The sequence below is a fragment of the Dreissena polymorpha genome, chromosome 3 (assembly GCF_020536995.1).
Source record: "Dreissena polymorpha isolate Duluth1 chromosome 3, UMN_Dpol_1.0, whole genome shotgun sequence".
In the NCBI taxonomy this organism is placed as follows: domain Eukaryota; kingdom Metazoa; phylum Mollusca; class Bivalvia; order Myida; family Dreissenidae; genus Dreissena; species Dreissena polymorpha.
In genome coordinates this window covers 105,178,513-105,250,601 of record NC_068357.1, presented here as the reverse complement: position 1 = coordinate 105,250,601, position 72,089 = coordinate 105,178,513, and the positions used below count along the sequence as shown (strand labels likewise).

The 72,089-nt window shown below is 35.9% G+C and overlaps 2 protein-coding genes and 1 long non-coding RNA gene across 3 annotated transcripts in view; 2 read left to right on the top strand and 1 right to left on the bottom strand.

Annotated features, from left to right (window-relative positions):
* LOC127870833 (uncharacterized) overlaps window positions 1–6,119 on the top strand; it is a 13,964-nt gene extending 7,845 nt beyond the window's left edge. The window contains exon 5 of the mRNA XM_052413363.1: window positions 5,312–6,119. Within this exon, the coding sequence (XP_052269323.1) occupies window positions 5,312–5,448 (137 nt within the window). The 3' untranslated portion in view covers window positions 5,449–6,119. The remainder of the gene's footprint in view (window positions 1–5,311) is intronic.
* A 29,546-nt stretch (window positions 6,120–35,665) lies between these two features.
* Window positions 35,666–37,974, bottom strand: LOC127870831 (uncharacterized). Its single transcript, XR_008044944.1, has 2 exons — window positions 37,698–37,974; window positions 35,666–36,298 (listed from the first exon to the last, which is right to left on the bottom strand). It is a non-coding gene; the product is annotated as an uncharacterized LOC127870831 (long non-coding RNA).
* On the top strand, window positions 37,948–71,872 carry LOC127870829 (phospholipase DDHD1-like). Its single transcript, XM_052413362.1, has 15 exons — window positions 37,948–38,527; window positions 40,184–40,345; window positions 41,670–41,798; window positions 44,811–44,949; window positions 47,118–47,236; window positions 49,044–49,150; window positions 49,400–49,511; window positions 53,733–53,809; window positions 55,767–55,834; window positions 56,456–56,522; window positions 58,874–59,023; window positions 59,722–59,850; window positions 63,431–63,560; window positions 65,944–66,102; window positions 66,631–71,872. Exons 1-15 carry the CDS (start codon window positions 38,047–38,049, stop codon window positions 66,783–66,785), a joined length of 2,184 nt encoding a protein of 727 aa, XP_052269322.1. The 5' UTR covers window positions 37,948–38,046; the 3' UTR covers window positions 66,786–71,872.
* The last annotated feature ends 217 nt before the right edge of the window (window positions 71,873–72,089 follow it).

The window sequence follows — 72,089 nt, the reverse complement described above, 5'->3', positions numbered from 1 at the left end:
AAATTTGATAATTCTTTGTACATATCTAGAAAACACAATAACACACTTTTTGACACAGGGCAGGGCCCTTGTTACATATCCGGCATGGTGTTACAAATTGACAATACTATCAAACTGACATAGATCAAATTAATTACACATGCACAACAGAACTGCACGATAACACACGATATATGCATGCATGTATATGTAACATTGATATTGCAAGATACCATCGTAATGACTAAAACGTATTGGTTCATATACATGTTAAATGTAAAACCTTACTGTGTGATTATAGGCAATGCGTTACCTTCGGGTAGTGTTCTCACTTACAAGCGCAAACATTATTTTTTGCAAATTAAAAACAGTAACGTGTATTTTCCTAACAGTACTGTATTATTTGTCCCATATGGTATGTATAGTGGCATTTTGGCATGCCAATATGAGGCCAATATCGGCCAGTTCGTAAGGACTGCATATGCGCATGTTTGATGGGAATGAACGACGAAGAACGCTTCAGATTTCTGATTTTATGTCTATTTTGAAAAACGCATCAGGTTTTAACGATTCGGTTTTAACCAACAGTATCAACCCCGTATTCATTTATTTTTCAAAATAATTGTATTAAAAAGTTATAATATGTTACAAATTAACCGACGGCACTATTGGTCTAGGTTTAAATGCCAAATAATGTATAACTGAGTAACGTCCCTTTTCATCACATTAAATTACACTTACGTCATTTTCAAAACCATATTCCGTACAGTCATTGAACAAGCAAGATTATTTACAAGATATTCATGTTTCTTCCATAAATGAAGTATATTCAAAAGTATATTTTATGACGTTTTTTTTTCATATTAATATAAACATCTGAAGTAAATAAGACGTGTCAAAACAATTCTGCAAAAATTGAACACTAAAACCCGTACAGTGTAAACAACTTTTACGTGCATTTCCACGAATCCATGCATGTTTACTGTTTAAAAATCCCACGTTTTCAAGCACACTTTTGTTTTCATGTATTCACTTCACTTACATAAAGTTGTCACATACTTTCCAAATTCACTTCACATCTTAAAAGTAGTCCCATACTTTCCAGTACTCACATCACCTTTAAAAAGTAGTCCCATGCTGTCCAGTACTCACTTAACTTCTTAAAAGAAGTCCCATTACGTCCAGTATTTACTTCACTTCTTAAAATTAGTCCAATACTGTTCAGTATTCACTCCACTTCTTAAAAGCAGTCCCATACTGTCCAGTATTACTTCACTTCTTAAAAGTAGTCCTATTCTGTCCAGTACTCACTGCACTTCTTAAAAGTAGTCCAATACCGTCCAGTATTCACTTCACTTCTTAAAAGTAGTCCCATTCTGTCCAGTGTTCACTTCACTTCTTAAATTTAGTTCCATTCTGTCCAGTACTCATTATACTTCTTAAAAGTAGTCTCATACCGTCTAGTATTCACTTCACTTTTTAAAAGTAGTCCCATTCTGTCCAGTACTCACTTCACTTCTTAAAAGTAGTCCCATACCGTTCAGTATTTACTCCACTTCTTACATGTAGTCCCATACTGTCCAGTATTCACTCCACTTCTTAAAAGAAGTCCCATACTGTCCAGTATTTACTTCACTTCTCAAAAAGAGTCCCATTCTTTCCAGTACTCACTTCACTTCTTAAAATTAGTTTCATGCTGTCCAGTATTCACTTCACTTCTTAAAAGTAGTCCTATGCTGTCCAGTATTCTCTTCACTTCTAAAATCTTATTCCATTCTGTCCAGTATTCACTTCACTTCTGAAAACTTGTTGTTCAATTCTGTCTAGTATTCACTTCACTTCTTAAAATTAGTTCCATTCTGTCTAGTATTCACTTCACTTCTTAAAATTACTTATATTCTGTCCAGTATGCACTTCACTTCTTAAAAGTAGTCCCATACCGTTTAGTATTTACTTCACTTCTTAAAAGCAGCCCCATACTATACAGTATTCACTTCACTTCATAAAATGAATTCCATTTAGTCCAGTATTCACTTCACTTCTTAAAAGTAGTTCCATTCTGTCCAGTATTCACTTCACTTCTTAAAAGTAGTCATATACTGTCCAGTATTCACTTCATTTCTATAATTTAGTTCCATTCTGTCAAGTATTCACTTCAAGTTCACCTCTTAAAATTAGTTCCATTCTGTCCAGTATTCGAATCACTTCTTAACAGTAGTCCAATACTGTCCAGTATTCACTTCACTTCTTGAAATTAGTTTCATTATGTCCAGTATTCACTTCACGTCTTAAAATTCGTTCCCTTCTGTCCAGTATTCACTTCACTTCTTAAAATTACTTAAAAGTAGTCCCATACCGTCCAGTATTTACTTCAATTCTCAAAAAGCTGTCCCATACTATACAGTATTCACTTCACTTCATAAAATTAGTTCAATTTAGTCCAGTATTCACTTCACTTCTTAAAAGTAGTTCCATTCTGTCCAGTATTCACTTCACTTCTTAAAAGTAGTCATATACTGTCCAGTATTCACTTCATTTCTATAATTTAGTTCCATTCTGTCAAGTATTCACTTCAAGTTCACCTCTTAAAATTAGTTCCATTCTGTCCAGTATTCGAATCACTTCTTAACAGTAGTCCAATACTGTCCAGTATTCACTTCACTTCTTGAAATTAGTTTCATTATGTCCAGTATTCACTTCACGTCTTAAAATTCGTTCCCTTCTGTCCAGTATTCACTTCACTTCTTAAAATTACTTAAAAGTAGTCCCATACCGTCCAGTATTTACTTCAATTCTCAAAAAGCTGTCCCATACTATACAGTATTCACTTCACTTCATAAAATTAGTTCAATTTAGTCCAGTATTCACTTCACTTCTTAAAAGTAGTTCCATTCTGTCCAGTATTCACTTCACTTCTTAAAAGTAGTCATATACTGTCCAGTATTCACTTCATTTCTATAATTTAGTTCCATTCTGTCAAGTATTCACTTCAAGTTCACCTCTTAAAATTAGTTCCATTCTGTCCAGTATTCGAATCACTTCTTAACAGTAGTCCCATACTGTCCAGTATTCACTTCACTTCTTCAAAGTAGTTCCATTCTGTCAAATATTCACTTCACTTCTACAAATTAGACCCATTCTTTCCAGTATTAACTGCACTTCTTGTAATTAGTTCCATTCTGTCCAGTATTCACTTCACTTCTAAAAGTAGTCCCATACTGTCGAGTATTCACTTCACTTCTTAAAAGTAGTCTCATACTGTCGAGTATTTACTTCACTTCTTAAAAGTAGTCTCATACTGTCCAGTATTCACTTCACTTCTTAAAATGAGACCCATTCTGTCAAGTATTCAGCTCACTTCTTAAAAGTAGTTCCATTCTGTACAGTATTCACTTCACTTCTTAAAAGTAGTCCCATACGGTCCAGTATTCACTTAACTTTTTAAAAGTAGTCCCATACTGTCCAATATTCACTTCACTTCTTAAAAATTAGTTCCATTTATTCCAGTATTCACTTCACTTCTTAAAATTAGTTCCATTATGTCCAGTATTCACTTTACTTCTTAAAAGTAGTCCCATTCTGTCTAGGATTAACGTCACTTCTTAAAATAAGTTCCATTCTGTCCAGCATTCACTTCACTTCTTAAAAGTCGTCCCAAACTGTCCAGTATTCACTTCTCTTCTTAAAAATTGGTTCCATTCAGTCCAGTATTCACTTGACTTCTTAAAATATGTTCCATTCTGTCCAGTATTCACTTCACTTCTTAAAAGTACCCCCAGTCTTTCCAGTATTCACTTCACTTCTTAAAAGTAGTCCCATTCTGTCTAGTATTAACTTCATTTCTTAAAATATGTTCCATTCCGTCCAGTATTCACTTCACTTCTTAAAAGTAGTTCCATTCTGTCCAGTATTCACTTCACTTCTTAAAATTAGACCCATTCTTTCCAGTATGTCTGCACTTCTTAAAAGTAGTCTCACAATGTCCAGTATTCACTTCACTTCTTTAATGTAGTTCCATTCTGTCCAGTATTCACTTCACTCTTAAAAATAGACCCATTCTTTCCAGTATTCACTGCGATTCTTAAAAGTTGTCTCATACTGACCAGTATTCACTTCACTTCTTTAATATAGTCCCATACCGTCCAGTGTTCACTTCACTTTTTAAATGTATTCCCATACTGTCAAGTATTCACTTCACCTCTTAAAAGGCGTCTCATAGTGTCCAGTATTCACTTTTGTGTTGTTAAGAAGCTTAACATGTTTTTCAAGATATCATATTTAAAGGGACTTGTTCATAGATTTTTGTATTAAAGAAAAATTCGTTAAGGACCGTGACTAGCAAATCTATATTTTAATAGTCGTAAATTATTACAAAAGCAAGAAAAAACGTTCCCCGGACCTTTAGAAGAAACACCTAATAAAAGTTCGAAATTGATTATAAAAGCTACGTTAGTTATATGATTATTTTCCAAATTATCGAAAAAGGTGTTACAGATGCTTTATTTATTTACCGATTTATTTTGTTTATATCCATTAAGAACCCATAATTTTTACATTTTTCGTATACAGCATTATTTCGCTTGTTCTAACATAATGTATTCTTTTTGTGGGAATCTATCACAATTCTTTCGAAAATCGCCACTTTCGAAAATCGCCAATTTGTGAACAAGTCCTTTTCATTCTTTGATTTATACATTTCACTATTTTAAAAAGTGCAATCAGTTCCAGTTTATACGATAGTGTTGCAGATGTATGTATGCCATTGAATAAACATTATAGCATTGTTGTGATTTGTTGAGTGTTATAAACTATTGTTATTTTATATTATAGTATTTTTATATGCCTTCATGGTCGTATATGTTAGTAACGTTTCAAAATAAAGTTTAAATCTGAAAATGGTACAGAAAAAAAACAATTATGGGAACGTTCCACCTGACAGTCTTACTGTCAAAAGTTCAATAAGAAAGTGCTCTAGTTTGAGACAAGAATTCAATACTTGAACATAAAAAAGAAAAAACTCAAAGATCAAAATACATAAATGAGTTATGAGACATATCGCACTTCGAGCTTAAATTGATGACAAACTATATTTAAACTTGCTTGTGAAAATAGCTTGTGTAGTTTGAAATAACAATACTGTTACCATTAAAAAAAAAATCAGACACGGGCACCAAGACAGGGCGAGAATCAGACATCCTATATTTTTGAGTACATATTCTTACACAGCTGACACTACGAAAACGAGATTATGTCTCAAGTAAGTGTGTTTCGCTTTATTTATCGATACAAATATTTTGGAGTAGCAGTACATACTTACATTGTTATTTTAAAGATTCATTGAACCCGAAAGATAGACTAAGCAAGGCCTCTGTGTTCGATGACCCGGATGGCAAAGGGAAGAAGGCGAAGTCAAAAGACAAGAAGAAAGATAAAGATAAAAAGAATAAACCAGCACAGCCCAAGAAATGAGGCTAGACATATCAAAACACTGCAAGACTTAACAGGGAGACACCAATTCAAAAGAAGATGAACAGGATCACTTTTGGTGAACCTTCGCCACATAGTGTGCACTAAGCTAAATTACAATAAATACTTTTAGACGGACTATATACAATTGAAAAACATGTTTTGTTTTTAAAACAGGCACGTCTCACTTTCTTAGAGTAATGCGTCTTCCTATCATGATGGAAAACATATATTTTAACGGGCGCAAAAATAACCCCCCAAAATATATACCAGACATTGCAGTTATTTCTGTAAAAATCGAGAACAAGTCTTGCATGCTATTTGAAACATTATTGTTTAAGATTACGCACAACAGACTTGCATTCATGCAGCAGTTTTGATAAGAGGAAACCTTTCTCTTCATTTTTTTAAATTGATTTTTTATTATCAATATTTATGTTTTCTAAGTTTGTGTTGTATAGATTGTACACTGGCGACAACACATTAATATCACAGTTAGTTTAGTCACATGTTTATAGTAAACAACCGTCTACGTCGTTTGTATTTATTAAACTGACAACTTATTATTAATTTGCATAGCTTGTGTGTTTTATTGCGACAGAACTGTCATACGGTAACCACCAAAGGTTAACCACTTAAGTAATGTGTCATTTCACTTGTATCTTTATAGCATCCACGATGTTATTTGACATTTGTTAATAAATGTTAATAAATGCATCTCAAAAAGTGAGATTAACAGCCGTAGTAAAGCAATAAAAATTTGGTCCTTTGGTGAGAATTTCAACAAACAGGCAGTTTGAGCTTCGCGTATTCGAGCCAACATGAGTCGACAGGAGTTATATAAATGTAAGTAACTTCATGTGCAGTAAGAAGTACGGAGTTTAGGCAGAATAAATAGACCAGTTGAGTGTTACTGTTTATATTCGGGATTTTCCGCTCATGCATACTGACTTGTTGAAAGCAACGGTTACAGTAACGTCAAACATATCGATACAGTCCTGTGGCAATATAATTGATAAGAAAAGCCGAAATGAACACGTAACACCTTAATAATTTTTCAAACATTTCATATTTATTGCAAATATTGTATATAAGTGTAATTGCATATTTATAAAAATACGTGTTAGCAGATACGTTATCTACGTCTCAAGTGTTAGGCAGTAGCAGTAGAGAGAAGGTAGTTGGAAGATTGACACCGACAATTTCACAAAACAAAGCTATAACTTAGCCGTATGATTTCTTGCAGAAGGACTTCAGTTAATTAAAAAATATATATAAAACAAGAGTGCCATGATGGCCCTGTATCGCTCCACTGTTTTTTATGAGAAAAAAACGTGCAATGCGCATGGGGTAATATGTACACAAGCATGTGACTTTTTCTTTCTATTCCTCGTCCCACTGGGCGCTTAAAAGTTGGAGGGTGAGCTTTTTTATATATGGAAAAAGTTACTACCGTGTTAACTTAACAGACTAAAAAGCCCGCGAATTGTTGCACAGGTCCTTTGCTTATAACGTAGGTACATTTATCTCTCCAAAAGATATTGTCGTTCTTTCTATTTCACATATTTTAAGATGCTGAAGATCAAATCTACGCATGTGATTTGAAACAGATGCACAAGACCCATAGGAATCAAAATGCCTTAACCCTTTACCAAACGACACATTTTGGACTTTCCCAATTTGAAAGAGGTTGCAGACGACAATTAAATTGTAATGGAATATGAAGGAAATGATCAGGTAGGGTAGAAATAATTGTGATAAAAGAAGAAATTGCTCATCTTGAGCAATTTCTCCTTTTATCACAATTATTTATAAAGTTGTCAGCTACAAACCCGTAAAATCCTGTTAGTGTTTGGTAAAGGGTTTATAATCCCTGGTTCCTTCTTAGAGCCTTTCACACATTTATAACAAATACAATAGTAGCATCTTTCTTTGTAAAGAATCATCTCAAAATATAATTAACAACCCACATATCCCTAAGACCAACAGGCCTGAGAATATTATGATAATCTAAAGATTATTTCTTTATATTTATAAATGTATTTAATTAATTAATACATTTGACTTCTAAGATCAATTCATAACTTATTTTAAGAAAATTATAAAATGGTCAGAAATTTATATGGATCGTTGAGCAATTGACAATCATATCCACAATTCATGAGTCACTATTCACAAATGGAACAATGAAACATTAGTTATTAAAAAGCAGCATATAAGATAGTAACGAACATTGCACTTCATTAATTCAAACACCTTCTCTTGGATACAAAGTTCGAGTTTACCATGCAGTATCATATATTGAATTTTCTTGAAATAATTGTGTTCATGGAAGTTGTGTTTTTAAAATCAATAAGATATTATTAAACTGGTTTAAACACTACAAAAAAGACATGAAATTAACATGTCATCCGAAATCATTTTATCCGGATATATGTTCACTTTCGACATATTTAAATAAAACCCGACTTCTTCAGTTTATAAGAAAAACATTCATAACACTTTTTCTTACTTCAACTCTTTTGTAAGCAGTCACCATCTGATCTAAAATGGCACTAAATGACAGGGTTTTATCTCATGTTTACAAGATGTTGTTGTTGTTGTTGGTCACAGTCACACGGCCGCAGTAATCTCCCCTGGTAAACGTCATATGTTCAGTTTTGTGACCCTCAGGGCCGGGTCAAATTTGAGCCCAGGGGAATAATTTGAACACATTTGGTAGAGGACTATTAGATATAACTACACGCCAAATTTAGTAGCCCTAGGCTCTATAATTATGAACAAGAAGATTTTTAAAGTTTGCACAAAAAAGGCCTTATTTAAGCATATGTTCATTTTTGTGACCCCCAGGGCAGGGTCAAATTTGTCCCCAGGGGCATAATTTGAACAAACTTAGTAGAGAACTATTAGATGTCACTAAATACCGAATTTGGTAGAAATAGGCCCAATGGTTATGGGCAGAAAGATTTTTAAAGTTTGCACAAAATGGGCCCAATATAAGCATATGTTCAATTTTGTGACCCCTGGGGAACGGTCAAATTTGATCCCAGGGGCTTAATTTGAACAAACTTGGTAGAGGACTATTAGAAGTCATTACACACCAAATTTGGAAGCCCTATGCTATACGGTTATGGACAAAAAGATTTTTAAAGTTTGCACAAAATAGGCCTTATATAAGCAAATTTTCAATTTTTTGACCTCCCGGGGTAGGGTCGAATTTGACCCCAGTGGCATAACTTGAAGAAACTTGGTAGAGGACTATAAGATGTCACTACATACCACATTTGGTAGCCCTAGGCCCAATGGTTATGGATGATAAGATTTAAAGTTTTCACAAAATAGGCCTCATATAAGCAAATTTTCATTTTTTTGACCCCCGGGGCAGGGTCCAATTTGACCCCAGGGGCATAATTTGAAGAAACTTGGTAGAGGACAATAATATGTCACTACATACCAAATTTTGTAGCCCTAGACCCAATGGTTATGGACGAGCAGATTTTTAAAGTTTTCACAAAATAGGCCTTATATAAGCTAATTTTATTTGTTTTGACCCCCCGGGGCTGGGTCAAATTTGACCCCAGGGGCATAATTTGAACAAATTTGAAAGAGGTTCACCCCGGAAACTTTCATCTGAATTGGACAAGTAGTTTAGGAGAAGAAGATGTTTAAAGAAAAAGTTAACGCACGGACGCACGCACGACGGACAGAGGACCATGACATAAGCCCCGCTGGCCTCTGGCAAGTGGAGCTAAAACATATCATTATATAATTATGAGTATCACTGGCATGTGTGTGCTTGCGTGTTTAATTGTTCATGAGCGATCGAAGGTGTAAGAGATGCATTGAATCAACCAATCAACAAAACAGCCATATACAAAGCAAATTATCAGATACTTATTAATCTATTTGTTTCAGTCGTATTGCTATAGTAGTTACTTTTTCCACACAGTTCTTCAAAAGAAAATCAAAATCAATATACTTTTCCCCAACTACCATTAACATTGTTCATTGTGTAAATATGTAGGAAATAATATAAGTTACATTATACAAAACAACAAATGGAAATAACTCTTATTTTAGAAAGTGTTTGGTTTTGTTTTTGTGAATGGAAACTTGGGCTCCTGGCTCATTTCCCTTTCATTTCAACCATGAATTAACCACAGTTTCATTAAAAGAATTCCCGGCTCAATCCCGTTTCCATTTTTTTAACCATGAATTAACCACAATTTCATTTACAATTACGATTCCATTTTAACCATAATTTCGAAATCACCAGAGTTATCGTAATTAACTGGCGCAAAACAGGTTGATGGAGGACTTTCGACCACTACCATTATTCGTGAATTAAAAAAAAGAAGAAAAAGACTGGTTTGTACATGTCTAACAGGCTTTTATTGCCAACGCATGAATTAAACGATTCGGGATGTCCAAGCCACTTGACTAACGACATGTCCCCGCCTTTTCCAATAACTTTTTCAATTCTATATACTTCTTGACTTGTCTTTTGTAGTTCGTGTTCATAAAATGTACCCTGTATTCCCTCACCATTATACTCAGTGATTTTATACGTTGGCGGATCAGTATATTGAACTTGTGACACTGTAAACACCTCCACAGTCCATTTGGTGTATATCCTTTTTCAAATATTTCCTTTTTCTTAGTGTTTCTTACCTTATCACCAACTTTAAATATTGGCTTGCCGTACTTGTGTGGGTGTTTTGAGTACAAATTTAACCAAACAACGCTTTCATTCTTTTTATCACTAGCATCAGCAGGTGTCATTTTGATTGATGAATGTTTTGTGTTGTTATAATCATTGACCATTTCATCAAAACCATCGACATATTTTCTGGTAGATCGACATATTTTCTGGTAGAGTTGGTTGAAAAGTATACATACATTTTCCTTCATTGTTCTGTTCCATCGCTCTACCACGAAAGTTTTCTCTTCGTTTTCTGTTGAATACAACTTGACTCCCAAAGCGGTAACATTTTTATTGTAAAACTCTTCCCTTATCAACCCACAACTTTTAAGGTTGCCTTTTAAGAAAGATTTTGTTTAATGCATTAGCAACCTCAACTCTGGTTTTACTCTTTAATGTAACAATCCAGCCATATTTTGAAAATACATCTATAACTGTTAGCAAGTATTTTATACCATAATTAAATTTAGCAAAAGCTTGCATGTCTACTAAATCAGCAGCCCATATTTTATCAATGCCATAGACAACGAACATTCTTTTTCTAAAACGTTTTACAACGGTTCTATGAAGTTCGTTTGCGAGCTGATCGGTCCATTTTAGTTCTTTAGCCACGACTTTTTTCCCCTTATAACCTAACCAAAACCTTGCCTTGGTAGATATTATCGGCTTTATTATACCTCGCTCAATTCTTTAACGGATCGTCGGGTCTTTAATAGTATACACTTATTTTATGGATGCGCGGTGAACAGTCAAAACTGTTTCCCAAGGTATCAGGGATGACTTTGGTACTGTTGCCCGAGGCCGAGAGGCCGAGGGCAACAGTTCCAAATGTCAGCCCTGATACCGAGGGACAACAGTTTTGACTGTTCACCAAGCATCCATGAAATAAGTGTTTTATTACCTGATCAAATTTCCAACATAGAAATAACAGCAAACTAAATTTTTATTTACACACAACAGTAATCGATAAAATAAATAATTTTGACTGTTTAACTGTAAAATGACGTCATTTTTCAACGAAATGACGTCATTATTCCAGCGGGCAACAGTTCAAACTGTTGACCGGTCAACAGTTCGATATTCACCGGTAACAGTTAAAAACATTGCAAATTTCTTTTTCAACGAGGAAATAGCAAAAAATAATTAATTATCATTTATATAAGACATCAGGTAATAACATCCATTGTTCAAGCATAATTTTATCAGCTGCGTTTCTACTTGCTGTATCTGGAATGTGTTGGTAAGCTAAATCATTGTAGGCAGCATTATCAACTCGATCAACTGGTTTACCCCAGTCTTTATAAGCACCAGCTAAAGTTAATCGCTCGTTTAAATTAGTTTCAGGTCCTGCAAAGTTCATTCCTGGAATATGTATTTCACCGCGAAATTTAACCCACGGACGCTTTACTTTACTAGTTACCGAATTCAACGACGCAACCAAGTCTCTTCGAGTTTCAGTATGCATTTTTACAAACTGTTTTTTACCACAACCGCAAACGGTGCACTTTCCGAGAAACATTGGTTTATTGTTTTAATTGACAATATTTTGCACATCAACTGTTTCAGTTTTGCTTTTGCACTTTACGCAATACATTTTTAAATGAACAAAATATATATTTAAAATTGAAGTTAAAGATCTTTCGTGGAATGATGTTGTTTAAAAAAGATGCAACAGTAGACCGTGATCAATACGAGGTCTTATTATTGGTAAAAGCGGATGTGGAAAAACTATACTATTGTTAAACCTTTTACTACGACCAGGCTGGTTAGACTACAACAATTTGTTAGTTTTTGGCAAGTCGCTATTTCAGCCGAAGTACAGAATTATTATGAAAGCGTTTGAAGAAAAGCTAACTAAAGAAGAGATTATAATTGTTTGAGGAACAAGACTATATAATGCGGAATGTTGTTTCACCAGCTCTTTTAGTTGATTTAATTGCTAAAAGGTTAGAAAAGCCAGCTGAAATTGAATGATTTTTTTTAAACGTCTGATGATGTACTTGATCCTAGAGACTTGAGCAGCCCTAAAAAAAATAATGATTTTTAAAATCGGAAATCATCTATATATAATAAATATTACTTTAAGCATCCGCAAATTATTGAAAGTGATACTGTAATTGGTGAAAGTGCTATAGTAATTAGAAAAAGTAAAACTGCACTTAGACGTTTGGCAAGAAAATATGTTATTCATGGACTTGAAGGAAATGATACTCCAACATTTTTAGATATTGTTAGGCCTGAATCTGTAAAGTTCATGAGCAAACATAGTCAAATAAAAATGAATCTAGTGCTCGTATGTGAAATTGAGCGACCTTCCAGGTTACTTGAAACTGATGTAACTGAAAAGATACCGTTTGTTTCGAGCATTGAAATACTATTGGAGAATTGAAATACTATTGGAGGGAAATTATGTTGCTGAATTATTGAAATACTATTGGAGAATTGAAATACTATTGGAGGGAAATTATGTTGCTGAATTATTTAACCAAATGGTAGATAGAATTTTGGAATCGTTTGCAAAGTTTCAAATGAAGGAAAGCAATTGGAGACTAAAGTCCGTCATTAGACTGGAAATTAACACCGTTACGTATAAGTCATTAAAGGGTAAATCATACATTCCATTGCCGGGTAAGTTGGCTTCTAAAAAGGCAATTATTGCACAAAGAATGAAGATGACGAATGTTTCAAGTGGTACGTTATGAGAGCATTAAATCCTGTTGAAAAAAAAATTCCGAAAGAATAACGGAACAATTAAAAGAACAATCAAAGTTACTTCATTGGGATGGTATTTCCAGTTGCGCTGGATGCAAACGTTATCCATAAATTTGAAAGAAACAACAATTTGAGCATCAAAATATTCGGTTATGATTCTAAACAAAAGGATATCTATCCACTAATTATTAGTAAAAACGAAAGTGAAAAGGCTATTTATTTATTGCTGATTTCAAATGGAAAAACAAAGCATTTTTGCTTTATTAGTAATTTTGACAAATTAGCATCGGGACGAACTGAAACCTGACACCATACAATGTATTATTGTAAACGGGGCTTAAGAGGACATCGAGTTTTTTAGGGTCTTTAAAGACACAGTGAAAAGTGTTAATTACAAAGCACACAAAATATAGAAATGCCAGCAGAGGGAACCGCAGAGTTTATCAAGCATTACTGTATATCAATGAGGATTCCGTTTGTGATATATGCAGACTTCGAATCGTTTATCAAGCCTTTTAGTTCTTGTAACCCAAATTCAGCGACGTCGTTTACACACAAGTTCCAAAAGCATACGCCGAGCGCGTTTTGCTATCACGTAGTATGCTCTGATGGCTCATTGTATAGTAAAGAGCCTAAAGTGTCTTCAGCTAAGAATGGCACAGATGATGTTGCGCAAATATTTGTTAACTGTGTTGAACAAACCACTAATGATACTTACAAAACGTTTAAATTTCCCGAACGTTATCTGATCATTCGCGCATGAAATGTATACTGAAACGGTAAACAAAGTAGCTCTAAGCACAAATGATGTTACACGTGTTATTCAAAAAGATTATTGACGCTGCAAAGCAACTAAAAAAACTCAAACGTTAGAGTAAGGTATGTACGCGATAACTATCCGCGTCAACCAAATATGCCGGGTACACACTGGACTGCATGGAAAAAAGGGCCGAAATGGCCCTAGGTCGCTCACATGAGAGGAGTCGGTTTATTCAATCTTTACCTAATGTCAAACCTTACCTAGATATTGTCCAGACAAGCATCCTGGTCAAGTTTCATCATTATTGAACAAAAAAACTGGCGTATGGAGTGTTTTTGTTTTTGTAAGATTTGACCTGGTTACCTATATTTTGAGTTGATCCCCCTTACCAAACATCAAAATTTGCTTACAAAAATAAATATTATGACCAAGATTCATAAAATCTGAATCAAAATTGTGACCTCTAGAGTGTTGACAAGGATTTTGCATAATATTATGAATATTTGAAAAATCTAAGGGCAATAATTATGGCATTAATTAATTGATTTTGCTCTTTATCAAACTTGACGGAGATCTTTCAGCAACTTTGATAAAGAATGCTTGAGAAATGTGAATGCTAGAGTGTTTACGGACGGCGGACAAAGAACAATCCTAAAACCTCACCTGAGCAATCAGGTGAGCTAAAAAGTGTATTTCACCGAACTGAGCCATTTTCCAACTTGTCCGAGAAATCAATAAAACCAATGTATTGACTAAGTTTCACGATGATTAGGCAAAAAATGTGACTTCTAAAGTGTTCGATCAGAAGGTTTATCTCTAGTCACATAAGAAAAACTGCCCCACCCCCCTGGCGACCATGTTTTTTTACCGATCGGGACCATTTGCGAACTCATCTGAGATATATATAAAACCAATCTTTTCACTAAGTTTCATGATGATTGGGCAAATAATGTGTGTTCTAGAGTGTTCACAAGCTTTTTTTACTATATAAATATAAGAAAATTGCCCCCCCCCCCCGGCAGCCATGTTATTCAACTGAACGGAACCATTTTCGAACTCAACTTTTGTATCAACGAAACAAATGTTCTGACCAAATTTCATGAAAATTGGGCCAAAAATGTGACTTCTAGAGTTTTCACATATTTTCACTATATACATAAAGAGAAAAATGCCCCGCCCACTGGCGGCATTGTTTTTTCACCGATCTGGACCATTTTAAAACTCATCCGAGATATCAATAAAACCAATGTTTTGAATAACTTTCATGATGATTGGGCAAAAATAATGACTTCTAGAGTGTTTACAAGGTTTCTCTATAGCCAAATAAGGAAAATTGCCCCGCCCACTGGCGGCCATGTTTTTCATCGGACCGAAACCACTTTTGAACTCAACCAACATATCATTAAGGCAAACATTTTGACCAAATTTCATGAACGTTGGGCCAAAAATGTGACTTCTAGAGTGTTCACATGTTTTCACTATATACATATAGAGAAAAATGCCCCGCCCACTAACGGCCATGTTTTTTCACCGATCTGGACCATTTTAAAACTCGTCCGAGATATCAATAAAACCAATGTTTTGATCAACTTTCATGATGATTGGGCAAAAATTGTGACTTCAAGAGTGTTTACAAGGTTTCTCTATAGCCAAATAAGGAAAACTGCCCCGCCCACTGGCGGCCATGTTTTTCAACGGACCAGAACCACTTTTGAACTCAACCAACAAATCATTAAGGCAAACATTTTGACACAGTTACATGAAGATTGAGCATGAAATGTGACTTCTACAGTGTTTAGAAGGATTTTCTTTTTTTGACCTAGTGACCTAGTTTTTGACCCAGCATGATCCAGTTTCGAACACGATCGAGATATCATTGGGACAAATCTTCTGACCAAGTTTCATGAAGATCGGAAATAAATTGGCCTCTAGTGTTTACGAAAAATTGTGGACGGACGACTGACGGACGGACGGACGACGGACAAAGACCGGTCCCAAAAGCTCACCTGAGCAATCAGGTGAGCTCAAAACGGTCATGAAAAACTTCACTTTGAAACGTTTAGTTTAGAGTCTCCACTTAAACTTGTAACATATTTAAACGATCAAATGAATTATAGCAAAGCAAAACATCGATAACACTATACAAAATGAGTTTCAATACTAAAAAGTACATAAATGTCGAAGGAGTTGTATTACCAAACGAACCTCTATCCAATTTTCAGGTGATAGATGCTGCTAAACAGTTAACAATTAAAAACTTTAGGGGTGTCCACGTTCGCGATGAACTTCCAAAAAACCCTAAAAAGGAAGAATGTGGAATTTAAAATGTATTCGACTTGCAAGAAAATGGCACGGACTGGACTACATGCATGGATCAAAAACTGTCATGAAAAACTATACTTTGACACTTATGGGTTATTTAAAGAATCCTGTATATTATAAAAGCGAAAGAATACAAACAGGTGGTGAGGTGCTCTGCGGCCACCTGTGCCTTTACATTTTAAACAATGTGAGAGCAAAAGGTTTCAACAAGTAAAAAATTCATTATATTAAAAAAATGTATATCAAAATGTCTATAAACATATTTGGTAAAACAAACGTTGGATCATCGCAAAAAAGTAATTTCCGGAGGCGTCACATTATCATAAGCCAATAATACGTTCTTAAGACGAGATGTTAAAAATGCAGCTGCTGAAAATATTTATATGGATTCTCACAATCTAATCAATGTATCGGATCACGCTAATGCTCACTTGAGACGATGCAACAAACAATTATGTTGATAATCAAACAGTTTCAACGTCGGGAGATACAATGACGGGTAATTAAAACATGGATGGTAGGTTGATAAGGATTACCTGTTCATTATCCTACATTGTACAGTGGAAATGAAGCACCAAGTTGATCTCAAGTCAATAGTTTAGTGAATGAAGCAACTACTAATAATAAACAGTATATAGATGATCAAGATGCTGTTACTATATATTTGTTTTTCTTTGCTGTTACTAAATATTATGCTGATAATTTAACTTAACAAGAGATGTGTTTGTTAGAAACACAATGCCCCCTATTGCGCCGCTTTGAAATAAAATTTCATTATATCATTTGGCAGGTTTAGAAATTATCTTCCTTGTATAGCTGATTATTACTTCCCTTGGATTGTATTTTTTGACTTTTTACCTTGAAGGATGACCTTGACCTTAAAATTTGTTTTAGATTATATCCTTTAAAAAAAAACTACTTCCCTTGTGAAAATGATCTGTACCTGCCAAATAATATAAAATATAAATTATCTCCCTTTAAAGCTGGTTACTTTCCTTGTACTTAGTTTTTTGACATTTGACCTTGACCTTGACATTTCACCACTCAAAATGTACAGCTCCATGAGATGCACATGCATGCCAAATATCAAGTTGCTATATTCAATATTACAAAAGTTATGGCCAATGTTAATGTTTTCGGACGGACACACAGACGGACGGACAGTTCAACTGCTATATGCCACCCTGCATAAAAATGCTATTCGGTTTATGTTCCAATATTGGATTTGTAAGAAATGCAAGTTCCGTTACTGATGATAAATTTAGAGCATACGGTGTATTCAATAGTCTTAACGATGATGGGTCTAATGGACAACACCTTCAAAAACTGGTTGGCTTCAAATTATATGCCCTGAACTCGTGACAATTTTGAGAGTGGCGTTAAAAGCTAGAGCAATAGATGGTAGAAATATAACTGGATGGACTATTGATGGAAAAACATTTACACCACTGTTGACATCTACAACTAAGTTATTTGGCTCTGCTAATGCTCCTTTATTTTTCGATATTTCAACTACTACAGCATACCAGTTTTATAGACTCAATATCACAGCAAGTACTAGAGCCGGAGATCTTGGAGTTCAAATTATGCAGTTGTATGTTTTATCAAACTTATTAAGCAATATCGAACTCTAATATAAAAAATGTAAAATTCACGAATAATGGTAGTGGTCAAAAGTCCTCCATCAACCCTCCATCAGCCGCACCGCCATTAGCGATAATTCTGGTGATTTAGAAATTATGGTAAAAATGGAATCATAATTTTAAATGAAATTGTGGTTAATTCATGGTTAAATAAAAAGGGAAACGGGATTGAGCCGGGACAATTTTTAACGAAATTGTGGTTAATTCATGGTTGAAATGAAAGGGAATAGGAAATGAGCCAGGAGCACTATTTTCTTACTACTGAACTTCTCCTTATTGATATCCTCACATCCATGAAGTTTCATGGTGAAATCTTGTATCATATCTGAGACATAGCACTAAAAGGTTCACTATATCAAAAAAATAATATTTTTTAAAATAAAATTCATTTTAATTATTAAATTCTTACCTGCTATCCTATAGCTTACTCCCTTCCAAGGGGCATTAACCCATCCGGAATTTTCACTGGGAATCGGCCACCTCCATACCGTAATACAGGCCAGGCCAAACATAGTGCAACGCAACGTAGGCAAAAACCGGTAACCAACCCTCAATATTCTTTCAATATATATACAAAATTATTAATCGAATAGCGGGGTGGGAGGTGGGACTTACCGATAGCAGGTAAGTATTAAATAATTAAAATGAATTTTATTTAAAAAAAAATTGTTTTAATGTCATTAATACTGACCTGCTATCGGTGCTATAGCTGATTTTGTAGCTGAGGTGGGAGGTTCGTATATATTTTCCCATCATAGTAGAACCCATATAAAGGGTTATGAGCTTATGATAGCAAAACCCAAAACAGGGATTATCAGCTAATCTTCGTTTGAACTGTATTAATTGTGACTTCTCGGACAGAGAAAGTATGTCAATGTCGTAAAACACACTACTACCGTTAGTGAAATCACAACGAGACTAACCATATACAATTTGTTTTGTTGGCACATCAGAGAACGAAGATAAAAAGATGAAAAAGGTGGTCGGATTTCTCCGGAAAAACAGCTTGGAGCACGTCAAAAAGTGGGGTGTGATCAATATACGCCCATAAAACAGACAGCTCTTAATTCATGCGATCATATCCTAAAAAGGAATGAATTCTTAGATTAAAGATACGAGTAAACCTTCCAAGTCAAGGTCTAACCCTGAGAAATAGAAGATGCAGACACCCCCCCCCCCTTTTATAGGGAAATGAAGAGTGTCCATTGAAAACCTCGAATGGCCTAACACCGATGAGATAGAACTTCAAAGCCTCGATTGGTCATAGAAGTTTATCCTCATCTTCCTGTCAACCAGTTTAAGAAAAACTGGAAACTTGAAGACTTTTACAGCCATATAGAGGAGTTGATATTAAGAAAGGAATCCTGGCTGAAACAACAAAGTGGAGACGACATTAGATCCACTGAAATAGGTCGTATTCAACAGAACAAGCATGACTTCACTTCTCCGTACGGTAAAAAGCCATAGTAAGAAGGAAACCCATATTAAAATTATATTAGAACTGTTAATAAGCCTGATGAAATTGTTCATATGAAGCTTATTAATCAATCCAATAACACAACCCAAAACCTCTTAACATGCAAGGGAACGAAGTGCATAATGTCGAAGTTCCATAATTGGATCAGTTCCAAAATATGTAAGACAGCACAGAGTTGTGATGACTTACAAACACCAAAGTAAATGTATACGAAAGCATAATATGTATCCTTCGATGGAGATAAGAACACATTTCTTATCATCAAAGAAACAGATGAGAAAAACCTCTATGCATCTAGCGCAAAAAATATGCTATCGAATACCCAGTCAAAAAAGAATTCCAAAGAACCTCATATACAGTTCTGATGGAATTATCCTAGCAAAAGTAACAACGATTAAACTCTAACAGAAAAGAACGTTCTTCTGTAGAGATTACTAAATAAAAGCCAGACATGTAATGGTACATGTTCTGATCAGTATAACATATGCCTCTCTGAGAAATGATATTTGACCTGTGAAAAATGTCCATAATCCCATGGTTCACCAAGAAGAAATATGAAAATATTGCAAAATCTCACCAAAATATTCCACTTGGTGTCAAGCGGACGAATGTATAACAATCGCACACGCTGCTGAATCGATTCCTGTGAAATGCGTTCACTGTGTTGAGCATTTACACTGCGATCTACGATTTTGTCAGACATTGCGCAAAAAACAGTGCCGCGCATGCGCAAATCACATTAATTTAACCCGAATTCTCAGAAAACTAAACGAAAGAGAATTCAATTAAAACATTTCGTAATGTAATGTCTAAGCGACAGGAAGAACTGCAAAACAAAAACGTCCAACAGGCCGTTGAAACGACCTGCTATGTGTAGGACGATAGAGAAAATTAATGTTCTTGCAAATAAAGAATAAATACCTGGTTTCCAGATACAAGAGTGAAAATATGTTCACCTCTGTGTCTGGATGTAAACCGCGACCGATGTGTGTTACTTGAAACCATCACAAGGAATCGTGAAAATGTGTTGTAAATGAAAAACAGCTAAAAATAATACTGGTTTTTCAAAATATTGATGTGCAGACGATATTCATTAGGATACCACATAATTGAGAATATCAAGATAAGTAGTCCCAGGTGATCGTCACCAACCTTCCATGCTCACATCTGTATAAGATGTAAGGAAGGTTGTGGTAGAATAAGATATATTCTAACCAAGATAATCTTTTAGTCTAGACACCACTGAATAGTGGGAAATCTGTGTAATTGAATAATCATGAGATCAATCCAATAAACTAAAAAAATAAAATTGAAACGGACGTAATAAAAGACTTCTCCACAGAAAGACCGGTGACCAGTCCGGTAAATACCGACCGGTGACCGGAACCATTATTCAAGGATGGTTGGGGAAAGAAATCACGGCATGCCGAACTTTCCCACTCCCAACAGACTTGAAAGTTGGTAGAATAAAAACGTGTTGAACACTTTTCAGTATATGACCTATCTACAGTAGCCTCTTCTTGAACCAATAAAAGGCGCCTTAAAAATCCTGGAGAATAATGTCGTGAAGTCATCGACACGCGAAGTATAGAATATGACTTAAAGCGGTACCCCCGACATCGGAGGTGTGGTGGCAGAAAAGTAGAAAACCCTAGGAGTAACCTTAGGGTGGTCCACCCTTGCCGGTAGAAGGCTTGGAGGTTTTCAAATCTGGCTTGGTGAAGCGCTTATTCGAAGAGTCCTAACCAGACGAATTCTGATAGGAATACGAGCAGTTATAGGAAAACTGCATGTAAGGACCAGAAATGTAATAAAAGACGAAGTTTAGACGTGAAAAATAGTTCTTCCTAATAAATATAACTCTAAAAAAGGAATGTTGAAGATGAAAAGAGAAGATGAGGTCCTTCCAGATCCTTAGAATCTAAGATCTGAATTCAATAGCTCCCAAGTCATATGCAAGACTGTTGCCGCCATGCGGTTACTTTGATAGGCAATGCTATGTATCAGCCCTCTCTCAGTTATCAACTCTCCAACATGGAGTAGATAACTGGGACAGTAGTAGAAACAACTGGCATAGGAAGTGAACTATTATTGATTCCAGAAACTTGAAACATGCACTGTCGTAGAAGCAAAAGAAAAGCAGAAGTCGACACAAAATGTCGTCTTGCTAATCCTGCTAAGAGTCACGATAATGGATTGTATCCCAACTGTCTCTTGATAGTGAATGCAAAATCTGTAGCCGAACGGAAAAGGAGGTTTAAAAATTCAACCTAAGGTTCTCAAACATAAACTATATATCTGATTAATAGAGGTCAATAGTAATGTTCGACCTCAATGCTAGATTTCGAGCCCGCTCCAGCCGAACTATCTGCAAAATCAATAGTCTGCATGTAGCTGGTTGAGATAGAAGTAGAAATAACAGATATATGTATTTCATATCTTCTCTTATAAGTAGTTCATATCCAGCACCAGAATGGATAAGCTGGTAAGAACAATCAAATATAGACCAAGTAAGCGGAAATGATCAGGAAACCAACTGTCACCAGTAGAATATCGGTATTGAAAATCACCAAATGTCATGGCGATTGTTGCATCCATAAAATATTGGATGAATAAAATAATAGCTATAGGTATTCAACTAGGTAATATAGAAGATACCAGTGAGCTATAACATATGACCGATGAAAATATGGGGTAATACCGGTGTTTGGTAACTGGTGACCGAACCGGACCGGTCAATGACCGATGACTATAGTCAGGTGAACGAACCAGTCCATAATATGACCGGTGACGTTACCGGTTAAATAAATATGGAGGAATCCATTTGGTCTGACATCAATGACAAAAACTGCTCGACAAACAAGAGCGTTTCGAAAATCCATTCCGATGGCGATGAGACATCATTAAGGCAGACGACAAAAAAATCATTCGATGACGAATAAGAGGAGGAAGAATAATCCGATGATGATGACGACCGACTAATTATTCAGACTGGTGACCAGTGACCGGTGATATAACCTGTGACTGGTGACAGATGTCCGGTGATCGAACCGGACTGGTCATAAAATAACTGCAACAGAATGGAAATATCTGGTGCAGAAGAATGACCATCCACGAAGTCATCTAACTGATAATGTACACCGAAAACAACGGTAGATTATCAGTATAGATAGGTACAAAGTGTCCAATGTAGTCGTAATGGAGAGATGAACACCTAATCCCGAAGCCTTAAAATAAGACGAACTAGAATTCGTATACAAATAAGATTATGTGACTTCAATATGTGTGGATGTCATAAAGGAACCAACACACTTGTAATGGAGACATGATATTCCATAAAGGAACAAGGGACAAAATTGTCACAAAACCAGGTTTTCAATGTGAAAAAAGTCAGATAAAGGGAGACAACTAAAACATAACTGATTTAATCAGTTCAGTTTTAGTTGTCTCCCTTTATCTGATAATTGTTTATAATTAACCCCATTTGTATCAAAATAAATATATTTTAGTCGTGGTGACCTTGACCTTGGAATTATTGACATAATTCTTTCGTGCCACACACCGTCCCATGATGGTGAACAAATGTGCCAAATGATTTTAAAATCTCACAATGAATGACATAGATATGGCCCGAACAAGCTCATTTATGGCCATTTTTGACCTTTGAACTCAATGTGTGACCTTGACCTTGGAGATATCGACGTAATTCTTTCGCGCGACACACCGTCTTATGATGGTGAACAAATGTGCCAAATGATTTTATAATCTGACAATGAACGACAAAGTTATGGCCCGGACAAGCTCATTTATAGCCATTTTTGACCTTTGAACTCAAATTGTGACCTTGACCTTGGAGAAATCGACATAATTCTTTCGCGCGACACACCGTCTAATGATTGTGCACAAATGTACCAAATGATTTTAAAATCTCACAATGAACGACAAAGTTATGGCCCGGACAAGCTTGTTCCGCCCGTCAGCCCGCCCGCCCGCCGACATTCGCCAATCTAATAACCAGTTTTTTCCTTCGGAAAACCTGGTTAATAAAATGGGAACCGTCGATATGACCAGTAGGTACGTTTACGCCTATGTGAGGAATGCTGACGTCCCATATACCTGCGATGCCGAAATGTTGTTCGGCTACGCTGGAATAAAGTCTCCTAGAATAGCATCTCCTTGAGCGTTGACGTGATTGCTTACAAGCATATCAACGCCGATAACTGCTCAATGAGATTATCTATGTTGGCAGCTCTTTGATGATGATGACTCTTCCGACGAAAGAGAAAAGAATAGTCCGATGATAATGAACGACTTATTCTTCTGACCGGTGAACGGTGACCGGACCGGTAAATGACAAAGGAGAGCGTGTACGACGTCTACGTCTATTGTCAATACAAGTTAACGACCAAGATGCCTTTGAAGAAGAGGAAGAAGAGGAGGAGCGATGATGATGAGCGATGTCTCTTCCTGATTGTTGACCTATGACCGGTGACCGGTAGTCATGACCGGTGACCGGTAGGCTTGACCGGTGACCGGACCCGTCCCCGGTGCCATGGACCAGTGACTGGACCGGTCCCCGGTACCATGGACCGGTCCCCGGTGACCGGTACCGTCCCTGGTGACCGGTGCCATGGACCGGTGACCGGACCGGTCCCCGGTGACCCGACCAGTCCCCGGTGCCATGGACCGGTGACCGGACCGGTCCCCGGTGACGTACCGGTCATATCATGACCAGTGTTGTCACCGGATGATGACTGTATGGCGGCTGCCAATTGGTCTGGCATTGGTCGATGTCCTTGACCGATGCCATCGGGCAAAGACCGGCTGACGGTTGTCACCATATGGCCTGATGTTGATCGACTTTCTGAGAGACTTAGCGTAGTGCGATCTCCATCTTGCCCTTTACCCGGTGACTGATGCTGCAATATGTCATCTGTGGTCTTCAAAGTCACCGGGTATTTATCCACTCTTGTACCATCATGTAGTCGATTATATGAAAAACAATGGCAAAACATATTCAACAATAAACTGGTCAAAGACCAGATTATTATTCGGCACATTAAATCATTATTTGTCCATAAATGTAAATAATTAACATTCTCTTATATTTATTGTAAAAGAGAAAGTCAATAGTATGTATAATACGACTGCCGCAGATCGTAAATTAAACAAAGTTTAAATCAAAACAGTTGAAAATCAAATGAACATCAATTAGATTGCCATATGGAACGTAAAATCATTATTGCACACAATGGCAAATGATAAACATTCTGTCAATGTATTAGAAGAACATGCTATGCACGATCTCGTAACACATGAAAAGAATATATACACTGTACAAATCTTCTCAATATATGTATCCCGGAAAATCAACTTTTTGGAAAAACCCACTAATCTGCTGGTACAAATATGACCCATTTTTAATCCTTTTAAAATCACACACCGTATCAACCGTTATTTTTTAAAGGAAGCTATCATTGGTTGATATAATGGACCAGCGTTGTTTGTACCGGGGTGATTCATGGGTTTTTCTAAACTCATGCTTTTCCGGGATCAGTCTATTGCCTATTGATGAAGATCACGATATGCACGTGCTCATGTACATCAGCAGGTACAAAACACCCAGCAAAGCTGAAAACAATTTAAGTTTAACGCATTAGAAGAACACGTTTTGCAGGTGCTCTTTCGCGCCTAAAAACACCCAGCATGGTAGTAATAAACCATTGTTCAATAAAAGCAAGCAAAGCTTACCTTTACAAATGAAACAAAAGTCCATTAAATCCACATAAAATATTCCGAATGAGAAGTAAAAATATAAATAACACAATTTATCTAATCAAACCCCCATTCAACCAAGTGAAACATATCGAAAAACAATTTTCAATTCACAGCCGTAAAAAGGCACGTCTACACCTGGTCGATCCGGAAATAATATTGAGGGTTGTTTACCGGTTTTTGCCTAGGTTGCGTTGCACTATGTTTGGCCTGGACTGTATTACGTTATGGAGGTGACCGATTCTCAGTGAAAATTCCGGATGGGTTAATGCCCCTTGGAAGGGAGTAAGCTATAGGATAGCACGTCAGTATTTATGACATTAAAACAAACAAAGGGCCATAACACTTATTTTAGAAAGTAAAGATTTATGAATATTGTGCATGGCACTTTTCCTCATATTGAAACCTTATTAAGTGTCTGAGATATAGACAAATGGACAGACGGGCGTACAACACAAAAACTATATCCCTCCACCTTCAGTGCAGGAAAAATACCCCCAAAGCATCACGATTCAAATTAAATAGCCACAACAGTGAAACATTTCAATTTAATTACCATTTTACTTTTGAATTGTTATATACAGATAAAGTTTTGTCAAGATTGAGTCATTTATGTGCCCTCTAGAGTGGTCACAATATTATTGTTTTTTACACACATAATCCAGATTAAAACCCAAATCGGGATATTGTCAAAATAAACCATTTAATCAAGTTTCCTGAAAATTTGTTGAAAAATGTTGCCTCTAGAGTGATTAAGAACTAAAATTGAATATAAACGACATCGGCCATCAACCGTCCACAAAAGCTCACCACAAGACAAACAGTTGACTTACAAATAGTTGTTAAGGTTGACAAACTTCAATTTAATTACCATTTTACTTTTCAATTGTTATATACAGATAAAGTTTTGTCAAGATTGAGTCATTTATGTGCCCTCTAGAGTGGTCACAATGTTATTGTTTTTTACACACATAATCCAGATTAAAACCCAAATCGGGATATTGTCAAAATAAACCATTTAATCAAGTTTCCTGAAAATTTGTTGAAAAATGTTGCCTCTAGAGTGATTAAGAACTAAAATTGAATATAAACGACATCGGCCATCAACCGTCCACAAAAGCTCACCACAAGACAAACAGTTGACTTACAAATAGTTGTTAAGGTTGACATCACATGACCAAGTATAGAACTCTGCTAATGTATCATATAAATTAAATGTAAAATGTTCTGACCAATTTTTAATAAGATTTGCCAATATTTTGGCCTCAATAGTGTTCACATTGAAAAATATATAACAAGGCTATTGTCAAGCAATATGGTCCCCTACCGGCTCCACCATTGTCAGAAATTCCGCCATTTTCAGAATTTATTTATTTATTTATTTTTTGGTTGCCATAGCAACCACAATTTTTGACGTAGAAACAAAATGAAATGACGTGCATAATGTCCATATTGCCATCTATTCATGTTGCAAGTTTCATGAAAAAATATTAAGAACCTTTTAAAGTTATCACAGGATCCAGAAAAGTGTGACAGACAGACTCACAGACTCACAGACAGATTCACAGAGCGCAAACCATAAGTCCCCTCGAGTGAAATCGGCACGGGACAACAAGGACATGCCACAGCACACAAAAAGATGGTCTAAAAATGCCTATGATAAGATTAAACAATTTGTATTTCTACTTGAGTTATAACAGGACTTTGATATATTACAGACACAATTATACTGAAAGATTTCATATGGTCATAATTATGTTGTGACCATCAAGTATAAAATTTTAAATAGCAGTACTTTATGACACATTAATATTTTATTTCTATGCACATTTGTACGAACAACTTAAATTTACAATATTTCCAACACAAAACCATGTACATGTATACATATCTAAACCTCAATATCTTTATGGGGGAAAACTGGACTGAAACAACCCAGTAAGCCAGTAGTTTGCATCCTGTCAGCCATGCTCTCAACATATCGGTAATGGAAACATCTTAAAATTCTGTTAAGATTCCATAAGAACAAATCATTAACAAAGTTTCATGAAGATTGGGAAAAAAAGACTTCAAGAGAGTTAAGCTGCTTTTTCTTTAGTCTGACCCAGTGCCATAATTATTTCTTCAAGTGATCCAGCATACCATTGGTAAAAATCTTATGACCAAGCTTAATGATGTTAGGACAATCAATGTGGCCTCACAAGTGTTAACAAGGAAAATATTGGGGACAGAAGACAGCCGACAAACTATGGACAAAAGGTGCTCAAAAAAGCTCAACATAAGCACAGTTAAATATGCTGTCATCTTCTGTTATGCAAAGTCCTTTTTGTTTCTTTGTTAGAGACTTGGTATAATTGTTTATAGCAACGCTGCGAGTAAAATATAGCAGATCTATGAGGATTAAATGGCGAAGTTCTGTGTGGCTGTGCTCCTTAATCAAGTCAACAGTGAGTAGTTCAATGTTGCTGCTTAAAAGGTTGGTAAAACTCAGTTACCAGGACTTAGTAGATATTATAGCTACCATTCACAGTGATTCAATGTGGTGGTAGCATATTAAGGGATCACTTTGATAAAATTGCACAAAATTGCTAAAAAAAATCCTCAAGATTAGACAAATAAGATTAAGTTTGCTTACATAACCAATTATTAATGAATTGATAAATAATGATGTCATCAAAAACTCCAGCTCCTGCTGTGTTACAGAAACAGAAAACACTGATGAAGCTTTTCGTTGTTGATTGTGGAATACAAATGTACAATATCTATTGGCCGCAGAAAATCAACAGGTACATAATAAACAAATTATTCACTAACAATAAAATATAACCAATAATTATGGCTTGAGCTCCGAATTCTGTGTAGTACTGCCTTCACTAAAGCATTTTCTATATTCATTCCTATCGAGAACAGTCTTTGGAATTCCTTTTGTGTATCTACTGTCTTCTGATTGGCTGCCATCTTCCAGTTCTCTAAGCTTCCATTCTTCTCTCTCTTCTAACTTAGTCTTTTCCGGATATGGGGTTGTTTTTGAAGAGAACAGTGTCTCAGCATTGTAGCCTATGAACCCTACGACCATTGCTATAGGTAATGTAATAGCTGGAGAGTACGCCCGGACTGCATATAAAATAACGTTCCACATCTTCAGGTCATCAACTGAAATATGAAGTACATATTGAAATTCTTGTTAATTAAGTCCAGCCAAAACAAGGTGCAGGAGCACATTACTTTGTGTGGTACACAATTAAAAGTTAATGGATATAAACACACCGGTAAGTGGTGCTTTTTTTAATAACTTAAAAAAAATCTTTATAATGTCAAATATTGCGTAAAATATATTTTTTATATGTTGCTTATGTCATTGTGAAATACATCAGAATTACTTTATTTAAAATGCCTTTGTTCTTGGGCAAATAATTGTTGTGGAAAGCATTCATGTACACGATTATACTGCACGTAATATGAAATTTTGGCACCGCTTTCAGACGTGGTCGACGATTTATTCTTAAATCTTAAGATAGCCGCACAAACTGCCCAAAAATAACATTGTATTTCATGCACTTAAAATTTTTGCATATGTATTTTAAAAACTTGAGATATTGAAACAAAATATGGTTCTTTTTGGCGTGTTTACAGTTTGTTCTCACAATGTGTAAACCACTGTGGTCCCTATTGATCCTGCACCCTGTAAAATGTTCATTAAAAAGTGTAAACAGAAATGTATTGATAAATGAACTTTAAACTGGAACATGAACAGGTGTCTGTACAACAGATGTTAAATACAAGTACAGAGAAACCTGTCAAAGCATGACTCAGCACCATGCAGTTAATGTGTTGAAACGAAATCTTACTGATACTCGGGTGGCAAGGGGTGAAAAATTTCAGCAATATGGTCACAAGGTGGTGAAACATTTCAGCAATTGTGAGGCAAGTAGGAGAAGCATTTCAGCAATGGGATGGCAAGGAGTTAAACATTTCAGTAATTGGGTGGCAAGTAGCAAAAACATTTCAGTTATGGGGTGGCAAGGTGGTGAAACATTTCAGCAAAGATTGGCAAGGAGGAGAACAATTTCAGCAATAGTGTGGCAAGGTTGTGAAACATTTCAGAAATTGGGTAGCAAGGAGGTGAAACATTTCAGCAATGGGGTAGCAAGGTGATAAAACATTTCAGCAATAAGATGGCAAGGAGGGGAAACATTTCAGCAATAGTGTTGCAAGGTGGTGAAACATTTGAGCAATGGTGTGATAAGCAGGTGAAACATTTCAGCAATTGGGTGGCAGGGAGGTGAAACATTTCAGAAATGGGGTGGCAAAACGAAACATATCAGCAATGGGGTGGCAAGGAGATGACACATTTCAGCAAAAGGGTGGCACAGGTGTTGAAACATTTCAGCAAGTGGGCAGCAAGATGGTGAAACATTTCAGCAATGGGTGGCAAGGAGGTGAAACATTTCAGAAACAGGGTGGCAGGAAAAAACATTTCAGCAATCGAGTGGCAAGGCAGTGAAACATTTCAGCAATAGGGTGGCAAGTTGGTGGCACATTTCAAAAATGGGGTAGCAAGAAGGTGAACCATGTCAGCCAAAGGGTGGCAAGGTGGTGGTACATTTCAGCAATTGGGTTGCTGGAGAAACATTTCAGCAATGTGTGGCAAGTAGGTGAAACATTTCAGTAATAAGGTGGCAAGGTGGTAAAACATTTCAGTATTTGGGTAACAAGGTGGTGAAACATTTCAGGGGGAAGCTATGTAAAACATTTCAGCAATCGGGTGGCAAGGAGAAGAAGCATTTGAGCAATAGGGTGGCAAGGAGGTTGTGGCAAGGAGGTGAAACAGTTCAGCAATGGAGTGGCAAGGTTAAACATTTCAGCAATGGGATGGCAAGGAGGTGAAACATTTCAGAAAATGGTTGGTAAGGTGGTGAAATATTTCAGCAATGGGGTGGCAAGGAAAAAGAGTGCAGGCAAAAAGGTGGCAATGAGATTAACGGTTGCAGGCAATGGATAGGCAAGGGGTAAAACAAATCAGCCACAGTTTCCCAATGAGGTGAAACATTTCAGAAATGGGATGGAAAGTAAGTGAAACATTCCAGCAATTGGGTTGCAAGGATGTGAAATATTTTTTAACAATTGGATGGCTAGAAGGTTAAAGGGTGCTTGGTAAAGTGGTGAAATATTTCAGCCATTGAATAACAAAGGTTAAAGGGTTCAGACTAAGGGATGGCAAGGAGGTGAGGGGTTGCAGGCATTTTGGTGGCAAAGAGGTGAAAGGGTGAAGGCCATGTTGTGGCAAAGAAATGAAAGCTTGCAGGAAATTTGATGGCAAGGAAGTTAATTGGGTGAGGCTATTGGGTGGCTATAAAATGGAAGGGTGCAGGCAATGGGGTAGCAAAGATTTGAAATGTTGCAGGCAATTGATTGGCAATGAGATGAAAGGGTGCACGCAATTGGGTCGTAAGTAGGTGAACGCATGTTAGCAATTAGGATTACAAGGAGGTGAAAGGGTGCATGCAATGGAGTGTCAATGAAGTGAAAGGGTGCATGCAATTGGATGGTAAGGAGGTGAAAGAGTTCAAGCTATGAGATAGCAACTATGAAAGGTTGCAGACAATGTGGTAGCAAGAAATTAAAACGTACAAACGATGGAGTGGCAATGATTTGAAAGGCTGCAAGCCATGGGGGTGATACATGGGAGCAGGAAAAGGTTAGTGCAGAGGTGACAGGTTGCAGGCGATGAGGCTGAAAAATGATTTTTTGGGAGAAGGCACTGAGGTGGCAAGAAGGTGAAAAGGATCAGACAATGAGGTGGCAATGAGGTAAGAGTGCAAGCCATGGGTTAATAAGGAGGTGAAAGGGTACAGGAAATGGGTGGGCAAGTAGGTGAAAGGGTGAAGCAATAGAATGGCAAGAAGATGAAAGAGTGCAGGCAACAGGGTGGTAAGGAGGTGAAAGGGTCAAGCAATGAGATGGCAAGGAGATGAAATGGTGACAGACCTTTTCCTGACATATCTACCGCTCCATTAAACAGAGCTATTCCCAAAGCAAAATGGTAAAAAAATCCCAATATGAAATGTATTCCCAATTACCCCCCCCCCCCCCTACAATGTTTTTTTTAATACGTGTAATTTGGTTATTATATATCAATTAATGTCCAATTACATCTAACAAAGTATACAACTATAATTAATATTTTGTGTTCGTATTTGAATTATTATAGTTATATTACAATATTTTTTACCAAATAGTGGACTTTTCATGCCATAATAATCCTAATCCCAAAATTGCTTTTTTTCTCAACATGGCCTGGAAAAGGCCTGGGTTCATAAAATGGGGTGGCAAAGGAGGGGAAATGGTGCAGGTAAGGGGTTGGTAAGGAGGTGACAGGGTGCCCGTAATTAGATGGCAAGAAAGTAAACAATGCAGAAAATGTAGCACAAAACAAAGATTTAAATCAGCTGTATAATACAAAACATATTATTACATAAACATAATTTTAAGTTATGGGTGTGTTGGTTTGTGTTATTGTTTATGAACTATCAAACTTGTTGGAAGTGTTGTGAGACAACCATAACACAAAACACTATTAAAAGCAATGTACATGAATTCTATTTAAATGTAATGTTAACTTTCTTTTATATTTAATACTTTTTCTTTTACAGTGAATACAAATATTGGAGAATTAGTACATAGTTCAAGTGAAAAACCCGGAAGTGGTGCAAATTGAAATGGCTATGGATGTATATTGATAACGCTTCATAAGTGATTATGAGTGATAAATATATAGCATTTTATATCATAAATTTTTCTTGTTTGTATTTTTGGAAACATTATTTAACCCCGTTGTGGTCAAAGGAAAATGCTTGTTTTAGTTATGTTGTTCTGTAGACTATTAATAGGACGCAGTTTTACATGTATCTTACCTGTACCAGCTAAATACTTTCAATGTTTAGCATTGGATATTTAAAATATTGAAAATATAAAGGTATCAAGTACTTTATAATAATGCTTAAGCTGGCTTACATCTATACAGTATTTGGTTTCTTAAAAATATGTTTGGCCAAATGACTTTCAACTTGTACAATACATGTTACTTACCTAATTTAAGCAACACTTGAGTATTTGGGGTTAAATTTCTCCAAGAAATGACTATGCTATACATCTAGGAAGCAAAGACATGGAGGTATCATAAATTGTCTTTAATGACCATACATCTACCATCTGTGGTTTATGACACCATGTTGTTAGTACGTATTTTTTGGGACAGTATCTGATCCTAACAAGATGATTGGTTTGTGCTGAACACAGACACATTTAAACAACAGATCTATCAATAAATAATTAACATTTAATAATTGATAGATCTTTGATTAAACAACACAATATAAATATTTAGACAAAGAGTGTCAAAATGTGTGTAAACAATGGAATAAAAACAAGTACTTTAATCAAGAACATTTATTTAATGTATTGACACTTAAAATGGGAAGTACCATATATATTACTAATAAAAATTTACTTCTGATTCTGAAGATGTCATTGAGTGTTGACAGTATCGCTAAGTGGCCGATTGTTCAAAAGCATGAAGGGTTTAAATTAGATGTTGCATTGCATTGCATGGCACTATTTGAAATGCCAACACATTCAGCCTCACTCTGGTATTCTTCGAGTAATGCAAATTTGGCTTATTGTGAAAACTGTATATTGAGTGGCATGGATTTGAAAGTGTGCAGGCAATAGGGTTGTAAGGTGATAAATGGGTGCAGGCAAGGGGGTGGCAAGGAGATGGAGTGAACAGGCAATTATGTGGCAAGGAGATGAAAAAACAGAAATGTTTAAGCATTTTATGACAGAATTTGATTTATCTATAAAAATTTATTTAAAGCAAGTTTCAAGATGATATAACTATTAATGTGACTGCCAGAGTGTTAACAAGGTTTCACTATAGCCATATAAAGAAAACTTCCCTGCAACCTGATGGCCATTTCTTTCAATGGTTTGGAACCATTTTCAAACTCAGCCTACATATCATTAGAACACATTTTCTCACCATGTTTCATTAAGATAAGTTTGAAGTATATCTCAAAATAATGTATATAAAATTATGAACTAAAAAAATTAAATTGATATAATTAATAAAATTAATAGAAAAAGCAGTTAAACACAAACATCATAAAAAAAAAATGCTTTTATTTCTCTGTAATAAAAGCACATACATGTACATTATTTCAATCAGGTATTAATCACAAGTCATTTTCAATCTGCCCCATATTTGTTGTTCAAAATACAGCATAACTGTAAAACACATTACACACATACACGCAAAACCTTCAGCAAGGTACTCCACAAGTGATTCTCCTTCAAGCTAAACCACTATGGAATTTGCAATGAATGCTGAATCGGATCAAAAGTTTCCTCAGCAACCGAAGCCAAGAAGTCCTTATTAGAGATCACACCTCATTGTCTGCCCCATTGTCATATCAGGAATCCCTCAGGGCTCTGCCCTCGATGCCCTACTCATTCTACTGTAGATAAATGACATGCCAAGAAGAGTAGCCTCCAACACATGCCTCTTTGCAGATGACAGTCTACTGTATCAAGACATCCTGCAAGAGGATCTGAAAAAAGTGCAACAGTAGGAGAGAGACTGGCAGATGCCTGTCAACCCATCAAAATGTAAAACCATCCATTCCACCAAAAAAGGCATCCAATCAAGAGGACCTTCAACTTCACTGGCAAATGTCACTAGTGGGAAGTACATATAGGGGTCACACTGCACAAAAAAATGCTCTGGAACCGCCATGTTGATGTGAAGGACCAATGCTAAAAGAAGCTAGTGAGCCCAATTCTGGAATACGCATCTACAGTATGGGACCCATATACAGCGGCAAACATATCCCAGCTAGAAGCAGTACAGCGCATAGCTGCCAGATTTGTCCATGAAGACTACAGGACAACAAGCAGTACAAGGATGGCAATCCCTGCAAACCCGGCCTGATTTCCAACTGGTATTGATGTAAAGGATAGCCCACTACCTGATAGCAATGCCAGCTAACCTGAACCTCCATTCAGCTTCTGTGTCCCTACAAAGAGGGAGCTTCCTGTACCCATTCTGCTGAACAGACCTGTACTCCTTCTCCGCAGCCATCCTACTCTGGAACCAGCTGCCAGTAGCTGCAGTGAGTCTCCACAGCCAAGTTCTTGGACAACTTCAAAACATGCCAGGTCACTCTACATTAAACTGCAAGCACAGTTTCATTTGATTGCATCATTTGTTGTTTTTTTAACTCACTACGACCTTGTACAGTGACAGTGTTTCATTGCTCCAGAGAAGCCCTGCACTTCATGGGAAGAAGAAGAGATCGATGAGAAGGGCACAATGTATCAGAACAAGGGACAGACCTGAAAATGTGCGATAATTACAGGATAAACATCTTTTAATACAATATATACTACAATCTTGTTTATTTGCTTGAAAATGCTCACAATAAAAACAAGGGCTGTTTGTAAAACATGCATGCCTCCCATATGGGCTGTCAGTTGTAGTGGCAGCCATTGTGTGAATATGTTTTTGTCACTGTGACCTTGACCTTTGACCAAGTGACCTGAAAATCAACAGGGGTCATCTGCCAGTCATCAATGTACCGATTAAGTTTCATGATCCTAGGCCTAATTATTCTTGAGTTATCATCAGGAAACCATTTTACTGTTTCGAGTCACTGTGACCTTGACCTTTGACCTAGTGACCTAAAAATTAATAGGGGTCATTTGCCAGTCATGATCAATGTACCTATGAAGTTTCATGATCCTAGGCGTAAGCATTCTTGACTTATCATCTGGAAACTATTTTACTATTTCGAGTCACTGTGTCCTTGACCTCTGATCTAGTGACCTGAAAATCAATAGGGGTCATCTGCCAGTCATTATCAATGTACCTATGAAGTTTCATAATCCAAGTCTAAGCATTCTTGAGTTATCATCCGGAAACCATTTTACTATTTTGAGTCACTGTGACCTTGACCTTTGACCTAGTGACCTGAAAATCAATAAGGGTCATCTGCGAGTCATGATCAATGTACCTATGAAGTTTCATGATCCTAGGCCTAAGCGTTCTTGAGTTATCATCCTGAAACCATCTGGTGGACGGACCGACATGTGCAAAACAATAAACCCCCCCTTCTTCGAAAGGGAGCATAAAAATGATGCCCTTTCTCTTCTCCGAGGCCCTTTTCTGCTATTTAGTCGCATCTTTTCAGTTTTAAAGACCTTAATTAGCGATAACAGACGGGTATTTTTATTAAACAAAATGTCAGCAAATATATACCATATAATCTCATTTCTTAACAAAACCAAAACTGCAAAACGAATAACTTTAAGTGGAAAACTATCAAAGTTATTCAAATTTAAAGAGGGGGACCCCCCACATTTCATTGTGCCAGATCTTCCAAAACCTTTCAATTTATAAACAGATAAATCATTAGCAACCCCTGTTAAATTTAATATTTGCCATACATCTGTTTTAATAGCTAGAAAGATATTTTAAAAAGCTTTCCAAAACAGTTTGTTAAAATATCCCCACTGGAAGAGAAGTTATGACACATTTTGTCATTGGAATTTCGTCAATTTATTGGAAAATATTGGTTCTTATTACTACATATTTAATGTATTAAATTGCGGAACCGTCGCCTTATTTTATTACAGAGAAATTGTCATAACTTTTGTTCTTAAGAAGATGAAGAGTTCAAAATTGATGGGTTTATGTAATTTTTCATGCTCTTTTCATTTCTTCACTTAGATTTTGCATAGTATGAACTATAATGAAGATAATGACACATAAATATCACAAAAAACATATTTTATTTTCGACTTTTTTTTCTTCAAATAAAGACATCACAAAATACAACAAAACAACACAACATGTCAATAATATAAAAAAAACTTAACATTCAATGTAGTTGTTACATCATGTGTACAATTGCTTTTGCAATCAAAGACACTCAAAAGAGTGAAAGCTCAGAGTGGTTTGATTCGGGTCCTTCTGAATCTTACACACCCACCAACAACGGTTTTTCTTCTACAACTTGAAGAATTGTTGATGAAAGTTTCATTGGTTGTGGTGGAATGAAAGTCTTACACAACAGTTCCGACACACTTTTAAGGCTGGCAACTTTCATTTTTGACTGCAGTTTTTTCTTCTGGTCGAATATGCGCGATATTTTACTTTTCAGCGATTTAACATTAACTGTATCTTTGAGGCTAGAATAAAGCTGTGATAGAATGTTCAAAACATCTTATGAATTTCTACCAATGCTTTCAAGGAACGAGTTTATTTCCAGAACAAGTCCATTTTATAGTGCAAAATCAGGTTTTAATTTGCTAATTTTCTCATTCTGCAGATCACATTGGTTATGTTTTTCTGTTCACAGAATGGTCCGGGGAACTCGGCCATGGTGTAATATCCTCAGCTCATCCTGAAAAGAACAATTAAATTGTGCTAAAATAAATCTAGTTTGAGTTTTTCAATGTTTAATATGTCATGTGAATATAAAATTCTTTGATTTGTTAAAAATAAATCCTTCAATGTAAACCATAATGTGTCGAAATCCTAAACAACAAATTATCAGTTACTAATACATTGTACATAGTTATAGCTTCCATAACTTTAAATGTGGCTTTTTATGATTTTTGACTGGCGCGACTTACTACCGCTCAACAAAAAGTCACAACTTAATTACAAGACATTAAGACAATATTAAGACATTGCCATTGACTGTATTGATCTACACTATTCATTCTTTAACATCAAATCCACTACAAATTATCATAAATGCTCTATAAAAACGCTAAAGCAAATACTTCAAGATAGATAAATGTTGGCATCAGTAACTAAACAAGTACAATAAAAAACATCTGGATAATACTTGCATCCGAAAAATAGTCTTCCATACGTAAAAACAAAGGACTTACATTGCAGCAATATGTTTACATCAATAATGCATTTACAGTATGCTAGATAATTTAAACAAATGTGTTGCACGGTTATTTTGTCAAAATTACCTGCTAAAAGATTTTTTTTATTCGAAAAAGCAGAAGTATCGTTTTCTAAACCAGCCGCGATTAGAGGAAAACAAATTAACGTTAACCTTGCGACAGAGCCGAGGATATGCCGAAGACCACGAATCGGTATTGTAAAAAACTTTGGGAGCAGTTCGGAGACATGTAGGACCCAGACAATTTATGGGTTAAGGGTGGGTAGGTTTCTTCAGAAAGCGCAAAAAAGCGCTAACACTTATACACAAGAGAACTTAATCACCTTATAACATTAAGATGGCAATTAAGTAAGCTACCTGTGTTTTTTTGTGCAAGGCTTCAATGTTTCTGCAAACGAAGCTTGAAAATTGCCATTTTTGGTCTGGTAAACCCACCCAAACCTCATATACTGCAAATTAACTTTTTTGACCAATGAAAAGCTTGGAATTTGCCCTTTCCAATGACGTACTGAATATTATTGTAGGTTAGGTGGTTGCTGAATAATATGTTTCTGTTACATATGACTATATTGTACAAATCAAACATCAAACACAAATATTTTGCATACTAATACCTTAAAGATAACAACATTTATTAAAATATTGACATTTTATCAGTCAAACAAAGCTATTAAATTATGTTTTGTGTTTAATGGTATGGTGAAAAACGTTACTACGTATAGAAAAAAGGTATGCGTACAATGGTGGTAGATTGCGCAATCGACGTTTCACTGTTATAGCTACCTTAATACAGATGATGAAATCCAGTCCGTTTTCCTTCTGTATGTGTTTTTATTGCAGAAAAAAGTTTGTTTAATACCCATCCAAAATAAATACTTACTTTTGAAAGAATGCCGGAGAGCAAATATCAATCAAATCGTTTTCCTCGAAAAGTTTGGGTTTAACGTTTCCCCTATCTCGACATTGGAGGCCAACTCCACTAAGAGATGTTTAGTTTCGTGTTAATATTTCAGTTTTCAATTCATGACCTTTAGTCTTTACATTGACAATTAATAAAACATTAAAAAAGTTGTAACTCTATGTAGATGGTACTAATTTGATATCGGCTTTATATGGTTTATTAATTTGTCGAATCTACGCCTTCTATGTGAAAGCTACGAGCAAAGTTCAAATAGCTGTCATATTTGTTTGAAAGGCTAGTCATTTTCTACATAAGTACACTGACAGTAATGCAAATGAGCTTTCGGCCACCAGATGATAGACTGAGTTTAACATTTGACAATAAAAATGCTTCAGATATTGTTGGAAGAATGTATCCATCCGTCGAATCGCTTGTAAATTCAGATTCATTTGAAGATTTTGAGACCATCGACAGTCATGACAGTGACACAAATTCTGTTCCTGAATCTTTAACAAGTCTTGGAACTCCGCCAAGATCAAGGACATTTCTTTACCCGAGAAAAGAGTTTGTTGATCATCTTCAACCTGAAGAAGTAAGATGGTTTTACAAAAAAGATGGAGATAAAAAGTGGTCACCATTTATTGGGTATGATTCATTAAGAATTGAATGTCGGTATAGAGTTCATCAGCAAAATGGGTTTGAGGGACTTTCTGAAGCTGAGACAGCTGATCTTGACCTGATTCTTGTACGTGGTGGCCTCTATGAAGTTGATGTTACTAATGCAACTTGTCAGCCGGTATATTGGTCTGGTAAGTTAATAATCCAATACTTAATAGTTACACATATACAATGTTACACCAAATAATAAGATTTAAAATGTCAGTTCTGAGCTATATTTGTACGCAACAGAACCTTCTGACACGTCTTCTAATCTCTATGGACAGAATCTAAACTATGCATTTTCTGAAAGTTAGATAATGCAAAAATGTACTGTATGATGTAGTTCATGATTACTTTGAGCATATGAAAACAATTGTACATCTCGAAATTCTTTCTGGCATTATGCCATATTTTTTTATGTTCATAATTAGTACAGTACATTTCTTGAATATAGTCAGGACTAACTGCTGGGAGTTGCAACTCAGTCTCTTAAAGACTTTTTTTTTGTTAACTTGATGCCTGGAATCTAATAATGTGAGCCACATCAAATGTTTTCTGGCAGAAATAAACACAAAAAAATTAATTGGCTTATTATCAATTTTAATGCATGTTTAACAGTGCCGTCAAGGCAGAGCTAGGCATTGACTGATTGCTGCAATAACAGTGAAACTGTCAAAAACTTTCTGCAATACTGTCCTTGCTTTGATCTTAAGATCCTTGTCTTAAATATTTTAGGTTGGTGTGAAATATATTGGTTTAGTTATAAGGTTTTGCATCAGGTTAATCTTTTGTGATTTTATAAATATCTCGTGCCAAAGGTAAATTTATGACACATAACTTAAAAATGGCAAAGTTAAAAAAAAGCAAAGTGGACTTCTTTTTCATGTTAAATAAGAGCAAGGCATTCAGTTCTGGGCCAAGGTTACTGGTATCTCTCAGGGCTCGAATTTAACTCTTTTTTCTACTTGCAAAAAATTGCAAGCAGCTTTAATACCAACTCGCAAAATCAAAAACATTCTCGCAAATTTTGATGGAAACATAAAAAACTTTGGGCATTAGTTAAGTACTATTGAAACAAAATAAAGGTACTTAACATTTATACACATTTTATTTCTGCAACCATACAAAGATATCAGTTCCTTGGACCATAACAGCCCACATCAGGTTTTAGTCTTATTTTAAGTTATTTTTCCCACTAATTTACTGTTTTTCGTAGAAGGATTTAAAATCCGTTTTTTCTAACTAGACGGTTAACTTTGCTTTATCTTTTATATTATGTATATTTTGTGTAATTTCCGTCTGTGGGAATAAAGTGACAAGTTATTTTTTGCTTCAATGAACATGTGTGAAAAGTCGACTGTTTCACTTCCTTTGTACCAATACCATCCGCGTATTTGTACAATACATGTACCAGTCTACATACAAGGTGCGCGCTTACGCATAAGGGTACTTGGGCGTTCAGCCGTTCTATAAATTGACCTAAGATTTAGCCATCATGATGTCGAGCAGCATTATACCTACTCATTTCTTTTCACTATTTATTTACTGGCAAAAAATGCTAGTGGCTTAAAACTTAACTCGCAATCGGTATTTTTTACTCGCATTTTGCGAGTGTGCGAGTGTTAATTTCGAGCCCTGTCTCTAACATCGCCCTCATGTCAAAGCCCTATGATAACATAAATTATTGGAAATTAAACTCTAGTAAACCTTAAGTTTTTCAGCAAGGTTTATGAAACGTATGGCGATCCTACTCTTACTCTTACAACATGAACAAAGTATGAGACTAATTCATCTTCAACATGTAGGTGACAAGAGCAGAATTATACGTGGAACATGGTTTTATGATCATACATGGCAGCCAATGGATGAAGGCTATTCTAGTCAGGTAGAAACCCAGTACCTCAGTAGTTTCCTTGGCCACCGTTTGTATGAGGAAACAACATCACTGCACAAAGGCAACAAGCCTGGTAAGACCCTTTGGGTTAGGGATAGCTTTATGATGTAAAAACACTATTGGCATTATCAAACAAAATGCTTTTATTATGCATGTAGAATTAGAAATACCACTGAATATCAATGTTGTATCATGATATTAAAATAATCATATGCAGTATTTCCTATTGGAAACTTTATACATTAAAATGCAGTATTAATAATATTTACATCAAATAATATGTATTCTAGAACATACCTAATGGAATATTTGGTAAATGGATGATTGAATACAAGTACTTGGATAGAAATAGCACATGAAGGCACGTACCATGTACAAAGGTTACCATTCTGCAATTGCTATCTCACCTAGGCACAATGTGATCTCCCTATGTTTGGTGTCAGTGCATTAGTGTGCAGTGTGTGGTGTGCCTCATCAACTTTAAGCTCTTTACCACGCTATAGGATTTTTCCATCAAATCTTGATGAGAGTTGGTCAGAATGTTTATTTGGATATTATCTAGACAGAGTTTGAATATTGGTCACCTGTGTTTAAATACTAGGCATTAGAATAAATCTTAAAAAACCTTATCACAAAGATTATAGAGCAACATTAATAACTCGATCGTGATGAAACTTGGTAAGAATGTTTATCTTGAAAATATTGTATAATTATCTTCACTGTACCTTCAAAGCAAATGTCACACTGAAGGTTCAAAACTAAATTTTGGACTTATGACAGCTTAAATGTGCATATTTTGATGGATTTTGATATACATTTGTCAACTGACACAAATGCAATACATCATTAGACATTAAGTCACATTAATAACTTGCCTCCGAACATCAAGGGGAATGTCACACTTGAAAGCTAACAGATCAAGTTTTGCCATAAAACAACACATTAGCTGTGTTATTCACAATGGTATTTTAAGATATATTACCACACATGACAGCTGTAAGGGAACATCATTTCTTGTGTAGCACCTATCTCCCTACCTCAAAGGTCAAGGTGACTGTCTCATGTGAAGGTCAAATGTCGAACATAGAACCTCTTGAACATTCTAGTTTGCTACAAATTTGCCATTTATTGCAGACATTGCAAAAGACTGCAATAAATTGAAGGCTAGACTGGCCTACGAGGAGAAAAAATATACAGGCCAGTTGAAAATTTCACAGGCCTCAATTATAAGTGTTAGAACTTGGAGGGCAAAAAGGCATGGCATTTTAACTTATGGTTGATTCAAGAAATTGCAAGAAATAACCTGAAAAGCCTGATTTGGGTAAATATATTAAGCATGTTAGTTTCAGTTCTATTTGTGTTTTTAGTGCTGCAGATGTCAACACTTTTGTTTTCAGTCATTTTAAGCATCCGGTTTACAGAATTCTATGTGGAATGGACATCTCCAACTGACGTATTCCTCTTCAAAGACACTGCCTCTTCAAGATTATTTAGAGCAGTAGGAAATAAGCTTGGAGTTAGTAAATGTAAGTTCAGGCATCTGAATCCTTGCTGTGTGTCTTTTGGTCAATCCATCCACGATTTTGAGCACACCTGAGCAGGCATTTCCCAAATTAGGCAATATGTACATGTATTACCCTATGTCTTGTGTCAGCGGTCATGCAGTGTGCTGTGTGTGGTCGACTTTAAGATTGTAACCATTCTAGAAGCAAAATTTTTCATCAATTTAAATGAATCTTGATTTTTAGCTCGGCGTTTTTGGAGAAAATCGAAGTATTGTAATAGCCAGCTCGACGTCCGCGTCGTGCTAAAACCTTAACATTGGCTCTAAGATCAAAGTGCTTCCACGTCCTACAACTTTGACACTTCATATGTAGATGCACCTTGATGAGTTCTACACGCCACACCCATTTTGGGGTCACTAGGTTAAAGGTCAAGGTCACTGTGACCTCTAAAAAAAATAAAATCTGACAAGCTTTCATTTATTCAAAACTGCACCTGTAGCCCAGCGTGGCACCTGTTATGCGGTGCTCTTGTTATGCTTTCTATTATAACTTGAATAAAAGTTAAAAACCATTATCGGAGAATTCAGTTTTGTTTTTTTTAACTTTGTGTCAGTTAAAAATTCACATCTTACGGGTGTAATAGCCCTATATTTTTTATTGCTTTCTATATTTGTGATCCATTGTATTTCTAAGAATGTTTTAATTTAAACAATAATGCAATTCAGAACTAAATATAACCAGTAATGACTGACCTTATTGGCAAAGAGTTGCATTCCACATTTTAATCACTTTTGTCAAAACACTACGGTCTACACTAATTCCATTTTTGTCTGGATTTTATTTTTATTTAGTATACAGTACAATGACTGTTTCAATAATTAAATCCTAAAGACCATAACCATAAAAAACTACAGCATGTTTGATTTGACATTAAGAAAGACGAAAAGTCGATTCAAAATTATGAGTCATATAATTTTGTTAAAATGAACACATACCTTATACCATAATTAAAAGATATTAAGGAACTCTGTGCTACAAAACGTTTGATGCAAAAATCAATACACCCATATGCTTTCCATAAATATGAAGTGCATAATAATTTTTACGCTTTTTTGAGGGGATTAAGTATCAACACAAACTAAATCAGCACTATTGATTTGAAGCTAGTATTTGGTAATGTTGGGTTGTCATTAGAATTCGGAAGTGTGTTTTGGCTCACAATTTTAATGATTCTCATTTAAAGCCACTATCAGGCTCACCAATACTACATAGGTACTGTATTATGCTATATAAAAAAATTCAACAGCAAACAGTACCATACAGCGGTTATTTACAATAGGAAGACCCTAAAAACAAGTAACATTGGTGTAAAAACGTTAAAAAAAAACAAACATTTGGCAACATTCAAGTATCTAAATATCGTTCCACGATGTCACTTCTTTTCGTTTTGTGGATGATATCTAGTCAGGATCGGATTCATTTGGGTTGTGTTCATTTGCATAATTTATACAAGCTTTCCCAGAAATCTGTTGCCGAAGCTATCCGACGATGACCGAATCCAATCTCACGTTCGCCTGTAAATGTTCGGATATTACGCAGGAAATAAACATGGAATTATTTGTGACTCAAACAAATAAAAATGAGCATTTTGTATCTCGTTAAATCAATGTTACCAGACAACATCTAATGTTGAAATTCTGCATTTTGCTTAAAGGAACAATGATTTTTGTATGGGTACGCTTTATTTTACGAAATATTCGATTTTTTTAGTGATCGTTACTTTAAGAATTAAACAAAATATTTACAGTTGTGCGTAATGATTTCAATGATAATTTGTTCAACCGCTGTACGTGTTGACAAATTGATTTAACAATATTAAGCATGAAATGCACAATTTCTTCAAGCATTATACCCACGTTACCATCATAGGTTTCTCTATTATCTTGCCACCGTAAGGATGGACTAGTTTGGTAGGTTTAACAAACCCAACAAACTGCCATTAACCACTGAAATTAATGATTGATAGTGATGCTCGTTGTGTCATTGTCAACCTGAAATGTATTGAAGTCACCCATGGATGACTAGAAGCAAATTCTTGTCACCCTAGGGTGACTTCAAGCCCCAAGGTGACATGAAGCTGATTCTAGTCACCCGGTCGGCTTGAAGTCACCCTAGGATACGCCCATTGGTACATAGTCGACCTGAAATGGCTTGAAGTCACCCAGGGGTGACTAGAAGCCGATTCATGTCACTCTGGGGTGTGGGCCATTGTGGGCCATTTCAGGTCAACAAAGACCCAATGAGCGATTGTGAAATGTAGTATATCACATAGAACTGATTCAATGCCGTTTCCATCTTCAGTGCATTGGGCCATAAAAGTGCCTTGTATTATTCTTTTAAAACATGGGTGCCAGGTGTTGGGACAGTTTTTATTAGAAGTCTGAAACCTTGTGAAAAAACCTTGCTCAGAACAGTTTTAAGGTCTTTAGGGTGGCGGATGAGCGCCTTTTGACCTATGGTATCCTCTTGTTCTTTCATAACTTTACAAATGATGATGAAATTAACTTTTAAGGTGGATCTTTATTCAAGAGAAATATAGTGGACAAGATCTTTAATTTACACCTCATAATTTTGCAATTATTGCCTATTTTTAAATACTTGAAAAATAGGGGAAGAGACTAATTTGTTTGGTTTGAAAAAGCGTACATATATATAATTATATGTAGGTATTTTTTTTTTTAATTTATAAATATCATTATTCTGCCTACCCAAGTCTACGATTTTTACCTTAGCAAATATAATTTAAAGAATATTTTTATTGTCAATTTTATAGTATTAGCCTGCAAGAGAAACAATAACTAAATTTCCTAATTTTAGTCATAACAACATGATTTTTCTTAATCCAATATACAAATGTAAAGCCCCAGCCCCATTTCCAAAATGATAAAAAAAAATACATGTAAAGCTGTCTTTGGATAAATTGTGCTTGACATGAATGTAAGCAAATGTATAAGTAATGTGTTTTTATTTCAGCTGGTTCCCGCCTTCACCGTGGTTACTGCCTGGATGCCATAATGGATGATAAACCTACAGATATAACCCACCTTGTGTTTGTGGTGCATGGTATAGGACAAAAAATGGATACTGGTCACATTGTTCGTTGTTGTCATGAGTATGTCTTTTTTCTCTGTCATCTTTTGGTCTATTAATATAGATTTTCGATGCATTAAACAACATGACACTCAGGCCAAATCAGACCAAAGAGACCAATCTTGTAGGCCATAACGATTGCTGTACGATTGCTGGTCCATCTGTACGTCTTGAAGCTTGCCTTAAAATGTCCTTAATAACTGTGTAGATCTTAAAAAACTCACGATTTAATGGCCTCAATGTGTCGATGATGCTAGCCTATAGAAAGGAATTTTGTCTGCAATGAATTTAAAAGGAATTATGGCCCTTTGAGTGGTATTATGTCCCCAGTAGTGTAGCATAAAGCAGTCAAATTGTAGTGCCTCTGCCAGGCATTCTGTTTCGTGAGTTGTTTTCTAAACTCTTTCATATATCTACCTGATTTTTGATTTGTCAGTCTACATGTACCTGCATGACTTAGAGATCAAGTTGGAGCTTTGTTCGTGTCCTTTCATGTTTGGCAAAGTTTAAAGTTATGAGCATTGGACTACAAAATTTTCTCTAGAATAACAGTTTTCTGGATTTTTTTTCCTAAAAGACTTTCAGATATTCACCTGATATTTGTTGTGTGAGTCTACCTGCATGACTAACAGATCAAGTTGGGGTCATTTCCAGTCAATTGATTTTTTAGCTCGGCTGTTTTCTGAGAAAACCCAAGGTATTGTCATAGCCAGCTTGTCGTGTCGTATCCATGTCGTGCTAAAACCTTAACATTTTGTCAAGGTTTTGAACATTGGCTCTAAAATCAAAGTGCTTCCACCTACAACTTTGAAACTTCATATGTAGCTGCACCTTGATGAGTTCTACACGCCACACCCATATTTGGGTCACAAGGTCAAAGGTCAAGGTCTCTGTGACCTCTAAAAAAATAAAAAACATTCTGACAAGCTTTCATTTCTTCAAAAATAGACCTGCAGTCGAGCGTGGCACCCGTTATGCGGTGCTCTTGTTTTACGAAGTTAAGGGCCATAGACATAACAATTATCTCTAAAATAACACTTTTCCGGAATTTTCAAGTGGTATTACTATATAATGTAGCTGCTGAGCATCTTAAAAGTGCAGAAGGGGGCATTGTGTTTCACAAACACAGCTCTTTGGCCACTTTGAGTATATAATGTATAGTCCCATCAGTGTGGGTTTTCTATGTCTTTGAACTACTGTGTGGATCTTGCTAAAAGTTTCCCATTGAATGGACTTGTGAAGATGATACGTATATGAAGTAATTGTTACTGAAACTAGTGTAGGCTAAATTATAGCTTTTTGTCATGTGTCCTCGGTAGAATATATTGTGAATATGTCTGTGTCCAAGCATGTGCTGCCGGGACTTCAGTATCTGTATCAAACTTCTAGTTATGAGCAGTCATGTCCTTGAAAAGTGTGAAACACTAGCACAAATTTAATTCTTTGAGTTTAAACCTGTGAGACTCTTTAAATTCATTAAATTATTTGTCTTTGTCTGAGTGAAGTCTTTTCAAACAATGTGCTGTGAGTATCATGGTCACTTATATTTACTCTTATTAATATTCTATATAGAGCTTCCATTAAACCCTGTTAAAACTTGCTTTCTAAAATGTGAAATCTGTTGAGAAAAAGTACTGTACAATCTTGACATAATTTAAGCCATAAAGTATTACTGCAGACCTATATTTGAGCTGCACTCTGTGAAAAGGGTGTTTAATGAATGTGCCTAAAGTGTTGCACAGGCTAATCAGGGACGACTCTTTCCGTCTAAACTGTTTTTTCATCAAGAAGTGTCTATCTTAACCTGAAAAATACAATAAAAGCGGACAGTGTCGTCCCTGTGGACTGCAGACACTTTACGCACATGCATTAAACCCCCTTTTCAAAGAGCAAGGCTCATTTGTAGTGACAGGGAGGTAGAGTTTATATGAGACATGTTCTGACAAAACTGGGCATAATGCATGTGCATAAAGTGTCATCCCAGATTAGCCTGTGCAGTCCGCACAGGCTAATCAGGGACAACACTTTCCGCTTTTATGATATTTTCTGTTTAAAGAAAGCCTCTGAGCAAAAATCTAGTTTAGACGGAAAGTGTCGTCCCTGATTCGCTTGTGGGGACTGCACAGGCTAATCTGGGACGATACTGCGCGCATGCATTAAGCCCAGTTTTCTCATATCATGTTTATCCAGGATCCGAGACAGAACAGAGGAGGTCAAGTCCAAGTTGTTTCCACATTTTGAACACAATGAAAACCAGCGTGCTGAATTTCTTCCAGTAGAGTGGCGATCATCATTGAAGCTTGATGGAGGTAGTGTATCTTAAGCTGGAATGTTGCCAGATTTAATAAATTAATATTGTTATAGTATGCTTTAAGATATTTTGTGATGTTTAACCTCTATGAAGCATTAAAAAAGCTATGTCATGCTTTACAGATTGCAAATCTATCATTTAAAATTGTGAAAACATCTGTTGTTGAGCTTGACTTTTCCCCAAATAGTCCAAGCTATTCTATCCACCTAATTGATGGTATCCTTGTCAGATTCATCTTACTTCTTAGGTCAAGGTAAATGTGCAACATCTCCAGATCACTGTTCCTACTACAGCTATTCAACTGAAACTTCACACATATTCAAGGTTATTGTGTTAGGTAACTCACCAAGTTCCATGACTCTGACCTGAATTTAGCAGGATAATGCTCCATTCTAATCAACACTTCTGCTTAAATTTTGTGTGCAACTACTTCATATCTCTATATCTGCTACAGATATTGATATAAAACTTTATAGATGCATTCAGGGTAATAATGGACATGAACTGACAAAGAACTCTAACTGAGACCAGTTTTTGTGTAGGACTATGCCCCCTATTATACTTAAAAAAGTTTTGTTAAAGCCACATAAATACTCAAAATCAACAAAAACACTACAGCTCACGCATAACCAACAAAGTCCATTGCTACTCCGCAGACAGATTATTGTGTTTTTAAAGTTCCTTCGCATCTGCAGTGAGTATTTACTCAGCATATTGCTGAGGCACTCTGCGATAATTTGCAAAGTGACGCCGCGTCTGTTTCTTCCTTGGCACCGATCCCCAAATCACACTGCGTCTTAACACACGGCAATTAGCTGAGAAGAAATATTTCAAAATATTGATTGTATATATTTTTTATTATTTTTTTGGAGACATTATGATTTATTAATCTCGTATTACATTCATATTTATTTATTATCCCCCGCCATAGGGGGAGGGATATTGTTTTGGCGTTTTCCGTCCGTCCGGCACATTTGTGTCCAGAGCCATATCTTGGAAGTGCTTTGGCAGATTTCATTGAAACTTGGTATGAGTATATATATATATGGATAAGAGGATGATGAACGCCAAATGGCATTGTACACCATCGAATAATAACAGAGTTATGGCCCTTTGTATTTTGAAAAAATGCTTTTTTGTGTGTCCAGAAGTATAATGGCGGGGGATATCAATTCAACGAATTTGCTTGTTACTTATTGTAGATATGGTTTTATAATAATGAAAATAATATATCCTAACAATTATTAATAATATAAAAATGAATATCCAACAGGGAGCATTCCGTATATGACTGCGCGCTCGAAAGGGCCCTTTTGACAAAAAACTGCGCACTTGACAGCGCCCTTTTGACAAAAAAGCCCCCCCCCCCCTGCCCTTTTCAAATCCTAGCTGGAGCACTTAACAAATGTAAAATAATTCTCAAATTAATGAATATTAGAAAGAGATACAGATAATACACTGATATGTTTACTTCTACATAATTGTGTTTCATCAACATTTTGTCAGCTTCTCTGCATACTTATTATAAATTGATAGAAATAAACACATTCAAGCCACATTTCGGATTACAATAAATAATAAGTGCCATTGGTTAAAAGAACAGTGAACATGACCGATCTAAATGGACTTCTTATAAGCATGATAAAAGGGCTATCTTGTATTTCTGCCATCATAACCTGAAACAAGTTTAAAATATCACATGAACATAGCAGTGTAGGTTTGGACATTGTCCACTTGGTATGAACATGGAAAAGCATATGTGTAATCACAAGCAATATAAAAGCGGGAAGTAAACCTTGTTGCAGATACAGTTGAGTCCTTGACACCTCAGAAGATGCGAGGAATAAGAGTAATCCTGAACGCTAGTGCAATGGATGTCATGTATTACACAAGTCCACTTTACAGATCAGAGGTACTCACAAAAACTATTTGATTTAGAACAGCTTTATTCATGACTTGGTTTCTTAAGCCATTTTTTATCAACTGCCAAAGGCAGAGGGATGTAGAATTGGTGATGTCCTTCAGTTAGTCAGTCAGTCTGTCCGTCCATCTGTCACAAAATTTATTTTGGGCGAGGGCTATCAATTCAATAAATTTTCTTGTTTATATCTCTTTTCTTTTGATTATGTTACAACAATAGTATGTATTGTTTTTGTTACAGATTACACATGGCCTGGAACATGAACTCAACCGCTTGTACAACATGTTTTGTGAACGTCATCCATATTTTGAACCAAATGGAGGAAAAGTCTCAATAGTTGCACATTCTTTAGGTAATTTCCTTTTGTTATCACCTGATTGTTATGCGGAGAAGGGTTGTTGCCCATAAAGGTCAGACACAGTCAAATGTCAAATAAGGGCATCATAATGGTTTTCCATAATGTAACTTCCATCATTTATCTGCTATCAACTATAATTCATTTCTTCACTCACTTTGTTATCAAACATATACGGTAATTACTCTAAGTTTTCGGACACTTGAATTTTTTTTTCGTGTCCGAATGTTTAGATACAAAAAATATTCCAAATTCCAATATGGCAAAAAATTTAGAGACAACAATTAAGATGTCCGAAAATTAAAATTTTATTGAGATAATCGCAATAAAACAATGTGCAATAATTATATTGTCATTAACACTTCTTTTTCTGCTTAAAAATAAACAACTTACAACTCCACTGCATTGCTAACTCTTGCCAGAAATGATGTAGAACAAAAAAGGTTCACACAGAAAACATTATGCTTCCTTAATAGGATAACACTGTTTAAAATGCTGTTGAGTAAGTCCATTTCTTTCTACTGGTTTACATGGTTATTAACCCCATTACGCGAATTTTATGGTCCATTGCCCTTAGGCATGAATCTGCAAGGTGTGACCTCATGACCTCAATCCTGTTGTAGAAATCCATGATCGAAGTGTCAAAAGATAATCAAACACTGGGCCGTCTGTAGAATAGTGGGGTAAAATAAACTGTCCAAAAATTAAGAGACATTAATTATAGACGAAAACCCTAATGTCAGAAAATTTAGACTTATGAAAAATAGATATTTTCGCTTAAAAAGAGGGTGTCTGAAAACTTAGAGTGTGCGAAAACTTAGAGTAATTACGATAATGCCTTTTCAGTCAGTTGTTCGACAAAGTGGGCCCCAAAAATGGCTATCTAATTAGCTACTCAGTTAGTTTGATTGGAAGCTGGCTAGTAGTAAATTGTTATCCCCTGCCAGAGGCGGAGGGATATTGTTTTGGCGTTGTCCGACCGGCTGTCCGTCCGTCCGGCACTTTTGTGTCCGGAGCCATATCTTGGAAGTGCTTTGGCGGATTTCATTGAAACTTCGTATGAGTATATATATATGCATAAGAGGATGATGCACGCCAAATGGCATTGTACACCATCTGTTAAAAATAGAGTTATGGCCCTTTGTATCTTGAAAAAATGCTTTTTATTATAGGCACTTTTGTGTCCGGAGCCATATCTTGGAAGTGCTTTGGCGGATTTCATTGAAACTTGGTATGAGTATATATATATGCATAAGAGGATGATGCACGCCAAATGGCATTGTACACCATCTGTTAAAAACAGAGTTATGGCCCTTTGTATCTTCAAAAAAATGCTTTTTACTATAGGCACTTTTGTGTCCGGAGCCATATCTTGGAAGTGCTTTGGCGGATTTCATTGAAACTTGGTATGAGTATTTATATTGATAATAGGACGATGCACGCCAAATGGCATTGTACACCATCTGATAATAACAGAGTTATGGCCCTTTGTATCTTCAAAAAAATGCTTTTTTAGTGTCAAATATAACACTTTTGTGTCCAGAAGTATATAGGTGGGGGATATCAATTCAACGAATTTGCTTGTTAATATTACTTTCCACTGTGTGGGGATGGCATTTCATATGAAACAGCTGAGCCTTTAGCTGCAATGTCAAGGTTGCACTTCCAGGTCAAAGGTTTTATTAAGGCCATAATACCAGCTGTTATTTGTTATTAACAAATACACATAGCCTGGAAAGGCAAAATGTTTCTGTCAGTCCCTCAATAAGTAATCGTACCATTCTGCTTTTCAGTTTCAGCTGTCATATTTAACCAGTTTCCATCAGATTAATCTTTTTGAAAACATTTAGGAGCATAACTTTAAAGCATATAAAAACTTTAAACTTATGGCCTTGAATTATTGTCTTTTTTTGTACTTAAATTTAAATAGGTGAGTAGATCTCAATGATGGATGTGAATTGCTTAAGAACCATACATTTTGCCCCCCTATTTAATTAGTTGTTGTTCATTTGGAATTTTTGTGCTTAAATTTTGACAAGATCATATCTCAAAAACTAAAATGGACAATGTTGTTGGAATGATATCTCAAAAATTAAAAGAGGTCAGGGATTTTTTCCCTCTTAATAAAATATCCGTAAGAGGTACTTTCCCAATTGAACAAGAACTGCAAAATTCCCTTTTGCCGTCTGAAAAATTTCCCCAAAGGAAGAACATTTTGCCAATTTGGTTCTAGGAGTGCATTATCTGTTAGTAAACAAATAAAGTTATCACTGAAACTGAACAGTTCAAGCTAAAATGCATGTTAATGAATATTTGCATGGGTTTGTGCAATTTATACCAAGCAATTCTAAAGACCCGTTATTCCCAATCTGAAGATTTTTTTATGCAAATTTTCCCAATTTCATTTTTTTTTTGGCACTAATTTGTCCCAATCGGTCTGATACTGGTACTTTTCCCAACAAAGCGCTAGAGGTATCAAGTTGCAACTTAAGAGGTATATAGGTATCATATTGGGGATGTGCAGTGAACAACACCCATAAATCCTGCTCAACTATTTTTAGAGTTGTTGCCTTTTGTTAATTTTTATGTCCCCCACCACTATAGTGGGGGACATATTGTTTTTGCCCTGTCTGTTTGTTTGTTTTTCTGTTTGTTTGCGTCAAACGTTAACATTTCCCATACCTTTTTGCAACTTCATATTTGGCATGCATGTGTATCTCATGGAGCTGCACATTTTGAGTGGTGAAAGGTCAAGGTCAATGTGATCCTTCAAGGTCAAAGGTCAAATATATGGGGACATAGTGTTTCTCAAACACATTTTTAACCAGGTTTTCCGAAGGAAAAAACTGGTTATTAGATTGGCGAATGCGGGCGGGCTGGCTGGCGGGCGGGCGGAACAAGCTTGTCCGGGCCATAACTATGTCGTTCATTGTCATATTTTAAAATCATTTGGCACATTTGTTCACCATCATTGGACGGTGTGTCGCGCGAAATAATTACGTCGATATCTCCAAGGTCAAGGTCACACTTTGAGTTCAAAGGTCAAAATTGGCAATAAATGAGCTTGTCTGGGCCATAACTATGTCATTCATTGTGAGATTTTACAATTATTTGGCACATTTGTTCACCATCATGGGACGGTGTGTCGCACGAAAGAATCACGTCAATATCTCCAATGTCAAGGTCACCACAACTTAAAATAGATTTATTTTTAAACAAACTTACAAAGGGGGTTAATTTTGTTTGTTCATTTCAAAAGTTCAGTTTGAGTTGTCTCCCTTAATCAGATTTTTTTTCACAATGAAAACCTGGTTTTGTGACAATTTTGTCCCTTGTGTTGTAAATTGTTCCGAAGCATAGCTCAAAAACTTAAATAGATATCAACTCTTTTACAAACCATGAAAAGTTAAAGTTATCAAGTTGGAACTAAATAGGCGGGTAAATCGTATAAAGGCAATGTGCAATTAACAAGAACCATAACTCTTGCAGCCATATTGCAGCCCTATATTTAGAGTTTTTGCAATTATTAATTATTGAAGTTATACTATGTCTGGAGTATGTCTTGAAAACTAAGAGATATCTAGTTAAAAAGTAAAATGTAGACAGACCTTATTATGAGTATGTGCAGTGCACAACAACCATAACTCAAGCTTCCATATTTTTTTAGTAATTGCCCTTTGTTTGTTTTTAGCTCAACTGAGCATGAAGTGCTCAAGGTGAGCTATTGTGATCACCCCCTATGTCAGGCGGCTGATGTTTGTTGTGTGGTTTGCATCGTACATTTAGAGCTCATAACCACGCTATAGCGGCCAAATGTTTCATCTGATTGTGATCAAACTTGGTCAGAATTTGTATTTTGACAATATTTAGGCTGAATTCACATAAGTCAAAAAATAAGGTAGCCAGGTCATATTTTAGAAAGACCTTGTTTCCCCTTTCTAGAGGCCACATTAATGACCCAATCTTAATTAAACATGTTTTGAATGTTTATATTGTTTAAATCTTGACTGAGTTTGATTTGTGTCACTGTTAAATTTTTGTCATTTAAGCAGACATAAGTAAATAGAGTTAATAAATTGTATTAGCTTACATTCTTGTTAATCAATGGCATGAGAAATATTTTATTTTGAATGCATCCTTGAATATATGATTTTAGTCTTGACAAGTTCTTGATTTGATTGATCCACATACAAAAGTTATGTTCTGTTATGGTTTCAGGTTGTGTTATATCCTATGATATCATAACAGGATGGAACCCAATCACATTGTACGACCAGTTTGTCTCTTCAGTAATTGTGAGTATGGAACAATTGAGCCGTGCTCTGTGACAAGGGGGTTTAATACATGTGCGTAAAGTGGCACAGTCTGCACAGGCTAATCAGGGATGACACTTTTCTCTTTTATTGCATTTTTTATTTCAAGGAAGACTCTTCTTCACGAAAACTCAAGTTTAGGCTGAAAGTGTCGTCCCTGATTAGCGGTGCAGAATACGGACCAGTAGATATGCCAGGAAAAGGCTTGATTAATCACATGTCATCTTGTAAACATGACTAATGTAATACAATAAGCTGTATATGTACTAGCGTAGTATTGAAAATTACTGCAGGAGGATTCTACCATTTGTATTTTGTGAGTAAAACAAGTTACGGTTTGTTTTTTAGATATATTGACATGTCCTCAAGTTGACAATACATTGTGTTTCCCTCTATGGGGTGTGATCCATGGTTGAATGTAGGTTGCATAAACGTCTAAGGTATGTTATCTTTATATAAGTTGTAATTGTGACCTTAGGCTACAGCAAAGCTGACTCAACAATAAAGTATACTTTCTTTGTGTACTCATCTTGTTGTCCAGGAAACAAGCACAGCACAGAGCCGTTGTGCATATTGTATCAAGGAAACATTCTCAGATGGAAACTAGTTGGCAATGTCATGGTTTCTTTTTGAATACTGACATTTTACTTCCAATAGTAAGCACCTACTGCGTGATTCGTATTCTGGATTTGATTTTGACTTGGTGAGCAGAGTACACATGAAAAGTAGTCTTTGTTTAGAACCGTATGCACTCTCTGTGAGAAACATACATGTTAGTGGCATGCCAAGTAAATTAAAAAGTGGTTACTTTGCCTTGAACACATTTCTTATTTAAATAAATGATTGAATTATTGTACTAGACCATTGTTCTAATTCAGAATTTTGTACCACATTTTTTTGACAAATATATACTTTTTATGCTCCCCGAAATAAAATTTTGTTACAGTTTCTCATAATGCCTACACTATTTTACCGATCTCTCACATATTTGGCATGTAGGTACCTTGCATGGACCACTACCTATTGATGAGGTTTGAGGTCACTGGGTTCAAGGTCAAGGTCACCAAGGCTAATAATAATAGATTTTCCGTCACACTATTGTTACAGTTTCTCATAGCGCCTTCAATACTTTACCGATCTCTTTCATATTTGGCATGTAGGTACCTTGCATGGACCTCTACATTTTGATGACGTTTGAGGTCACTGGGGTCAAGGTCACCGAGGCTAATAATAGATTTTCTGTCACACTTTTTAACAGTTTCTCATAGCGCCTTCAATACTTTAAAGATCTCTTTCATATTTGGCATGTAGGTACCTTGTATGGACCTCTACCTTTTGATGACGTTTGAGGTCACTGGGGTCAAGTGTAAGGTCACAGAGGCTAATAATAGATTTTCCGTCACACTTTTGTTACAGTTTCTCATAGCGCCTTCAATACTTTACCGATCTCTTTCATATTTGGCATGTAGGTACCTTGCATGGACCTCTACCTTTTGATGAGGTTTGAGGTCACTGGGTTAAAGGTCAAGGTCACTGAGGCTAATAATAGATTTACGTCACACTTTTTTTACAGTTTCTCATAGGGCCTTCAATACTTTACCGATGTCTTTCATATTTGGCATGTAGGTACCTTGCATAGACCTCTACCTTTTGATGAGGTTTGAGGTCACTGGGGTCAAGGTGAATTTCACAGATGCTAATAATAGATTTTTTTAGGTGGTTATTAACACATAGATTGACATAGCGCATCATTGGGGAGCATCCATCAGGTTCACTGATATTCTTGTGTTATTGGGAAAACAGCCAAATAACAGTTAAAAAAAACAAGCATAAAAAATGGAGAAAATTTGTATGATAATGGTGATGGTTATTTTGACGCTGACAATGATGAAGTTGAGGAAATGAGAAAGAGGATTTTGACTTGTGTTAATATTTCTAGGAGGAAGAAAGGGAGCAGTCAGGAGGTTCTAATGAGGTCAACAAGGAACTAGACATTGCTGAAAACAGGTAGAGCTTTCTATGGGTCTTGAGAGGATCATAAAAGAAAACACGGATTTGCAAGTGCATGATTAGGCAACTAGGTCATTATCACCAAGGTGAGGGGATACTGTCAAGGGCACCCACTGTACAAATGGCAGATTTACAGATTTTTCTAAGTCTATCAATCATGTCATGAATACAGATTTAAGTCAAAATATACGAAAAGGAGCATTGTGTGCATAAACATAGGGGTATATTGTTTAATCAAGTATTCAGATCCTCTTTTACTGTCTGGTTCCTGACCAGTATTCGGATATATAGGGATACCGTTACCATCTGAACTTATCTTGACTTGTTTTGCATTTTTGCTATTTAATTGAGCCGTGCCTTGTTGAAAGAGAGTTTAATGTATGTGTGTAAAGTGTCGTCCTAGATTAGCCTGTGAAGTCCGCACAAGCTAATCAGGGACGACACTTTCTGCTTTTATGATATTTTCTGTTTAATGAAAGTCTCTTCTTAGCAAAAATCCAGTTTAGGTGAAAGTGTCATCTCTAATTAGCCTGTGCAGACTGCACAGGCTAATCTTGGACAACACTTTACGCACTTGCATTAAACACATAGCATGGCCTTAATAGATGTTTTCTTCAGGGTAACAGAGATAGAGCGCCTTTTGAAAGAAGTACATGAGAAGCGGGCAAAGCCATTGCGGTTCAAAGTATGTACCTGTGTAATTGATAATACTGAACAAATACAATGAGTTGTTATGGTCTTACTATACCAGCTATACAAAACAAAACTGAATGTTTACATGAAATTATAGACATAAAAAACTTAGCGAACTGGATCCAGAAAGGGCCAGCTTTACAGAGTTTTGTGCAGATTGTTTTGACAATGTAAAGATGTTTAATTTGTTATAATATGTTTAGTTCATACTGATTCATCACAAAATCAAAATATTTTGGCAGTGGGACATCATTGACTGGTAAATGCAAATAGGTGGCCAAACATGCATAGGCTTATCTTGGACGACACTTTACACACATGCATTTAACTCCCTTTCCATAGTAGGGAACGACTGATTTGTAGAATACTACTTGAAAAATCATCTGCTCTGTATTCTCAAAGAGGTTGCATAGTTTTTACTTTACAACATATAGTGGTCCTCTAGAAAGACTACTACAACCTATAGTGGTCCTCTATATAGACTGCTAAAATTATTCCCTGTGTTGAAAACTGGCAACAAATTAAGATTTACATATGGGTAGTTTAAATTGCGGATAACATGGTTCATATTTTCTTAACTAGCAAAATTACTTAAAAATAAATTTCATGAAACAATCTCAAGTAGGCCTCTCCTAAGATTGTTTTACTTTGGTCAATTCGGAATTTAACTAAGCCCCTGTGACCTTGTGGATGAGCAATCCAGCGTGGTTATAGGTAATAGTATAAGGCCCTTGGGCTCTCTTGGTTGATCGTGATTGCTGTATAGTGTCACATCTGGTCGCAACATATACATACAAATACCTCTTTGATTGCTCATAGATGTATATTGGGCGTCAGTTGTCTCAAGTCATTAATTGATTCATGATAATTAATTTCTGAACCAATAAGAGTTTAAAGCAAATATTCTTATGAATCTCTGTGTGTGTTTGTAATTAAACTCATTAAAATCAGTTTTGGTACATACATTATTTTATTCTATTTTTAATGTCATTCTAAAGTAAATTGTGTAAAGTAAACTAACATTTTGGCTTTCATCTTATGTTTACGGTTTTTTTACATGACCAAGGTTAAACAACACTTTGCTTTAATTTCAGGCTACAAATAATTAAATGTTGCTAAAATATCTAAACTATTGATTATAGATAAAACTTATGAAAAATTAGCTGGATATTACCCTCCCACAGTGCACTAAGTTTTATTGGTCATAATTGCTTTGACTCCTGTAATAAGTTTATAGCGTGATGAGCTTGTGTGATCGCCTTTTGTTGGCCATGCATCGTCCACTGTCAATATTTGCCTTGTTAACACTCTAGAGGCCACATTTATTGCTCAATCTTGATGAGACTTGGTCAAAAGATTTGTTTTAATAATATCTTCATCATCATGTGAGATCAAAAACTAGGCACTAGGTCAATTGAAGAAACAGCTTTTAACATTAGAAGTCTCATTTATTGTTTAACCTCCATGAAACTATATTAGAACATTAGAATTTCAGCTGAATTCTAAAATGGTAATAGTCGGTTGAAAAACATGGCCACCAGGGGGCAAGCAGTTTCCTTATCAGGTTGAACTGTTTTTACATTCTTCAAGTCACACTTATAGTTTCATGAAGCATTTTAGGAACCTTTGTTCTCATCGGCTTAGTTTGAAAATAGTTCCTGTTGGTTTAAAAACATGACAGCCTGCAAGCGGTGCATTTATCCATATATGGCTACATGGAAACCTCTTTAACACTCTTATTTATCTTCATGAAAGTAATTCAGAACATTCATCCCAATTAAATCTTGGCAGAGTTTGAAGGTCAAATAAATGAAAAAGCTTGTTGAAATAAAGAAGTCACATTTCCAGTCAAATGTTCATGAAATTTTATCGGAACATTTGTTTTAATGATATGTTAGCCAAGTTTAAAAATAAAGATGTGCCTAGAAATTTCATATTGATGTTTCATAAAATTCTTCATTATTCTGAATGCCACATTCTCTGAATAGCCTAGTTCCTTTTGGTCGCAGGTGAGTGCTGTATGGCCCTCTTGTTTGAAATTTCAATTCAAATTTTTGTGCCTTAAAGCATAATTTAATAATAAAATCATTAATGAAACGTAATCAAATACATTGTTGTAGGTTAAATGTAGCTTTTTTATTTTTTATTTAATTATCAAATGCCAGTACTTAATAAATGAGCACTATAAGTTATACTCAGTATCTCCCTCAGAAAAATAAACAGAAAATGAACAGATTCTTGATCAACTATTAACCTGATAAAAGTAATTGTATTATTTGAAGGTCAAAATCTGAACTCTGCTTGTATATATGTCTACATATGACATGTTGTTTCTGTCTGCAGGTTGAGAACTTGTTCTGCCTTGGCTCACCCCTGGGGGTGTTTCTAGCTCTGCGTGGGGTACGGCCCCTGGGGAAGGGAACCCTAGACCACATCATTACCAAGCAGGCCTGCAAGCGCCTCTTCAACATCTACCACCCTGCAGACCCGGTGGTATGTAATTTTCAAGACTTGGTTGATATGTTCATATGTTAAATGTAGCTGTCAAGACTTGTTTAGTATGCTCACATACATGAAGCTTATGTATGGGGTGAAGACTGGGTTAGTGTTCACATGTCATGTGTAGGTGTCAAGACTTGATTAGCATGTTCACATGTCCGGGAACTGGGCAGTTTGTCAGTCAATGATGTAATGCAAAAAGCAATTACTTATTTTTCTAAATAATGCATATTTATAGGGTAGAAATTGTAGGTTTTGTTTTATAACGACGGCATATATTCTTGAGTTTTAGTCAAGTGTAAATAGGTTTATGTGGGGTGAAATTGCACAATTACTATAAACTTTTTCTAGTAAAAAAACTAAAGGTGCTGAGAGGTTTTATATTTGGTACACTACAGAAAATGTTTATACTTTGACCTTATGGTATAAAAAGTCATACCTTGGGGAGCAAGGGAGCAATTATATTTTTTAAATCAAAGTCTCAGATGAGCTTCGCTTGTTTCTGAGATGCACAGATGAAATTGCCAAATAACTGTTGTATTTTGCTTAAAATATATGTAATGTTTAATTTTCATTTCTTGAGCATTTTACTTTCACTCTGATTCATAATTGTTGCATTTGTTTATTTAATATATTGTGTTGTGTTGATATTAACCAATTGATATATTGTGTGTAAATTAAATGATTTCCAGGCATACAGACTTGAGCCTCTGATTCTGAAACATTACTCGACTATTAGTCCTCTAGTCATTCACAAATGTGACAGTCCAAACAAAGTTCCATACACAAAGATCCCTTCAACAGCCTTCGCAGCATTCCAGGTGAGTCATGCTACGATTATTATTATTGAGCTCATCTGAGCATAAAGTGTGTGGTCTGTTGTAAACATTTGGTTGGTTACCATTGAAGAGGCCACTATTTTTAGCTCATCTATTTTTTGAAAAAAAATTATGAGCTATTGTCATCACCTTGGCGTCGGCGTTGGCGTTGGCGTCCGGTTAAGTTTTGCGTTTAGGTCCACTTTTCTCAGAAAGTATCAATGCTATTGCATTCAAACTTGGTACACTTACTTACTATCATGAGGGGACTGGGCAGGCAAAGTTAGATAACTCTGGCATGCAATTTGACAGAATTATGTGCCCTTTTTATACTTATAAAATTGAAAATTTTGGTTAAGTTTTGCGTTTAGGTCCACTTTTCTCAGAAAGTATCAATGCTATTGCATTCAAACTTGGTACACTTACTTACTATCATGAGGGGACTGGGCAGGCAAAGTTAGATAACTCTGGCGTGCATTTTGACAGAATTATGTGCCCTTTTTAACCAGGTTTTCCGAAGGAAAAAACTGGTTATTAGATTGGCGAATGCGGGCGGGCTGGCTGGCTGGCTGGCTGGCGGGCTGGCGGAATAAGCTTGTCCGGGCCATAACTATGTCGTTCATTGTCAGATTTTAAAATCATTTGGCACATTTGTTCACCATCATTGGACGGTGTGTCGCGCGAAATAATTACGTCGATATCTCCAAGGTCAAGGTCACACTTTGAGTTCAAAGGTCAAAAATGGCCATAAATGAGCTTGTCCGAGCCATAACTATGTCGTTCATCGTCAGATTTTAAAATCATTTGGCACATTTGTTCACCATCATTGGACGGTGTGTCGCGCGAAATAATTACGTCGATATCTCCAAGGTCAAGGTCACACTTTGAGTTCAAAGGTCAAAAATGGCCATAAATGAGCTTGTCCTGGCCATAACTATGTCATTCATTGTGAGATTTTAAAATCATTTGGCACATTTGTTCACCATCATGGGACGGTGTGTCCCACGAAAGAATCACGTCAATATCTCCAATGTCAAGGTCGCCACGACTAAAAATAGATTTAAAAAAAAAAAAAACTTACAAAGGGGGTTAATTTTTTTTGGTCATTTCAAAAGTTCAGTTTGAGTTTTCTCCCGTTATCAGATTTTTTTTTGGTCATTTCAAAAGTTCAGTTTGAGTTTTCTCCCTTTATCAGATTTTTTTTTCACAATGAAAACCTGGTTTTGTGACAATTTTGTCCCTTGTTATACATATAAAATTGAAAATTTTGGTTAAGTTTTGTGTTTAGGTTCATTTTATTCCGTAAGTATCAAAGCTATTGCTTTCATACTTGCAACACTTACTACCTAATATAAGCAGACTGTGCAGGCAAAGTAATGTAACTCTGACTGGCATTTTGACAGAATTATGTGCCCTTTTTATACTTAGAGAATTGAAAATTTGGTTAAGTTTTGTGTTTAGGTCCACTTTATTCCTACAGTATCCAAGCTATTGCTTTCATACTTGCAACACTTACTAACTATCATAAGGGGAATGTGCAGGCAAAGTTATGTAACTCTGACTGGCATTTTGACAGAATTATGACCCCTTTATACTTAGAAAATTTGGTTTTGTGTTTTGGTCCACTTTACCCCTAAAGTATCATAGATATTGCTTTCATACTTGGAACACTCGCAAATTATCAGAAGGGTACAGTAAAAGGAAAAGTTGCATAACTCTGGTTGTCATTTTTACGGAATTATGGCCCTTTTTTGACTTAGTAACTTTGAATATATGGTTAAATTTTGTGTTTCGATCCACATTACTTCTTAACTATTAAGGCTATTGCTTTCAAACTTCAAATACTTTCATGCTATCATGAGGTTCCTGTACCTGGCAAGTTGAATTTTACCTTGACCTTTGAATGACCTTGACTCTCAAGGTCAAATTATTAAATATTGCTAAAATTGCCATAACTTCTTTATTTATGATTAGATTTGATTGATACTTTGACAAAACTACTCTTACCTGACATACCACAATAGACTCCACCCAAAAGATCCCCCGTGCCCTCCCCCCCCCTGAATCCCCCCCCCCCGTATTTTTTTTTTTTTTTTTTTTTTTTAAGATCATCTCACAAATGACCACCACACCCTCACACTATACCCCCCACCCCACCCCCCCCCCTAAATTATTTTTTTTGAAACTGTTAAAAAACACAAAGATTTATTTTTATTATTTTATGTTTGAAATACCGTCCAACCATCGCACCGTAGAATCCCCCCCACCCAAATCCCCCCCCCCCCCCCACCCCCTAAATTTTTTTTTTTTAAGATCATCTCACAAATGACCACCACACCCTCATACTATACCCCCACCCCCCCCCCACCCCACCCTCCCAAATTTCTTTTTTTTTTGAAACGGTTAAAAAACGCAAATTTTTATTTTGATTAATTTATGTTTGAACTACCGTCCAACCATCGCACCCAAGAATCCCCACCACCCATCACCACCCCCCCCCCCCCCCGATTTATTTTTTTTTCCGCATTTTTGGCAAATAATGTAATAAATGTCCTCACCCCCACACTATACACCCCTCTTCACTCCACCCCTCCCTCCTTTGTGATTGAAAATGAGAGTCCCTTCACCTTTAAAAAGAAAATAGATGAGCGGTCTGCACCCGCAAGGCGGTGCTCTTGTTCATCCAGTCTTCATGAAACCAGGATCTGTATTCACTAAACAATTCTTAAATTGAAAGTATATATATGTAAAGTAAAATGGACCTCTATCTACAATATTGTTAATGACATATTGACCATTGGAACCTTGTTTATATTACAATTCTGGACATATTTTTATGCCCCTGGATCGAATGAGCATGGGTATATTGTTTGTGGCCTGTCTGTCATTGTTTGTGTGTGTCCCAAAACTTTACCCTTGGTCATAACTTTTGCAATATTGAAGATAGCAACTTGATATTTGGCATGCATGTGTTTCTCATTGAGCTGCACTTACTTCAAACGTTCTATCAGGTCACATCTTTAACAATTGATGTCCTTGAATTCATGTGTGTGATTAAGGGCCCTCTTGTTATTTGTTATTTTTCTGTTCTTCAATAAATAGATAAATAAAACTTAACTGCATTTCCATTCTTTAAAGGTCAAGATTGCACTTATGGCTTGGAACAATATGTCAGAAATTATCAAATTAAGTGTCAAATTCATCAAGTTTAATTCATTGATAATTAATTTTGTTCTAATAAACCTTAGGGGCGTTGTTGCCCCATGATATATGTATGAGGATGTTGTAATGTTGCCCCATGATATATGTATGAGGATGTTGTAATGCTGCCCCATGATATATGTATGAGGATGTTGTAATGCTGCCCCATGATATATGTATGAGGATGTTGTAATGCTGCCCCATGATATATGTATGAGGATGTTGTAATGCTGCCCCATGATATATGTATGAGGATGTTGTAATGCTGCCCCATGATATATGTATGAGGATGTTGTAATGCTGTCCCATGATATATGTATGAGGATGTTGTAATGCTGCCCCATGATATATGTTTGAGGATGTTGTTATGCTGTCCGTACAGAGCTCCAGTGAGGTGGCCAGTGAGAAGATGGACGTGTCTGACCAGGACAGTGTTGGCAGTGGCAGCACATGCAGCCCGCCCCCTTTCCAGGTCCCCTCACCCACCAGGAGGAAGATCAGCCTTAGGAAAGGTACCCAACACTCCCTGTCTGGCCATCTCTCAAGCCAGGCTGCCACATCTTTAACCCTTTGCCACTTAGAAATGTATTTAACCCATTACCACTTAGAAATGTATTTAACCCATTTCCACTTAGATGTGTATTTAAACCTTTATCACTTGGATATGTATTTTCATGCATTTCCAATCCCATGGAAAGTTAAATTTTATTAAGACCTTTCTTAGCAGATTCAAGTTTTAAAGGCTTCATTTCCAACCCTAATATACTGACGAGCAGCAAACAGCATAGAACCTGAACAGACTGCGAGTTACTGGCAGGCTGTTCTGGTTTTATGCTGTTTGCCATTTTCACTTCTGAGTGGGAAAGGATTAACATTTGCACATTGCTTCTGAGTTGGAAAAGGTTAATTTCCACTGTCTATGGGTGATGGATAAAATAAGGATTTCAATAAATTCTTTACCACTATTTGTATGCTTCTAAAGTTATAAATCCTTGAAGGAGACTATATAATGATTAAATATATACCCTTGTTGCATGTGTTGGGGTTGCACAAAGATCTAATAATTATACCCCCATTACCATTGGTAATGGGGGCTATATAGGAGTCACTTTGTCGGTCTGTCTGTCGGTCTGTCCCGAAATCTTGTCTGGGCAATAACTATGTTGTTCATTGTAAGATTTTAAAATCATTTGGCACATTTGTTAACCATCATTGGACGGTTTGTCAAGCAAAAGAATTGTGTCAATATCTCAAAGGTCAATGTCACACTTCAAGTTCAAAGGTCAAAAATGGCCATAAATGAACTTGTCCGGGCCATATCTTTGTCAGTTATTGTGAGATTTTAAAATCATTTGGCACATTTTATCATCATAATTGGACGGTGTGTTACGCGAAAGAATTACGTCGATATCTCCAAGGTCAAGGTCACACTTTGAGTTCAAAGGTCAAAAATGGCCATACATGAGCTTGTCCGTGCAATAACTATGTTGTTCATTTTGAGATTTTAAAATCATTTGGCACGTTTGTTCACCATAAATTGACGGTGTGTCCCGCAAAAGAATTATGTCGATATCTCCAAGGTCACGGTCACACTTTGAGTTCAAAGGTCAAAAAAGGCAAAACATGAGCTTGTCGGGGCCATTAGTTTGTCGTTCATTGTGAGATTTTAAAATCATTTGGCACATTTGTTCACCATCACTGGACAGTATGTTGCGCGAAAGAATTACGTCAATATCGCCAAGGTCAAGGTCGCACCTGTCGTTCATTTTGAGATTTTCAAATCATTTGGCACATTTGTTCATTATCATTGGATGGTGTGTCGCGCGAAAGAATTATGTCGATATCTCCAAGGTCAAGGTCATACTGAGTTCAAAGGTAAAAAATGGCCATAAATGAGCTTGCCCGGGCCATAACTATTTTGTGACATTTTAAAATCATTTGTTCACCATCATTGGACGGTGTGTCACACAAAAGAATTATGTCGATATAACCAAGGTCAAGGTCACACTTTGAGTTCAAAGGTCAAAAATGGCCATAAATGATAATGCCATAATAATTCTTAAAAAATCACCATAAATAAGATTCTCTTGTTTTGTGAAGACAGCATGCAAAATAGTCTGTGTCAATGCGGCACGTGGGGGTATACGTCATGTCTGTGACAAAGCTCTAGTTATAATGCCCCCCTTCGAAGAAGAGGGGCTATATTTTATGATATTGAATTAACATATATACTGAAAAGGGATAAAGAAGTTTTTAAGATAGAGGAGTTGGAAAATGCAATGTTAAACTTCTCTTAACATAAAATAATGCACTTTGTATTCCCCTTCAACATGGGAGGCAGTATAATCAGCTTTACACTGTCCGTAAGTCAGGAAGCTGCACAATTGTGTTTGCAGCTGTTTGTACTGTTACACTGTTAGAGATGTGTTTGTTTTAATATTGCATGTATATGATTGCATGAAAAATCACAGTGGCAGGTTTCTCCCCATGCTGTATGGGCAGTGTACTATTTAAAAAACCATATTTACCACCTCATAAATACAACTTTATGAAAATATTCATTGGAGAAGATCGCAAATTAAGCCTGAAATGCAGAGATATCGCTTAAAACAAAACTGGACTTTGCAATTGAAAGATCTTCTCATTTTCATAAAATTTCTTTTATTATACCCTGCCAAAGGTGGAGGAATATAGAATTGTCGTTGTCCATCCATCTGTCATTCTGTCCGGCCGTCATTTGGTCTGTCGATCCATCTGTCACAAAATTTTTAACTTGGCGAGGTATATAATTTAAACGTATTTGCTTGTTGTCTATTCAATTGGTATACTGTCTATATTACAAATGCTGACTATGTGACGGTATTGTGAAGCCCTGTGTGTTTCTGCTTGTGACAGTTGGTGGCTGGTTTGACAGTTTTACTAAAAGCATGAGCAAGGAGGGTGAAGGCAGCATGTCAGCAGAGTTGAGGGCCTTGAACCGCCTTGAGCGGGAGGCAGAGAGCTCCCGGGCACACACACCGCAGGATCAGGCGAACAGGGACCTGGATCAAACAGGTCATGCACTGGCACCAATAACAACAAATATGAGAATTTCATCACACAAAAACTTAGCGCTTTGAATAATAATAATTGGGGTAATGTGAATAGATTTCAAATAAAGCATGAATTTTTTAAAAAGAAGAAAATTAGCAAACACTTGATAACTTCAGTTTGGATAGAGGTATTGCAATTCAATTGTTTGCCTAGGTAGCTTAGAATTAGACTTTCATAAACCTGTATTATTTTTTATTGCATTTTTGGCTAGTCAAGTCAATGTAACTGTTACTTAAAAAAGAACAATTGTTTCCCATTAATAACTTGAGTAAAGATAGAAGTATTGCACTGAAATGTTTTGGTGTTGGTTTCTTATAAGCAGACATAGCATGAAATTTTTTTTGGGGCCAGTCCAATAAAGATCTTAAAATAGAATAGAAAGTAAAGTGGTTTCTGCTTAATGACATGAGTTATGATGAATATTGTTCAGAAATGGGTGTGTATGCTTTGAATACCTTTTATCAACTTTGTGTATTGATATACCCACAGATTTGGAATACCGCTTGGACTACACATTACCATATAGTGGAGGAATCACTCGAGGCTACATTTCTGTTGTGACATCGCATACATCATACTGGAATAATCTGGATGTGGCATGTTTTATTCTTTCTCATTTACATCCAACTTTACAGAGTGTTTAATATCATGTAACTACTGAATTATTTGTTATCTGGAACTGTGTTAAAAAACTTCTTCAAAATATGACGTGCAATGCAATTGTTGCAATCTGTATTCAGCTGAATTTTTTTCACACCTATATAAATATGGCATTGGCAGTCTGTGCTTAACAGCCTTTTTGTTTGTTGTTTACACTGGACAACAGTTACAATGAACCACAGACTGATCTGTACACTGGACAACAGTTACAATGAACCACAGACTGTTTTGTACACTGGACAACGGTAACAATAAACCACCAACTGATTTTTAGCCAGGCTGTTTTCGGAGAAAACGTGAGCTATTGTCATAGCCAGCTCGCCGTCCGATATAGGCGTCGTGCTAAAACCTTAACATTGGCTCTAAAATCAAAGTGCTTCCACCTACAATTTTGAAACTTCATATGTGCATGCACCTTGATGAGTTCTACACGCCACACCCATTTTTGGGTCACTAGGTCAAAGGGCAAGGTCACTGTGACCTCTAATATAAAAATTTAACATAGGCTCTAAAATCAAAGTGCTTCCACCTACAGCTTTGAAACTTCATTAGTAGATGCACCTTCATGAGTTCTACACGCCACACCCATTTTTGGGTCACTAGGTCAAAGGTCAAGGTCACTGTGACCTCTAATATAAAAATTTAACATAAACCTTAACATTTGCTCTAAAATCAAAGTGCTTCGACCTACAACTTTGAAACTTCATATGTAGATGCACCTTGATGAGTTCTACATGCCACACCCATTTTGGGTCGCTAGGTCAAAGGTCAAGGTCACTGTGACCTCTAAAAAAATAAAAAAATATTCTGACAAGCTTTCGCAGCCGAGCATGGCACCCGTTATGCAATGCTCTTGTTACACTGAACAACAGTTACATTGTACCACAGACTAATCTGTACACTGAACAACGGTAATAATGTACCACAGACTGATATCTGTACACTGGACAACAGTTGCCATGAACCACAGACTGTTATGTACATTGGGTAACAGTTGCCATGAACCACAGACTGATATGTGCAGTGGATGACAGTTACAATCAACCACAGACTGGTATGTACAGTGGACAACAGTTACAATCAACCACAGACTGAAATGTACAGTGTACGACCGTTACAATCAACCACAGACTGGTATGTACAGTGGACAACAGTTACAATCAACCACAGACTGATATGTACAGCGGACAACAGTAACAATCAACCACAGACTGGTATGTACAGTGGACAACAGTTACAATCAACCACAGACTGATATGTACAGTGGACAACAGTAACAATCAACCACAGAGTGGTATGTACAGTGGACAACAGTTACAATCAACCACAGACTTATATGTACAGTGGACACCAGTTACAATCAACCACAGACTGGTATGTACAGTGGATAACAGTTACAATCAACCACAGACTGATATGTACAGTGGACAACAGTTACAATCAACTACAGACTGGTATGTACAGTGGACAACAATTACAATCAACACCAGACTGGTATGTACAGTGGACAACAGTTACAATCAACCACAGACTGGTATGTACAGTGGACAACAGTTACAATCAACCACAGACTGTTATGTACAGTGGACAACAGTTACAATCAACCACAGACTGATATGTACAGTGGACAACAGTTACAATCAACCACAGGCTGATATGTACAGTTGACAACAGTTACAATGAACCGCAGACTGCTTTGTACAGTGGACAACAGTTGCCATGCTGTTTAAAGAAACAAATGTTTGTGTATTTTTATCTGAATAATTCATAGTTGGGTATGCAAGCTGGAAATTGTATTATAAAATAAAATAAATGGCATGCAATTTCAATTAAGTAATAAATCTATTTTAATTTTATTAGCTCGGCTGTTTTCGGAGAAAACCCAAGGTATTGTCGTAACCAGCTCGTTGTCCGCCGTCTGACATAAGGACGTAAAAACTACATGCCACACCCATTTTTGGGGCACTAGGTCAAAGGTCAAGGTCACTGTGACCTAAAAAAAAAAAAAATCTGACAAGCTTTCATTTATTAAAAACTGCACCCGCAGCCGAGCATGGCACCCGTTATGCGGTGCTCTTGTTTTAATATGTGTTACTATTCATAAAGTCATTGAGCAGTACATTTATGCCATACATTTTGGGACTGGTACATACTTCTCTTCCTTTATTTTACATACTTATATTTGCTCAATATACTTGTACTTGTCTTGGGTTGCAACCTTTGCAATGACATAAACAATATGTTTTGTTCAATTGTACATGTTTTTTTTTTTAGTCTATGTTCTGATACTATAGGTTATCGTTATAAGTTGAATGGGAGATTATTTAAAATTTTGATACAACTAATTGTTTTTCTCATGCAAACATCTTCAATATTCAGCTAGATTTGTGTACTGTTATCCAGTATCCATGAAACTGTGCATCACTGTTGAAAGGCTGTAGCTATAATACATGAAGGGGCCAATGTCTTTTTCCTTTTTTATAGTTTAGTTTTTAAATTATCAGTTTTAGTTGCTGCAAGTTTTGAAAATTTACTGGAATATTTTGATTTTAAAAATTGTTAATAAATGATACATATATTGTTTACATTTTGAATTTTTTTTTTATCATCATTGATAAACAGTTTTTAATTCATTTTTTTTTATAGATTTCTTTACTTTACCATGTATTAACAGCTACCATGAATAACGCGAACCTGATAACAAAGAGAATTGTTTAATTGGCTGGCATTTTCTATTACACAATATGTTGAGAAGATGACTGATACATTTATATATGTCACTGAACGGATAACTCTTGTTTTCTATTCAAAATCTATAGCTTTTTTTATGATCACGAGTTCCATAAAATTGACAAATCTTGAGATAATTCTCAAGAGTTCACAAGGAGTAAAGATAAATTTGTATCAGTTTGTTGATAAGTATTTTTCTTATTGTCTACAGTGGTCTCTTGTCAATGACTTAAGCATCAGCACCATCGAGTTCTCCATAATCATCACTCTATGAAATAAAATGTTTAATACAACACTTGCTGATCAGGGTTTTATACCGTCTAGACTTAGGTTAAAAATCATTGACTGAGTATACTGCTAAACATAAACTTGGAATGCTTTACAATCCAACTTTTTATGGGATTAAAAAAAGTGACTATATTACACTTATTAAAGACTGTTGAACTTTCCATATTTATACACATCTATCAATATGATTACATAATTTCACATTTTCAAGTGTTGATTTGCATTCCTGAACTAATGCTGTAACTGAAACACTAACAAACATGTTTCTCATATTTTATTCAAACATTACAAACTGCTATTACCTCATTCACACAAAGAGGAACCCTCTATTCAGTATGTGGACTACGGCCCTTTGACCTGCAAGATAAGATAATAGGGAGTAGTATTCTTGAAATACAAACTAGATGGATATTTACGATAGCACAATGATTTTTTTAAAATTTGCAGTCTGTAAAGCGTAGTATAAATGTATCATACACACCAACTTATAAACTGAAATTTGTCTGTAAAAAACTGTGTGTAATACATGGAAAAGTACAGTATCAATATTTCTAATCTTATTTATGCATTTAATTATGTCACTTGAGCACAAATTGAGCCAAGATGAGTTATTGTAGTATGTGGCCATCGTCATAATTGTCAACAATTAACGTATACAAAATCTCCACTGAAACTACTTGGTGATATTCATCAAGACTTGATATGAATGTTCCACTCCCATTTTTAGCTCGATTATTCCCATAGTCAACATCCATTTATTGCTCTGGTTAAGGGAAAACATTTCACTTTTCCATTTCACTGTTTTTACTACAGGTATTCCATGGAAAAGTCACACATGTGTTCGGGTCATGGTATGTAGCCACTGACCAAGTTCCAGTTTAGTGTGTTGTTTTTATCCAAAATCTTAGCATATGCTAGTAACTTCTCTATCTTTAAGATCTATGTAAAGAATTTTTTTCAGCTTATTGTGATAATATTTCATCATCATTGCTCATTATTTGAAATTTGTGCAATATATATCTTTATTTTTTCGCATTTATTTGTTATTGTTAATTTTTTACAAATGTGTGATACAATAATGAACTGTTTCTATTGCTCAAAGTATTGCCTTGATCATTCTTTGCATCATTTTGCTCTTATTTAAAGACTACATTTAGGCTCACGTAAGCACTTAATGCTCATTTCAAACTTTTAGAAAACTGTGTTGTCTTTTGTCAGTTTTTGCCTATGCTAACTTCTTTTCCTCCGCTATGCAGATTTTAATGAAACTTTGCAGGAATGATCCTTGATCATTGGTCTTCCAAAGTTGTTCAAATCTATGTGTTCCATTTAATATCTTAGTCACCAGAGCTAAATTGTTTATAAAACTTGTCAAACCTTTTCTGAAACCACAAGGGTCACTACTTAAATATTTAGTGTGAATTATTGTCTAGTGGTTTTCTACTTAATTTGTGCAAGTAATGCCTCAGGGTCGAAATTTACAGTCATACTAAATGTTGTATTTATAATTTAAAAGAAAAATGGTATTTGGCACACAACACCATATGATCATTTTTTACCAAGTTTGTTAAAATCATGTCCCTAGGGTTAAAATTGGCCCCACCCTTGATTCAGTCTTCATAAACTTGATCAGATCATTTGTTTTAATCATACCTTAGCTCAGTTTGAAAATGATTTAAGAAATATCACAAAAGTTTCAAATAACAGTTCTGTTGTGACCCTTTAGTTTCTAATATGCTTAACAAGATTCATAGAGAACACTTGCTTAATACACTTTATAAATACAACTTTTCTTAAACAAGTTTTATTTAACATTTAGGATCATTTGTCTTACTATTTGTGTGCCCTTTGATTGTTCTTCATAGTTCACATAAATGTGTGTAAGGCTAAACATGGAAAATAATCCAGTGTAATATTAATTCATTTACAGCAAATGGTGCAAAATCCGTTTTCTTTGTAACAAAATGACATTCCTTGTGCTTTTCATTGCTTGGTTAAAGATTGTTGTATTTAAATATTTCATTATTTGCAAAATAAAACTGGTTACATGTAACTTACTTCATTTGCTTCATTTATCCCTCCAGGTCATGACCTTGGGATACACAAATTGATGTTAACATTTTCAGGCACCTTTACTATACAATGTTCATTTGTTCAGCAAAAAATCAAGCAAAGGTGCATATAATATACCACCATTGCATCTGTTGTAAATGATAGAACTCCGGTGCTTAGTTGTCTTGTTTTATTGCAAAAACATGTTGACCTTGTTT

What these genes read in the sequence shown, in the direction of transcription:
- LOC127870829 (XM_052413362.1), top strand. Translation starts at nt 38,047, where the DNA reads ATGCAAATGAGCTTTCGGCCACCAGATGATAGACTGAGTTTAACATTT. An exon ending in GCACAAAGGCAACAAGCCTG is followed by an intron (nt 40,346 to 41,669) that starts GTAAGACCCTTT and finishes TTTTGTTTTCAG; the next exon opens with TCATTTTAAGCATCCGGTTT. An exon ending in AGTTTGTCTCTTCAGTAATT is followed by an intron (nt 53,810 to 55,766) that starts GTGAGTATGGAA and finishes TAATATTTCTAG; the next exon opens with GAGGAAGAAAGGGAGCAGTC.